The sequence below is a fragment of the Amaranthus tricolor genome, chromosome 6 (genome assembly GCF_026212465.1).
Source record: "Amaranthus tricolor cultivar Red isolate AtriRed21 chromosome 6, ASM2621246v1, whole genome shotgun sequence".
Taxonomy (NCBI): Eukaryota; Viridiplantae; Streptophyta; class Magnoliopsida; order Caryophyllales; family Amaranthaceae; genus Amaranthus; species Amaranthus tricolor.
Window position 1 is genome coordinate 24,446,712 of NC_080052.1, and position 71,568 is coordinate 24,518,279.

General features: G+C 31.7%; 7 protein-coding genes across 11 annotated transcripts in view; 4 read left to right on the forward strand and 3 right to left on the reverse strand.

The window, feature by feature from the left end:
* The first annotated feature begins 3,567 nt into the window (after window positions 1-3,567).
* On the forward strand, window positions 3,568-10,648 carry LOC130816085 (uncharacterized). Its single transcript, XM_057682668.1, has 9 exons — window positions 3,568-3,801; window positions 4,501-4,581; window positions 6,086-6,206; window positions 6,310-6,404; window positions 7,744-7,815; window positions 8,692-8,961; window positions 9,104-9,212; window positions 9,778-9,964; window positions 10,045-10,648. Exons 1-9 carry the CDS (start codon window positions 3,778-3,780, stop codon window positions 10,127-10,129), a joined length of 1,044 nt encoding a protein of 347 aa, XP_057538651.1. The 5' UTR covers window positions 3,568-3,777; the 3' UTR covers window positions 10,130-10,648.
* A 686-nt stretch (window positions 10,649-11,334) lies between these two features.
* LOC130816086 (probable nucleolar protein 5-2) lies at window positions 11,335-16,236 on the reverse strand. Its single transcript, XM_057682669.1, has 8 exons — window positions 15,971-16,236; window positions 15,828-15,869; window positions 14,152-14,331; window positions 13,897-14,061; window positions 13,558-13,758; window positions 12,763-13,260; window positions 12,247-12,381; window positions 11,335-12,109 (listed from the first exon to the last, which is right to left on the reverse strand). Exons 1-8 carry the CDS (start codon window positions 16,046-16,048, stop codon window positions 11,699-11,701), a joined length of 1,710 nt encoding a protein of 569 aa, XP_057538652.1. The 5' UTR covers window positions 16,049-16,236; the 3' UTR covers window positions 11,335-11,698.
* Window positions 16,237-22,190: 5,954 nt separating this feature from the next.
* Window positions 22,191-24,965, forward strand: LOC130816088 (transcription factor bHLH84-like). Its single transcript, XM_057682671.1, has 5 exons — window positions 22,191-22,601; window positions 23,351-23,605; window positions 24,055-24,120; window positions 24,210-24,275; window positions 24,873-24,965. Exons 1-5 carry the CDS (start codon window positions 22,251-22,253, stop codon window positions 24,963-24,965), a joined length of 831 nt encoding a protein of 276 aa, XP_057538654.1. The 5' UTR covers window positions 22,191-22,250.
* Window positions 24,966-28,184: 3,219 nt separating this feature from the next.
* On the forward strand, window positions 28,185-32,185 carry LOC130816087 (transcription factor RSL2-like). The gene is made up of 5 exons (XM_057682670.1): window positions 28,185-28,589; window positions 29,167-29,421; window positions 30,990-31,055; window positions 31,649-31,714; window positions 32,093-32,185. Exons 1-5 carry the CDS (start codon window positions 28,185-28,187, stop codon window positions 32,183-32,185), a joined length of 885 nt encoding a protein of 294 aa, XP_057538653.1.
* Window positions 32,186-34,652: 2,467 nt separating this feature from the next.
* LOC130816089 (vacuolar-sorting receptor 4-like) lies at window positions 34,653-44,208 on the reverse strand. Its single transcript, XM_057682672.1, has 12 exons — window positions 43,584-44,208; window positions 41,315-42,007; window positions 41,145-41,233; window positions 40,963-41,032; window positions 40,807-40,890; window positions 40,641-40,717; window positions 40,451-40,532; window positions 37,636-37,718; window positions 37,490-37,553; window positions 36,383-36,511; window positions 36,194-36,303; window positions 34,653-35,244 (listed from the first exon to the last, which is right to left on the reverse strand). Exons 1-12 carry the CDS (start codon window positions 43,906-43,908, stop codon window positions 35,146-35,148), a joined length of 1,905 nt encoding a protein of 634 aa, XP_057538655.1. The 5' UTR covers window positions 43,909-44,208; the 3' UTR covers window positions 34,653-35,145.
* Window positions 44,209-46,806: 2,598 nt separating this feature from the next.
* LOC130816091 (BTB/POZ domain-containing protein NPY2) lies at window positions 46,807-55,321 on the forward strand. Of its 5 annotated transcripts, XM_057682673.1 has the most exons (5): window positions 46,807-47,781; window positions 48,504-48,719; window positions 51,149-51,218; window positions 52,380-53,558; window positions 54,590-55,321. In XM_057682673.1, exons 2-5 carry the CDS (start codon window positions 48,658-48,660, stop codon window positions 55,145-55,147), a joined length of 1,869 nt encoding a protein of 622 aa, XP_057538656.1. In that variant the 5' UTR covers window positions 46,807-47,781; window positions 48,504-48,657; the 3' UTR covers window positions 55,148-55,321. The 5 variants fall into 5 exon arrangements, with proteins under 5 accessions (XP_057538656.1, XP_057538658.1, XP_057538659.1 ...); XM_057682675.1 differs by lacking the exon at window positions 48,504-48,719 and having other exon boundaries at window positions 46,808-47,781; window positions 52,357-53,558; XM_057682676.1 differs by lacking the exon at window positions 48,504-48,719 and having other exon boundaries at window positions 46,808-47,781.
* Window positions 55,322-68,267: 12,946 nt separating this feature from the next.
* The window catches only part of LOC130815704 (zinc finger BED domain-containing protein RICESLEEPER 2-like), a 3,426-nt gene continuing 125 nt past the window's right edge, over window positions 68,268-71,568 (reverse strand). The window contains exons 1-7 of the mRNA XM_057682191.1: window positions 71,546-71,568; window positions 71,061-71,254; window positions 70,844-70,909; window positions 69,902-70,647; window positions 68,554-69,821; window positions 68,379-68,464; window positions 68,268-68,294 (exon numbers count right to left, since the gene is read on the reverse strand). The exon at window positions 71,546-71,568 is cut by the window's right edge and continues 125 nt beyond it. Coding sequence (XP_057538174.1) covers window positions 68,268-68,294; window positions 68,379-68,464; window positions 68,554-69,821; window positions 69,902-70,647; window positions 70,844-70,909; window positions 71,061-71,254; window positions 71,546-71,568 — 2,410 coding nt within the window. The remainder of the gene's footprint in view (window positions 68,295-68,378; window positions 68,465-68,553; window positions 69,822-69,901; window positions 70,648-70,843; window positions 70,910-71,060; window positions 71,255-71,545) is intronic.

The following is a 71,568-nucleotide window of genomic DNA, read 5'->3' on the forward strand; positions in this document are numbered from 1 at the left end:
ATTTGATTTATAAAGCTACTTCATTTATAAAAATCTTAATTTTAATAAAAATAGAAATTTAAAAATCTGTTTGTAACTTTTTTTTAAAAAAAATTTTAGTCTTTTTGAAAACTAAAAAACCATAAATAAAAATCATAAAAAGTGATTTTCACTTTTTAGTTGTTATTTTACAAAATCTTTCTCAAAAACTTCACGTTTTGATTTATAAATTTCAACTTTGGCAAATATTTTATTTAAAAGAGTTAATTTATTAATGACCACTATTAAATTTAAAGCTATGTGGTATCATTTTATTGGTCCTTTTACATTTAAATAAAACATTAAAAGTTAAGATTTTTAGATAATAATTTAGAGTTGAGTTTTTTATAATAAGATAAGTTGTCTCTTTTTATATAATATTTCAAATTTGAGATTTATTTGAATTGAAACGTGCAAAGTTGGAATTTTTTGTGTGTTTCTTAAATGTCGTTATTCTTTTTATTGTGTTGTCACATTTTTAATAAAATTTTAAAAATGCCCTTCTGCCCCTCTTGATTATAAAACATTAATAACACTCTTCTCTAAAAATTTGCTAAAGTTACACTTAAAGTTACTTGAATGAAAAGCTTAAAAACAACAAATTTTTCACCACCGAAATGACATTTTAAGGTGATTTCTAATCGAATTTTTCGTATATTTAAATTTTTAAAAAAATTAATCATGATAAAGGCAAGAGTTTCTTTTGGATCTATTGTATGGCAATAAGTTTAGATCTACACTTCTTAAATGTGATCCTCATAAGAGGGATGTTATATGGTCTGCCTTTTGTGTAAGGCGAGAGCATAAAGTCATACAACAGCAGGCTCAAAGATCTAAGAAATTTTGAAGTTGTTAAGCAAAAAAAAAAATTAATTAAATAAATTAAGATTCAAACTATTTTCAAAAGTAAGCGTGAAAATCTCAAACCTATGGTTTGGAGCTATTTGCAGTTAGTGACTGCGAACAGGTCAAAAAAGACAAAATAGTTGTTTGCAGTTACTAACTGCGAACAGCTATTTTGACCTGTTTTTGTGCAGCATGTTGTTCGCAGTACTAACTGCGAACAGGTCAAAACATGACAAATAGTTGTTCGCAGTTAGTAACTGCGAACAACTATTTTGTCTTTTTTGACATTTTCGCAGTTACTAACTGCGAACAGCTCCAAACCATAGGTTTGGGATTTTCACGCTTACTTTTGAAAATAGTTTGAATCTTAATTTATTTAATTAATTTTTTTTTTTTGCTTAACAACTTCAAAAATTCAAGATCTAACACCTTCAAACATGTGCATACACTTATGGATGACCCAATCAGTACACATAGTTTCTCGAGGTCTAGTGATGAGGAGAAGAGATATAGTCAATATTAGGGGACTGTGGGAGAGCCTATTGATTGGACTGTTGCACGGGGATATGGAGAAGGTTTGTGTGCACATAAATGGGGCCTTGTACTTGTAATGGTCTTGATGCCTCATCAAAGAGCCTAGTGTATGATTGACTACAAAAATGTGAGGATGGGTTGTTTGAGGGAGTAATTATATTTTAAAACTTTACTTATTACTTGGGTATATCATCTAAAAGACCTAATAAGAAAAATAACCCTAGCCTATACTTAACTTTAATTTATTTTAATAATAACATTAATAATAATAATAATTGACTACTTAAATACAAGAAAAAGAATAAATGTATATATTTAAAGGCTAATTCAATTATTCGATAATAAATACATTAAAAATATTTTTTCAAATTATTTAAAATATATTATTAATGTAATAAATTACGAGGTGTTACAAAGTCACATCTTCTTGTTGGTTTTGTATGTGGTATTGATCAAGACAATCTGAAGCCATGTAGACGAGTCTATTGTCCATCATCATTCATATTCGTGTAAACTAAACGATTGTGCTATGTTGTTATATTTAGACGGTGTTACATAGGAGGCTTGCCATTATATCTCTTCACATGTAATAGCTTTCTTGAGGTTATATATTTGATTCATACTTGCATAAGCCTCATGATAATATGTTTGACTAATGTCGTGATAAAGACATGTTGCATACTAGTTGCACTAAGCTATTTGATATGATCTTGAATGTTGGTTCGCAACCTACTTACTTTGATGCGACAATTTCGATACATTGTAAATTGATGGTTGTGTCTTATTTTATCACCATGGCACACTTTCACTTTATATGACTCTTCTCAAAGTTTTGCGATGATTTCTTAAAAAAAAGTTTGCAATAATTTTCAATTAGCACAAATCGACAATCACATGCTTTACTTTTGAATCCTGGTCGAGTTGTGTTATATAAGTCATGACAATCACAAATCGACAACCGAGCTCTAAACCTACAGTATCAATGGTAGCATAAATATAGACTCACAGTAGAATGACACTCCTTTTACTTATAAGACGTACGATTGGAATGAAAACCAATAATACTTACTAGATATCTAGTTTGTCCAAGCTTGCAATTCATTTATTGATTTGAATTGTATATTCGTAATAAATCTCGTTGAATAATCTATTTCGTCACCAAAATCTTCCAAGTTATCCTGCATATTTTTTAAAAAATATTTTAAAATAAATAAAATATTTAAAAATTATTAGAAAATTAATTTTTATCGAAAAATTGAAAGCCGCACAAATTGTGTGACTTGTAATTTTTAATTTTTTTTCATAAAAATTTCGATGTTTTAACTAAAAACTTGAAATCAATGCTTACCTCGGCATTTTTGGGGTTGAATTCATTATTCATATTGTTTTAATGTTGAATTTCAATTGATAGTGTTTATTTTATAATTAAGTTATAGAGAAAAAATAATGAAATGAGTTAAGGACAATTTGGGAATCTTGATGTATAAAAGGTGGCGATAAAAATTAAATTTTATTTTTTTATTTCAATTTTGTTTTTTTTTTCAAATATTTTAATATATATCTGACTATCTTATATCTGGTCGAGAGATACACGGAGTTGGTGGTGTCTTATGTATAGGTGTACATGCTATTGTATATTTTGAACATTTGGACAATATTGACATTTGTATATATTTTGTTATATATGTATATATATTTTTATGTTTATTATATACCTTGTGTTTTATATGTATATACATTTGTATATATTTTGTTATATATGTATATATATATACTTATTATGTTTAATATATACCTTATGTTTTATGCATTCACATTTTCTATTTTTGTAATTTTAAACATAAAAAAAGCCTTAAGTTTGTTCGCTAGTAGTAACAGCGAACAAAGGCTGGTCAAAAATTTTAATGAAAAACTTTATAAATTACGAAATACTTCAACACACGTAAAATATAAATATATATTTTTAGGAACTTTAATTGAAAATCTTATGCAGTTTTTAAATTCAAAACTATTATAATATTTCAAGAAAATTTAAATGAACATATCAAAGATATATTAATAATATATTAAGTTGATATTAAATTTGGTAAAAATAATTTCATACAAGAGTCTTTTTGTTAAATTGAATGATATGAGATTATTTTATTTTATTTTAAAAAAATCGTAACAAAATTAAAGAAAATAGGAAGAGTTATTAAAATTTTTCCCAATTGTGATTTGTGTAGGAAGACAATCTAAGCATTGTGATTTGTGTGATGATCCGATCAAATTTTCATTCTCCTCCCTCCCAATCACATTTATTCCTCTAAACCCTAATTTTCCCCTCTTATCAGTCTCAAATCCACATCTTTTTCTGAAAAGTTCGCAAGTAGTCCAGCAATGGTGGTCTGCAAATGCCGCAAAGTGAGTTTGCTCTCTCTTTCTTTTTTTTTTCTCGATAAATTTTTGTATAATTTCGCAGATATTTGTGATCGTATGTCTAATTTGTAGCTCTCATCGTGAATACTATCAGTTTGATTGGATGATCGTAATGTTTCAGATCTAAGTAGTTTTTTTTTTTTTTTCGGTTAAGGGATCTCTAAATTAATGCTTAAAATTGGAAATGGTTTGTTATTATTTAATTAACAAGTCTGTGAGGGAATTCCATCTCTGAAAGGGATCAAATATATTGTTGGACTTAGTGTTAGGAAGACTTATTGCGATTTGTATTTAGTTTCAAACTGGATTCGAGAGGGATGATACATTTTTAGTTCTTTCTGTTGAGCTGAAACTTGTGTTTGGCTTTAGCTTAGTGTTAGGATATGGTATTGTATAATCTTGACTTCTACATTCTCCATGGAGCCAAATTTTTATAACTTTTTGCTTTCAGATTATAAAAGACTATAATAAAATACTCAATATTTCCTAATTTAGTGAACTTGCGGATGATGTTGGCAATAAGGTTCAATCGGAAATAATCTCCTTGTTTTTACAAGAGTAATGTTAATTAAGTTTGGCCTCCTAAACACCGACTAGGCGGGAGCACTTGACATTGGATAATGACATGTTGTTCTATATGAATAAGGCTAATGCTCATAGAGGCATACTTTGGGTTATTTTCAGGCTACTAAATTGTACTGTTTCGTGCACAAGACTCCTGTTTGTGGAGAATGCATATGCTTCCCGGAACACAAAATCTGTGTGGTAAATATTCCTTCTATTTTTGCATGGTGTTGGCTATTTTTTCTGATACCGTCTATTTTGAGAAATTAATTTTTCCTTTGCTTCATATTATGTTTATGAACAATTATACCCTATAGTGAATAGGGGCGTAAATTTGGTGTATGGTTTAGATTTGATACAAAACCAAATTAAATCGAAATAGTTCGGTTTTGAATTTTTCGGTCCAAATAGAAATCATATATTTTAATCCAAATTGAACCAAACCGAATTATGGTTTTCCAAACCAAATCGAACCGATGTAACTGAATTGCACCGAAAATCCAAACTAAGCCAAAATTTTAAAATCATAATATATAATTACTAATATTCTGGAAATTGTTTAATACAAATAGCTAAGCATTTGGAAATAGTTCAATACAAATAGATTTAGATTCGTCCACAACAAAGAGACTTCATCAATAACAGAAACATAGATTAGACTTTAGTCTCCGTGTTCACAAAAACATTAGCAACACCATCTACAACTATAAATTAGGAATCACCATCCAATTTGAGATCAGGGAACACCAAAAATCCAATCCCTCTTTTGCGTACCTGAACAAGCATTACATTGCCATTTAGTGATTATAATGAAATAAAATCTCAACAACATCAAAACATTACAACAATGAGCAAGGACTATCCCTCAATCATCAATAACAATGTTATTGGGATTAAGTGAGCCATTAACACCAAATCTATAGAATAAGATAATGTTCTTTAACAAAATAGAGGGGAAGGAGGCAAGACATGTTTTTGAAGATTAGGAAGAAATGATAAATGAGTGTGGTTAGGGTTTTCAATTTTATTTAGTTTATTATTATTATTATTTATTTATTTAATTTTTTTTTCTTCTGAAAAGGGGCGCTTGGGCTGGCCCAATGTTTCTCTTGAGCTTCATACTTTTAATTCTATAGTACTTTCATTTTTTTTTTTCCGGTTTTGTAATGACTAGCACCAAATCCTAATCGAAAACCAAATACAATTGAAAAATATGTACAAACGAAATCTAACCAAATTTTAAAACTAGTCAAACCACATTAATAAAGCATACATGATGGGTGTTTCCTTCAAATAATCCTCTTATGAGGCTAAAATTAAAAACTGATCTAAGGCGCCCATTCCATCACCCATCCTAAGGTGCGCCAAGGTGGGATTTCTAAAATAAAGCTTAATATTTTGTTACTGTTGTAATCTGTACAAGTCAGTGTTTACTAGTTGTGGTGTTGCTCATTTTTTTCATGTTATTTTGAATATATATTAAATGTAACGCATCTGTAAGAGATTATATTCAACAGCATGTTTCTGCCAACTTTCCTTTGCTGGAGAAACTGGTTTTATACTCAATGCTATAAGATTACTAATCACATTGCTATATTGTTAATTGTTCAACTTGCTTTGAGTTAATGTTTTTTTCCATATGACAAACATATTTTGAAGGCGAAGACATTATGTTGTCTTAGTTGTGGGTGTCTGCTTAATGTAGGTCCGCACTTACTCAGAGTGGGTAATAGATGGAGAATATGATTGGCCTCCTTGTTGCTGTAAATGTAATGCTATTTTAGAAGAAGGAGCTGATCCTCAAACCACGCGCCTTGGCTGCTTGCGTACGTTTCTATTGTAAATTATGTTAATTGATACATTTTTTCGATTTGAGTTTCTTATATAGTTACATGTTAAAAAAGAATAATATAATAATCTATTTCTCAGATGTTATTCATACGAACTGCTTGGTTTCACACATAAAAAGTTTTCCCTCGCACACTGCTCCAGCTGGATACGTTTGCCCTGCATGTTCAACTTGTGTGAGTCTTATTTACATTCTTTTGAATTCTCCCATCAGCACCTTTCTCTTACCTTTTCTTAATTGTTAAAACTGTTGGATAAATTATAAACGCTTAAGTTAAGTTATGATTTTACCATTTGATAGTAGATTACATTTAAAAACATTTTAACATAGCATGGCTAACTTTTTTTCTGTGGAAGGGTCAAAGAAATTGTCAAGTGCAACTTGCAGAAGATCTAAGGACGATAACAGAAGAATGAATCCCCTTTTGCTATTCAATCTTGCGTTTGGGTTTGATTCTTTTTTTGGGAAAAAGGTTCATATTTTAGGTTGTAGGCTTGTAGCTATCCAAAATGGGAGGTAAGTGGAAAGTTTGGGCCTTCAGGGAGAGCTATTGCTCTGCAATGCTATGATATTCAGACTCTTCCAGTCACCCATCACCTGGTGTAGACTCAAATTGTCACAGCCCAGCTACATGTGCACCTGGGGGGATATGGGTTGGCTTTTGGAGGGAAAATGTAATGTATTCTTTGATTTTTGTTAACAAACCAAGGTTTTGCATTATTTGACTCGATTTGCAAAAGTCAATCATTAATTTCTTATAAATATAGGATTCTAGGGACATTTAAAAGCTCTAGTTCAAATTTACTTCCTATGTCGCTATGATTTCGTACTACTTTCCATTCTGGTTTGTTTCACTTAGCTCAATTAGTAATGTTTTCCAAATTCTCTTTTTTAAATTTCATCCACAAATTCGTTCTCTATTTTAATATCACCCACTTATTCTTTCACCCACTTGTTTTTTTGTCTTTTTCACCAACTACGAACTTATTATCCAACTTTTGTAAACTAGTGAAAAATGATGGGCACGGAGGGAGTAGAATTTTAGTGACATGGCATTTATTTCTTATAAATGTAGGATTTTCAGGACATGACTTTGTCTTGTTTGATTTTTCTTCCACTCCTCATCTTGAGTTAAACATTTTCACTATGTTGTCTTTGTTGGTTTAAAGTATTTTACTATTTTTTTTATAAAGAATCAACTACTGGCAAGAGGGAGAGGAGGAATTAATTCTTCCCCTAGGTGGTGAGAATCAAACCCCTATTCTCAAGTTTTTTACATATTGAAAGGATTATACGCCTTAGAATGTCCATAGTGAGTATTTGTGTTATACATTAGTTGAAACGAACATGTTTTGATGGGTGAGAATCTATATGGAGTCGAATGTTTAACCTGTTGAATTGTAACATTAAAGTTTTGTTATAATATGTATATGTTGTGTTTTGATTGTTGTTTTTACAACTTTTGAAATTCTTTTTAAAAGGTCATTCTTGATTTCACTCGTTTATGGGTGTAGATATGGCCTCCTAAAAACTTCAAAGATTCAGGTTCACGCCTTCATTCAAAGCTCAAGGAGGCAATTGCGCAAGTAAGTTTCTAAAAAAGCTGCTTCATAACTTCTTTATTTCTATGCTAAGAACTAGGAAAGTTGATGAAGAAATTGTTTTCTCACCCTTGGTTGGTTGAACCATGATTGTTGAACATCATTTTTGGTTGATATTTAAACATCTTTTTTGGTTGATGTTGTACTTATTCTGTCCCTAATGGAATGCCTATGAGAGTGTTTGCTATCTTCCACTGAAAATGAATTGCTATCTAATTGTTACTTCTTTCATTTATATATTTATAGTTGTTTAGTTATTTGCTAAAGGAAATACCTTCTGGAAAACATAATTTGAGATTTATGCTGTTTTACTTGTCCGGAAAAAGAGATCATAATCCCTTAAAGGTAACAAATCTCTTTTATTGTTATTTAGGTTAATTTGCCGCAAATAACATTGTGTAACTAAAGATGAAATTGAGATTTTCTTGTATTGAGATTATTTAATATTTTTTCGAGTCTAGACCATCCATTCTGTCTTCAATTAGAGTTCATTACAATGCACCTTTAGGATATGGTGGAAGTTGGGCGGCAAGGAATCTAATGAAGAGGTTGCTGGAGTATTCTAATAAAGACTTTCAAAATTAATGGTAATCTATTTGAAGAAAAGCTGGTACTATCCTTAAATCATCCAATCAATCAAACTATATTATGTTCATATAATCAACTATCCACAGGCACAACTACTCTGAATGAAGTGTGAAGACTGAAAATTTTTAAATGAACTTTGTAATGGATTCTCAATTGAATTATTTATGTCATTATATCTGTACATGTTCTTTTAGTTGCTGTTTTCTCAGTTTTTCATAATTTAAGCTTCATTCTATTTTCCCGAGTATTCAGTGATTGATTGTATTGTTGTAGACTGGTCTTGAAAAAAATGTTTTTGGAAGCCATCCTGTTTCTATGACGACACCAGATCGTGGTCCTCCTCTTGCCATTTCTTCAGATCCCTTGAAGCGATTACCAGGAGCTGGTGTCACCGAAGGAATGAAAAATGAAGCGACGCCTGGGGCTGGAATTAGCTCATCTAGAGCTACCTCACATGAGATAGTGGAGATAGATGGTTCCCCTTCTAGTTCCCTCTCAGCTAATCATGAACCTAATTATATAAAAGCTGGAAGTCCTGCAAGTGTAAGATTTAGACTGCATTTGAAGTGTGATGTGCTGTCATTGTTAAGATATTTGATTTCGCCATCTTGTTCCTTTTATCGAGATGTAGTCTTTTTTTCTTCTAACAATTATCATAAATCAGTGTCTTACTTGATGTACACAGGCCGGAGCTACAACTCGAAAAGGTACAATTCATGTTGAAAGGCAGAACTCTGAAATTTCATATTTTGCTGATGATGAAGATGGGAACAAGAAGAAATACACTCGAAGAGGTGAGGGCTAAGGAGTTTTGCAAAAATATTGCTTCTTAAACATAGTAATTTATAGTTTCCCATGATTTCAAGATCGTGTAATGATCATTATTTTTTGTCAAATTATATTGATGAAACTTAACACGGACTATGTGGCTAAGTTTCAGTGATATTTCCCATTTTATATTATTTACCACATTGAGGGATAAATGTCCATTATTTCCTCAATCTTTGTGTTAATCATAGCTTAAAATACCTACCAATCTACAATTTGTTTTTGTCATTGGCTTAATGAGTGAACCTTATACTACCAAAACAAATCATGGTATATCCTCATTGATGTTAAAATACCGGAGATTGTCTAAAAGCTAACTTTTATGTAGGGGAATTTTGTTTATGCTCTCATTCATGTTAAAATGCAAGATGTTATCATCGCAAGGCCTTAATTTTCATTCGGTGCTATTGTCAAATTAATGTTCCTACTGTCGTGGAAATTAAATAAACTACATGAGTATCTAATATCTTATTGAGAGTTAGGGACCAAAGGTAATTTTCTGTAAACTGACTTGGCCATTTACAATTACAGGTCCTTTCCGTCATAAGTTCCTCAGAGCATTGCTTCCTTTCTGGTCCAGTGCTTTACCAACCTTGCCAGTAACTGCACCACCTCGTAAGGACTTATTAAATGGTGATGATGGTACTGAAGGTCGTGTTCGACATCAAAAATCTTCAAGAATGGATCCAAGAAAAATTCTACTGTTAATAGCCATAATGTAATGTCGGCTTTCACTTTTGTCATCTTTTATCTGCAACGTTCTCTATTCTTCATAAGTACCTGCTTGTGATTTTGCAGGGCGTGCATGGCAACAATGGGTATCCTCTACTACAGACTTGCTCAAGGTAGCCTAGGCCAGGAGCTGACTAATGATGAGCAATAGTGGTTTGCTGTATAAAAAATATTGATCAGAAGCAGCCAAGAAAGTCTATACCATCCTGCCTTATACGAGTCTTCGTTGTTTGATTCTTCTGATTTGTAGTCATTGCTGAGGCTGTTCCTTTCTTCTTTTTGTTCTTTTAACTGTTACTGCATGTCCCTTAATCCTTCTAGAATAGTGTCATAATTTTTCCCCTTTTGGTGTCTAATTTTCATCCCCGCCATTTGTTTTCATATTGTGGGATGTTTGCCCCCGATGGTGAACGAAGGACGCTACAATCATAAGTGTACTGTATGATGTAAAAGTTCTTGTATTGTTTGTCTCCAGCGGGATCTGTTAAACTTCACGTTTCCCTTTTTTGGGACGTTTTGCAAACTGTAATCCATGGGTTTATGCAGCGTACATTCAGTATCAAACATGTAAATTATGGTTACAGACTTACAGTTGAAGCACAGTTATAACTTATAGGCGTGACATTTGGACCGTTGAGTTTGCCCCATTTTAATACGTACTCTCTTTGATTAAGTATTTTTGTTTCATTTATTTTTTACACTTTATTTGATTTATTTCTAATTTAATATTAAATATCTCTAACTTTACTTGATCATAAATAACATGAAATTAATAGTAGTAAAATTTAATAAGATTCCAATTATATGTTTAACTCATAAGTAACAATAAAATACAAATTAAAAGAGTGATAAATAGTATTTTTACAGTCCGTTTGGTAAGTGATTGATAAAAGATGATAATGGAAATGAAAAACTAATGTAATTTTGGTTGAAAAATCTCGTTATCTTGATGGTCATGCTTATTCAACTTTAATTATTTCATTTTCTTCGTAAAATTCATTCCAAAGCATTCCCTTTGGGAGAGGTGATATGAGATAGCAATGAAAATTTATAAACAAAAAAACTTTTTTGTAATCAAAGTTTTATTACCATGGGAATGATATGAAACTTTTGATAAGTTTTACACTATAAATCATTCTCATTACCATCATTTAGTACCACTAACCAAATAAATCGCTAGTATTTAAATATTCTAGGTATTAAGATTAGGAGCACATCTCTAATATTAAGCTCACCACTCAAAAGTTCAACTTTAAATGTGAAGTCTCAATTACGATCAGTCATTCTCAAATTCTAAATTTAAATTTAAAATTTTTAATTTATCAAATACTAAATTTAAATGATTTTCAAATAAAATTGTCATTCTCAAATATTATGAGTATAAAAAGAATTTGGAGTAGAAGCAGCTATAATAAGCTCACAAATCCAAGAACACTGAGTAGAAATATATTTCAAAACAGTTTCCTCCCATTCCCAACCTACTCCCTAAATGAAAATCCTGATCTTGGATAGAATTAGTCAAAAATAATTTATGCCAACAAATAACATAACTTACAGGATTTTGTGCTATAGACTATAGTGTCAGTAGTCTTGACTCTTGAACAAACAAACAGACACATACACAACCAAAAAGAAACACCCAGCCCAGCAAGCAGGAATTTCCAAAGGAATATCATTCCCATTGGTTTTTCAACCATGCCCAAAATTGTTTATCTTTACCCTATTCCTTGCTAACCTTCCTTTTCTTCTTTTTCTTCTCCTTTTCACTCACAACTTTTGCTTCGTCATCCGCGTGCTTTCTCTTCTTTTTCTTGTCTTTTTCTACAACTTCGACACTTTCCTCGTCCTCGGCTTGCTTCTTCTTCTTCTTCTTCTTTTCCTTTTTCGTGATCTCCTCATCTTGTTGGACATCTTTTTCTTCTACTTCGTCTTCATCATTCTTAGCATGCTTCTTTTTCTTTTTCTCTTTTTTTGCACACTTTTTGTCTTGAGCTTCAACATTTTCATCCACGCCATCATCATTTTCTACAACAGGAGACTTCTTTTTCTCCTTTTCTTTCTTTGACTTCTTTGTTCCCTCTGTCGTACTCTCATCCTTACCGAGAATGGAATCAGAGGCTGGATTATAACTCTGCAAAACCCGACAGATTTCCAAAAATATCACACCACCACAAAAACCACTATTGATCATCCTAATGATGTTTTCTTCTCCCTTCCAAAAAAGCGAACATTTGTACCAGGAAAAAGAAGAAAAATGGAGAGTAGTACCCTTGAAGGGGTAATTAGAGCCCCTGCACCCTTTTTATGATCTTCGTTGTAGGCTTCTATTTGGGGCTTTCCCTTGGCTGATCCCGCAGACCGACCCAATTCTTTACCTTCAAGGTTCCTTAGACGTGCTTCAAGCTGTTATCAAAAGAAATCAAGGGTATGAAAGCAGCTCCGGAGTGGAACAAATACAAAAAGAACAAGTTCAATAAAAACAAGGAAAAATTACCATCAATAATACAAACTTTCATTGCTATATGATTAACTATGAATAATACCAACTTAGGAATGTTTGCCTAGAATAATACCAACTTTTACTTATAGTTGGCTATTTGACAAAAAAAACATACGTAAATTAATGGTTAAACAAAAGTTGGTATTATTCTAGGAAAACACACCCATCAGTTGGTATTTTATTCATGGTTGATCAAAAGTTGGTATTATTGTGGAAAATCAATAAAAGTTTGTATTATTCACGGTAAGTTCCAAAAAAAAACTTCTTTTGTTTGAAACTGTTACCTTGGCCCGATTTTCAAGTCCCATAGTGCTATCAGGGCTATCTCCGAGAGCATCATAACGAATTGCTAATGCAGTTTTTGCTGCAAGAGAACGAGAAATTTTGCCCTTGTGCTTAGGGGCAGCCTGTCCAATCAACGAAGCATGATAGATAAGACCATATTTCGGAGTTGCATGCTTTGTCTTTAAGGCTCGAAAAAGAGCTTTCTCTGCCCCAAGAATTTGCACAGTGCTCCCGGGCTGCTTTGCAAGGTTTATCAAACTCCCACCATGGGCAATTAGACGAGCACCAACAAGCTCACCAACAAGAGCAGTCAAATTTGGAGCAATTGTGTTCATTCTGCTTTTCAAATAATCGTATAACTGAGCTCTGTATTCTGCTAGAGACAAAACTTGGTCACAAAGCTCCTTGATATTGATTAGATCAAGATCGCTGACTTCAGTTCCCATAGAAATCATGGCAGCCTCTTTAAGCTCTGTCTCGACCTCCTCGGGCAATATCTGGAACAAGAGATAAGAGAAAGAAACTTCAGATAAATAGTATCTCGATCCCGGGACATCAAAACTCCAAGACGACCGATCATCATAACCAATATTCCAGACGATATGCACTAATGTACACTACTATGGTTGACGACATAGCTACTGGAAACAAGTCAGTCGGGAACAACGCCATCAACACTTCACGATAGTCCATAGGATAAGCTACCATCGTCTATTATGAACTACCTTCTAATACACATGAAGAATACAAAGCTTAAACGTTTTCATTAGGGTGGGGTGGGGTGGGGGGTTTACCTCAGAGAAGTCTAGCTGCCCAGCATAAGCACGATCACCCATCAACTTCACGGTCTTAGCATAGAGTATGTTGTCTTGAACAATCTTTGCAAGTTCGGGAAAATGCCACCCATACCATTCACGGACCCTCATGGCATATGTATTAAGCTCTTTATCAAGATCATCCAACAACCCAATAGCTTGAATGATCATGGTGTCTACCTGCAAAAAGCACAAAAATCAGACATGTCATCATGCATGTGAGAAGACATATTACCATCACATACGCCTAACGTCATGTTTTCACAAGAAAAGACACAAATTTAATGAATAATCATAGTGCCCATGAATTCAACAAACCTTTTCAGGACTGAACTTTAACTTATATCTTGACAAGCTATGAGATAAACCCAAACTCATTGGAGCAAGATCTTGAGTTCCAAGCCCAGCAATAAGTTCAGTCAACTGACTTCTCACCCCTCTCATCAGCTCCATCACAGCATTATTGTGTACACAATCAATTTGCTGCAATACAAGGCCATACTATTTTTAGAAATTGCTATAATCCCATAGATATATAAGACATCTTAGTAAAAAAAAAAAAAAAACACCAACCAGTTTCTCTTTTATAGCATTTCCAAGTTTAGAATCAGCAACAGCTAATGTTTCACCCTTGCAGTGTGCTTTCAAGAATTTTCTCAGTCCTTTGCTTGGTTTGCTGTCGATCAATAATGCGGCTGCTGATAATGCTTCTGATGTGTTTTCAAACTTGTCAAATGCTTTCAGCTTTACTATCTGAAGCATTTTAAGGAGTAAATACCACCGATCAATAAAATCAGACTACATACCTAATATTAGTACTCTTGAGCTACAAGTAATTATACAAAAAACAAATCGTTCATTGATTCCAAGAAAACAGAATAAGCATAAGTATAAACATTTGACATCAACTTTTAAAAAAGGAATAATTCATAGAGGTGAGGTAAGTGGCTAAAACCTAATGAAATCGCTCGTGTGTGACATGATGATGCTATTATTCTGTGCAAACATTGTATAAAGATTGCAGCTTCCTAAAGCATAGAAACAAAAAATTAGGGGAAAACAAAGAACCAATTGATATTCAAATCAACGTATTTCGGGTTATAGCCCTCATTCAATCAAAATCTTCACAGCTAAGGAGTAAGGAACTCTTTTTAGAGAAAAGGAAATAACAAAAAATTCCTTCATATTTCAGCAACTAGAGATTCATACTCAACACAAATCACGAATTGCATATTTAATTTGCAAATGTATACAAATGATAATGTGAGGCTTCTCTAACCATATCATACAACAAAAATTATAAATATCTGAAAGATCAAGCAAATATAAAGGTTCAAACATTCAACCAGAAACAAAATGATCCAATCTGAAAGCTCAATGTAACATAACTGGCTAATTCGCCTTTTGAATTCGTGATTTTCTCAAAATAGCTAAAAAATAGCCCAAACCAACCATAATTCGCATTTTTCGATTCGTGAGGAGATTTGCCATTATATGACACTGGTTCGAAAACTCAACAAAATTCCTGATAGTATGTTTTGCTTCAGTTGTATGCTATTCATTCCATTATCATCCAAATCTTCACTAATCTTGTCAATTTTAGGATATCAAACTGAAAGACATGAAAAATTATAATTCAATGAACGATTTTATGTTTTAAATTTACTCGTCTTGATCGTTTTTTATCAATAATTTAGAGAGCATGGGCCAGCATCTACATGAACATGGTATAAATTATAGTTCCTTCTTCATACATAAGATGAAAGTGGGCAATTATGACAAACCCAAAACTTAATGATTCCATGTTTAGTCTAATGTTCCAATTTAGTGTCACATGATTCGCTAATATCCTTGTGAATTGCGAATCGAAAAAAGCAAATTATGATCGGTTTTGGGCTATTTTTGGACATATTTGAGCGAATTGTGAGACCAAAAGGCGTATTAGCTAGCGAATTATGTTACTCTAATCCAATTAGATCTTTTCTAAGGTCAGTTTCTACAAATTCTAATCCTTCCCATCAAAACTGATCAAAACTACATATAAACATGTCCTCATCAATAGCCCACCAAAACAAAACCCTAAAAGAATATCCAAAACCCAAAATTTCACTATCTAGCACAAAGACAACACCATGATGAAATGCATGTAATAGAAAGACCCATCAATCAAACATAAACAAAAATACAAAAGGGTTATTCCCAAATTACAATAAACATAAATACATATAATTATAACGTAAAATCATAACCTTTCTAGCTGAATCAATAGAGGCGAAGTCTTTCCACAAATCCTGCAAAACAAAATCACAAAAAAGAGCATTTTTAGTTAAAAATTAAAATAGGTAGTGAGCAAAAAATGGGAAAAAAGAAAAGAAAAGATTGGAGTTTGAACCTCAATTTGAGAAAGTCTCTCTTCATCTAAAAGTTTGAAAAGGGCAAAACCTGCTGGGGTTTCGAACAAAGCCAACATCTTGTAAAAAATTCTTCACCGAATTATTCAGTGTGAGATTTCAAGAAGGGAAATAGTTAGATTATTTAAAAATGGTTGTAGATGAAGAAGAATGCTGAGCAGATGGGTAGTGTGATGATGACTAATGAGAACCCACTAGAGAAAGGAGAAAGTTAGAGAGGGTTTTAGAGAGCCGATTATGAAGCCATGAATAAGGGTTTACATCAACCCTATTTATTCACTACTTCATTTCTCAAATGACACGATCTCAGTCACTCGTAATGTTAAAATGATTACTTACAATCTTAAAATATTTATTTTTATAGTCTTAGAGTGATTATTTATAAGTTATAACCTTAAAATGATTATTTACGGTCTTAAAGTAATCAATTAAAGAAATGAGCTAATTATATGACTATCTCATAGTGAGACGGTCTTCTATAAGACGAGCTTCTATTTATTTACAATTAAAAAGGAAAAAAAAGGCCTTTATGACTTTTTTTTTTTGAGTAAACCCTTTATGGCTTGTTGATTGGGTGGACATGGATCGGATTTGGGTTGAGTATAGTCTAGTTAGAACTAAATCTAAACCCTAATTTTTTTATTGGATTCAGACTCAGACTCAGATCCATAGGTCTAAGAAGTTTGGACCCGGATTCAGACCTTTAGGGTCGGGTGGGTGTAGGGTCTGGATCCGGGTCAAATACAATTTTTTTCTTGAAATTTTTTAAAAAAATATATATTATATAATTTTCGACCATTCGTATAAAATTATTTAAACATCTTCAACTAACAAGAAAGTTATAATACTTTATATTAGCTTAATGAATAAATATATATGAAGCTTTTAAACATACAAGCTCTTATAATAAAATATTTATCAAGTTTTTTAATTTTAAAAGTATAGATATTATGACAACATTTCAAATTACATGAATCGACAAAGTTTAAAATCACTTAATGTTCAAAAATATAACGAAATTCCAAATCAAACAATATTAAATTCACATGATAACTACTATATAATTAACAAAAAGATGTAAATGGGTCTATGGATTGGATTTGGGTCCTGAATTGTATGGACCCAGGACCCTAAGGTCATGGACCCAGATTAGACCCGAATTCATAGAGTCAAAAAATAGGTGGATTTAGACCTTAAAATTAGGGTCCGGTCGGGTCTAGACCCTTAGGGACTAAGACCCATGCCCAAACTGATATTAAAGGGTAAAAATGATTAATTAGTTTTAGGAAAAATTATTCAGAAAAATCAAAGTATCCAACCTTTTATTGATTTCTCTACAATAATCTCAATTTTTGAGTAATTATGAATAATTCCAATTATAATGGGTGTTTGCTAAGAATATACCAAGGTAACCTCTTACCTATATAACAAGTTGTTTTGCATAAAAAAGTAAAAAAAAAAAATAAATAAACAAATAAAAAATTAAATTATAAAAAATTTGACAAATTTTTAAAAATTAAAAAGAGAAATCAAGAAAGTTTATTTTTTGATTTGAACTTTTAATTTTTAATATTTTTGATTTTTAATATTTTTTGTTTTATTTTTGTAGCAATTAACCTGCAAAAATCGATTAATTTGGGCAAAAATGTTCTTGGGTATTATTCATGGTTAATCAAAAGTTGAGATTATTTTAGAAAAATCAATAAAATGTTGGATTATTCTATTTTTTTTTCTTATTTTTATCACTAATTAGTCAATTTCTCTAATTGTTCACTTTAAAATTGTTAAGGATCACCTTAACCCACTAAATATATATGAGCAAGTCCAATAGAGATGGTATCAACACGAAATCGTCTCATTTAAGAATTTGTGCTAATTCTTAAATTAGACAATCTTATGGTGAGACCATCTTTATTGAACCAACCCATGTACACATACAGTTTTACAATTTTAAAGTGATTAATTATATAAATGGGTTAATTATATGGGTTGGCGTCATGGTGATCGAGACGATCTCATGGAAGACCAACTAATTTTTTATTTATTTTTAATGGGAAAACTGTATACAAGTTTAGTGGTCATATTTGTTCAACTTTAATCTTCTCATTTTCTTTACAAAATCAATTCTAATGCATTATCATTTCAGGTTGATATTATGTGGCAATAAAAATTGTAAATAAATTTTTTTTGAACAACTTTTTATTACCATGGAAATTATGACATAATTCATTTCATTAAAATTTACATTGAGGGTGTTTGGCACACGACTGATAACTGATTATAGTGGCTGATTTAACCAGCTGATTTTATTAACTGGTTTTACCAGCTATTTTTGAACCCGCTGTTATGAGTAACTTGTTCAAAAACAACTTATTTATATCAATAAACTGTTTCAACCAGCTAATTCACCAAACATTAGCATTAGTTAGTTTAACCACTCAACCCTCTATTTACATCAAAATAAGCAAAAATTACATCAAAATAATTCATTCTCATTCGAGTTAGGGTAATCTGATTTGAAAGTTGAAACCATTATCAATGAGTCATGTGCAAAATACAAAGAGTATTTAAGTTGTTGGGAGAACATGATAAAGTTTCATTATCATGGGAATGACATGATACATGTAATGATAATTTAAACTACAAATAATTTCCATTACCAATGCTTAGTACCAATAACCAAAAGCGTCGTAAGTTTAATGTCTACTTTATTTTCATTCATGCCTTATTTCTTGAGAATTATGGATTAGCATAGTGTTTGAGGACTTTCTCTTTCATTCTTATAATTGATGTTCAATTTTTATCAGGTTGAATTAAATTTCTACATCCTCTTTATTTATAAGGATTCCCTAATCTATGTGGGAATCAAAATTATACCTTGTTTCTGTATAGTCTATAACTTGTTCATCCTACTAAGTTAGGAAGATTTAATATATGGGTGCTCAAATCATGTTAATATAATATAGAGAAATTCATGATCAAGAATGGGGCTTAAATTAGTTTATACCGATGTTAGGTCTAATCAAAGGCTTAGACTATAAGTTAATATGTTCATTTAATCTCACAATACACAAGTGAGTGTTAATTGTTTGTATCTCATTGATTAGATATTTGACCCGTTTGGTAGATGGTAATAAACGCTGGTAATGAGAATGAAAAATTAGTGTAATTTTGGTTGAAAAATCTCTTGGCTATCTTGATGGCCATGCTTGTCCAACTTCAATCATCTCATTTTCTTCATAAAATTCATTCCGATGCATTACCATTGGGAGAGGTGGTATTAGGTGGTAATGAAAATTTGCAAACAAAATAATTTCTTTGTGATCAAAATTTCATTACCATGGAAATGATATGGAACTTTTAAAGAAATTTTAGACTATAAATCATTCTCATTACTACCATTTAGTACCACTAATCAAACGGACCGTTTAAGTTTTGAAGGTACACCAATTCTTAACTTAATTAATTAAGAATACAATATCTAATAGATGGTTTATAATTAATTTCGAAATGAGTATTATCATTAGTTTCTTTCTACTCATTGTATTCAATTATTAATAGAAGGATTTGATAAATTTGTCAACTAATTATGGTTTTCTAATCCAATCACTTTTGGCAATGTAATCCAATCATGCATGGTCCACCTTTTGGATTATTTGAACATACGATCGTGTATTTATTATTTTTCAGAATGTTGGAAATTAAATCTAAATGTAACTTTATATTGAAAATCTGAAAAAAATTGACTAATATATAAGTTTGATGAACTATTCCTTCTATCATCATAATTAGTCTTAAAATATATCGTTTATTATATTTGTGTGTAGTCAACTTTTCTCTTATCTGAATCTTATTGTGCCAAACTAATAACAAATTTGTGACACTAATTATATTTTTTAACATATGGAGTAGTATATAAGTATCATACAATGCCCTCCATAGATCAATGTTAAAATTGAGGGAAATGCTAACATAATGATCCACACTTTTATTTTTCATAGAAAATCACCGTAAATAATATAATTTTTGTTAATTTACCTATAATAATATAATTTTTGATTAATCATGAATAATAACAACTCAGAGGTATTTTTATAGAATAATACCACTTTTTGTTTGGCCATAGTTTACCTTTGTTGTTTTGTCAAATTACTATAAATAAAAGTTGATATTATATAAGCAAACAACCCTAAAATGGTATTATTATTAGTTAATAAAAAATTGGTATAATTGAAGAGTAACCGGTGAAAATTGTATTATTCACACTAGTTTTTCTTTTTTATAATATGTATAAATAATATACTTAAGAGGAAGATGATGGAAACAAATAAAAAGATTAATATATTTTTCTTCCAAATCTTTACATTGTTAGAAGTATTTGATTTACATGAAGGAATTCTTCCTTAAAATTTCATTTCCGGAATTTCTATAAATAAAGAAAATATTATCTCATTATTTTCCTGTCTCCAATATATCTTTTTCCCTCCATTTACTTACATCCAAACGTGCATTACATATTATGACTTATAAATTTGTACGTGTTATGGGCTGATGGATTAAATATATAAAATAGACCAACTAGTTTACAGGTATATTAGAAAAATTAGTTTGAATTTATTTGTCTGGTTCAATGAGGTTAATGAAGCTTCCTTTAATTGACATATAACAACTATATACCTTACCGCGACTCTTCTATTGTTAAACGAGTCCATACAAAAGGTTAATTATGCTAAAAGTTTTTGTTATTTGGCTATTTAATCAAGTATAAAACACGTCAAATAGTGAGACCGACTCATACAAGAATTTGTGTATACCTTATATCAAAAAAATGTCAATACTTTCTTTATTTAATTCAGTCCCATTAAATTTGCTATATATATATATATATATATATATATATATATATTTCCACATCCCATTAATTTCAAGAATATTATAATTGATCTCCCTTCACCAAATCAAACTCCTCATTGGCCAAATAGCGGTCCCTTTTCACTCATTGCAAAATTTAATATAAATTTTATACACAATAATGTTCGTGTTTTGTTTAATTGTCATTTTTTGAAATATATAAAATGTTAAAGCTAACTATTAAATTAGAATAAAAATAATACAAATGATGATAAATTAATACTTTTAAGTTTTCAAAATTTTAAGGGTAACATACCGTCAAACATCCTACATATATTTAACTCACACAATATGTTTGGATGGAAGAAAATGAAGAAAAAGAAAGAGGAGAAATTTAGAGGGATGAGAAATTACTTGTTTGAATAACAAAGTGAAAGGAAAGAGATTTAGATTGGAGGGATTTAAAAGAATTAAATAGATGATTTTTGTCAAAGTATTAATGTTTTCAGAATTGAAAAGATTTAAATAGTAAATTTTCATTTTGGTTCCTTTTCCTTCCCTTTTCTTGAAAACTAATAAAAGTTACTTTTATTTTATTTCTCTCTCTTTCCTTTCTCTTCCCTTCATTTCTTTTTTTTTTCACGTTAAAGTTGCTATCCAAACATAGTGCCAATACTTTTATTAAACATAATATTTCTAACTAGAGTTGTTCAAAATTGTCTCAGTTAATCAAAGAACGAATCTAAGTCGTCTCTACGTAAACATAACCCATATATTAAATCAAAATAAAAATCAAATTAACCTAATTTAAAATATTTCATGAGAAACTCTAGAAATCTAAATAGACACCTCTAACAATGTTGCATCAAAAGTGCTTTTCTTCATGTTCAATTAATATTGCAAATAGGATTATAATATTCAAAATGGCCTGCCAGAAAGGGACCCATCAATCATTTGCAATATAAAACAAAAGTGTCATCATTAAAAGTATTAAAAAAAGTCAATCTTATATTGTTTTCCTATTTTTTTTTGAATTTGCATCAAGATTAAATTTAAAGGACTAAAAGAATATGTATAAATATGTTCCATCTCTGTATCCTTATTTCCTTCAAGCTTGATTGAACCAAATCTAGCTTCTTCTAACTTAATCCTAATATTTCAAAAAATAAAACTTAATCCTAATATTCATAAACACAAAACATAAACCTATTTCCCTTTTATTTATATTATAATTTTTTTCACTATTATTAATATTGCTACATTTTTAATTTTTCTTTATATTTATATTTTCATATTTATTTGCTTAATCTAATTCTGAAATTATTTTCTCTTCATAATATCCAACTAAACATTAATAAATAACAAATATTTAAACTGCTACACCAAACACGACCTATATCAAAATCGACTATGATGGAATCAGGGGCAGAATGGAGCTCGTTTAATGGAGCTAATTCTGTGAATGAAGAAGCCAATTTCATGGCTCAATTGTTTCCTAATTGTGCTCTTGATAATAGAGACGAGCTCGAATCATTGTCGGGCATGACAGGTTTGTTTTACCCGACTGATTTATCGCAAGGGAGTTGTAGTTATAGCACTAGCAGCAGCACAAGCAGTATGGTTGCATACCCATTTCAGGGAACATATTGTTTAAGTGATGCATATGAGTTTTTTTCTGTTGAATATGGTCCTACTGATTCTCCACATAAAGGGTTGAATCTAGAAATGATTGGTGGAAGGAAAAGACCACGAATTTTAGAGGTAAATTATTGTCATTTAATCGTATTGGGGTAATAAAATGTTAGTTAGGATCAATTGGAAAAACCTCTTTGTTATCATCAATTGCACTTATAAAGTCCCGACTAGGGAAAAGTCATTAAATGGCATTGAGATAATGAAATGTTGTACGCTGAGATGATGTAAATAGTTTTTATTCATTGCTTTACAATGTCTGATTATTAGGCTAGTCAAACATATTAGGTTGGGTTGAGTTGGATTCAGGCTCGAATTATATATTATATATAAAAGCAAGTCAGAAACCAATGACCTAATTGTAACCGTTTAGTTAATTGGGTCGAAAATCACAACCCTGACCTGATATGCAGGTCGATTTGATTTCAAACCAATTTAAACTATTTAGAGTTTTGTGTTTTTTTATTAGGTTTTTAAACATTGACTGCAACTTATTTTCTAGGCTTTAATTTTAAACTTTTCGTTTATGAATTGTTTATTTTGTATTTAATATATAAAAAATATAAGAAATATTAAATAAATAAAGTTCATGTTATATTTATTGATTTAACTCGAAATTAATTCATTTAATTAAATGATCTATAGGTTTGTTTCAACTTTAAACTTTTGACCTTAATCTAACTCATTTAATTGAAAATCAGTTTAAAAGTTTTAATTCAAATCCACTTATTTTCAATTAGGTTTAAATTGAGTTAACAGTTCAGATGAGGTTTTGTTAGGCATACTGATTATGATGCTATATAATGTTGATGTTTCAGGAGGACAAAAGAAATATCCGGACAAAAAAGAATCAGAAAAATTATTCAAATGATGGCAATGAAGATAACAATGGTCGTGAGACTAATAGATATAATTCAGGTAACTACTCGGAAGAAGAATGCAATGGATCTCAGGAGTTGAATGGGGTAGTTTCTTCGAGTTTGAGCTCAAAAGAGACTTCAACTATCAGCTTAAATGGTAAAACGAGAGCTAGCAGGGGTGCTGCAACTGATCCTCAAAGTTTATACGCTAGGGTAAATGACTCATTAAATCATGGGCACTTCATATTATATACATGAAATTTTAGAAGATGTTTATCAAGGGTCAATCAGAAATAAAAATTTAATTATCACTAACATAAAGTAGGTGAAATGTTGATGGTATCGTCTATCCATGATGAATTAAAGATATGTGTACATTTTTATAATCATTGGAGCCCTTCCTCCCATTAGCTCTTACCATGTTAAATTTAGCTGGACTTATTGTGAATAATATTATCAGGGAAACTCAAAGTGCACACACTTCAAAAGGTAAGGAGATATCCTTTCAAAATCATATGACAATGGGAGTAAGGGTTTCAACGACTTATAAAGTGTGCATAACATCTTTAATTCATCGTTGTAAGATAAACCATACCAACAAATGTTATTGTTCTTGTTATATTGGTAATGACATTAATTGGTTTCTTTGAATCGATTTGTAGAAAAGAAGAGAACGTATAAATGAACGGTTAAAAATCTTACAAAACCTTGTTCCTAATGGAACCAAAGTAAGGAACTTGGCCCTTGTATGTATTATTATTTTTGGTCTTTGCATGTATAATAAAATTAATGTGAATGATCTGATCATGGTTCACAGGTTGATATAAGCACAATGCTTGAAGAAGCTGTTCAATATGTCAAGTTTTTGCAGCTACAAATAAAGGTAAATTTGATGATCTCCAAGTATAATTAAGTATTTTAGCAAAAGAAAAGGAAATTATTAGACCTGTGCATTGGGCCAGACACGGAAGAATTATTATAAAAATAAAAATGAGCATAAATAGACTAGACGTATTCTGCATGCTTTAGTCATTTAAAACATATTCAATAAAGGGTCGATAAGGATTCCAACGGGCTCTTGCTCATTACACAACGTAATATAATATGGGTGTGTGTAGTAAATACTTCTAATTTAGCTTTTTGGATGGTCAAACAATAAAAAAGTGTATGATAATCGATTTTCAAATCAAATTCAAAAACCTTCTCATTGGCCTTTTGATTTATGATTTTTTTTTTCTCTAACAAAACAACCAACAACTATTTTGCCAAACATCTTCATAACAACTAGCAAATCAGCTAATATTTCTAGCATGTCATACCAACTAACAACTCCAACCAACAATTTCAGTTAATAATTATTTAAATCAAAATCAAGATATTTAATTTTTTTGACCATGCATTTTGTTAATTTTTGATGAAGATATGACAAATATATTGATGTAATTAATTCCTAAAATTCAATATTTATGTTATGTTGCAGTTACTGAGTTCTGATGAGTTATGGATGTACGCACCTCTAGCATATAATGGAATGGACGTTGGTATTAATTCCAAGATCAAAGCTCTCCTATGATATATGCCTCATTGATTACATTTGGATCTTGTAATTTCATTTAAACATTTTTTTTTATCAACACTAATATTGGAGACTTGGAGTATTATGTTACAATGAAAAAAAAAAAATAATATTTTTTAGGGTGTTGACCATTTACATTTAAAATTTGAAAATGATACGAGAAAGAATACTTATTTTGCGTCTGATGATTTTTGCATAATAGACAGTTTTAAGGAATGTTTGTATTTATATAACATATTTAAGATGAGGAAATAAAGTCAAACAAAATTTGAGTGAAACAAAAAATTAAATTCGTTACAAGAAAATATTTTACTCCAAACTACTAGCTATCTTCCTACTACTTTACTTTTTGTTAATTTGACTTTATTTTTCCTTAATATTTACGTCTAGCTTTATACAAGCATGCTAAATTAAAGTATACTTATTATTAACTGACGATCATTGTGGTTTATTTTTGGGTTATTTGTGATGAACTTGTCGTTTCTCGTAGAGGATGATCATGTAATAATATATTCATTCCATTAAATTGAGAAATCTTGTACGACGTAATAATATATTCAATAATTTTTTTTTATTTGAGACGAAGATTAAGAAGTAATATGAACATATAAATTATGTAAATAATATAAAAAAAAAAAAAGAAAAATGAGTAGATGAGAATAATAAAAGCAGCTTCAATTTTCCATAAAGAAAATGTTAGAAAAATAAAGAAACAAACTTAAAAGAAAAGCTTGACAAACTCAAATTAGCGAAGAAAATAGTTCCAAAAATTTCAAAGGTTTTCCCTCTAACTAATAATATTATTATGTATGGGCTTGTCCATTTTCATTAAAACTAGCATTAAATTCCAACAAAACGTACATGTACTTACTACTTTGACCCAGCTTGCAAACCTTATTCAACTTTAACAAGTTGGCTAAAATTAAAAATTTCTTGATTTGTAAATTATCAAATTATAAAAAAATTTAAAAAAAAATAAAATTTTAATAGATGAAAGAAAATTCTAAAATTTCTTTTCTATCAAATCATGCCACATAAGAGTGATTTATCAAGTTAATAAATTACCGTAATTTACATAAATAAATTCGGCTCAAATTAAAAAACCTTGATTGGAAGTAGGGACCTAGCTATTAGATTGCTTTCCCTATAGATCCATCATCAACTAGATGCTCAAAGAACTACTTTTATTTGAAATAATGACACAATGTGTTTGACAAAATAGCTTATTAGATAATTTTAGTTTATTTTGATATAAAATTAGAGGGTTGGATGGTCAAACCATCTAATGTTAATGTTTGGTAAATTAGCTGGTTGAAACAACTTATTGGCACGAATAAGCTGTTTTTGAACAAATTGTTCATAGTAGCAAGTTCAAAATAACCTGATCCAATCAACCACTGTAATTAGCTATCAGATACCAGCTATCAGTCGTCTGCCAAATACCCCATAACAAACATATTAGTCGAATAGAAAAACATTATTTGGACATCATCATTCAAACACAATGTAACACCACCCATTTGTATTTTTCTTTATCCAATGCTTAGTCAGATCTCACTTGACTATATCTTATATACGAGTTAAAACATTAGGATACAATCTTGTTGCCAAATCACATACAATCCAATATTTTGGTTGATAAATGTCCCAAACTCCCAATATATGTCTAGGGGTGATTGTATAAGATCTCAAACTAACCAATCCAATAGTTGATGAGGCAGTTTGGTGGAAACAAGTCATTAGCAAGTATTAATAATTGATTCAATATAATATATAATTATGCCATTATATTTTGACAGAAATACACTGTATTGAATAAGACATGAGTATAATCTTAAGTTGCGTAAGCAGATATTTGTCTCAATATCAAGGTATATTCTTGTATTCTTAATTTTTAATAAAAAGTCTTATTCTTAAACTCAAATTATTAATTTTCATTTCCAAAAATATATACAACAAATTGCACGTCCTCCCAAGTTGCTAACTGGTAGGATTCTCTCTTTTTTCAAATTTTTTTCCATTATTTTTCAAATTTTATTTACTTCCAAAAAACACCCATTTGTCTTGTAGTACCATTACATAATTCTATTATTTGTACTACATTCTCTCATCAATCATTAATATATTATACGGTGGGTCCAATAATATATTAATTTTTGATTTTTTTGATTGAATTTTAATTTTTGATTTTTTGTTTGTTGAAGGGATACAAGTGTTTGTTTAGAAAAAAAAAAATACAAATAGTTTTATATATATTTTTTTTGAGTCACTTTTTCTTTAAGAAGCAATAAATTATTAATTATTAATTTATACTAAATATATAAAAAGACAATTGGCTTTGAGAAGTTGTGGTAGGCCTAAGAATATATAAAAAAGCGAATTAGGAAGGATATAAGAGAATTGCATATATCTAATGACTTGATCAAAGATAAAACTAGTTGAAGACATCAAATTAGTGTTGAAGATCATCAACAATTATATTTGCCTTTTTATTGTTTGTGTCTTTATGATTGTTATTTATATTTCTTTGGTTTATTTTATTAGCATTAATACTTCTCTTGTCTTGCCAGACTTGCTATTGTCTTGTCTTAACTTTTGTTTTCATTTCCATTTCTTTCTCAAGCCAATGCTCTCATCAACTACAATCTTCTTATATTATCTCCTTCGATAATAAGTGTTGTATATATGTTATCTTCTATTACTCTTCAAAACCCGATCATTCTGTCAATGAGCAAAACATATTAATAATAAATGATAATTTCAGTAACAGGCTTCAAAATTCAACTTATCAATGAATACTTTCAGTTGATTAAATAAGCGAATACCTCAGACCCAACAAACCATAAATCGTCATTAATTCATTTTTATTGGTATTTAAGGCAAGGAATACTTTTCCAAATACAAATTTAGTAATATTTTTTTAACACCAACCGAATTTCTTAACTTCCTAGTATGAACTGTCATGGGCCCCACCCAAACTGCTTGCTAAATGGATAGAGACATTAATATTTTCTTAATCATCCTCAACAGCTAATCATTTATAACATAAAAAATCAGATTATGACAAGGTCAACTACATTCCCATTTCTCACAATACAATACATATATATATACACACATTTATCCATTTTCATTCCCTTCAAATTCAAAAAAAATAAAAACTTAATCTAACATAAAACTCAATTAATTAGATAATTAATACTTAATTAATTAATTATGGAGGGGGGAGAATGGAGCAATTTTAATGCTGCTGTATGTGTTAATGAAGAGGCTGATTTTATGGCCCAATTATTTCCTAAAAACTCTAATGAAGTTAATTACAATCATAATCATGATGGTTGTAAATTTAGTTATAATTATAATTATAATAATAGTAATGTGGAAGGTGGATCATCATATTATTCTTGTGATTCTACCTCTAATTCACAAAATGTGTATTATTCTCAAGAAAATAATTATCACAATTATTTTAGTGATAATAATAATGATAATATACCCATTGATTTCCTCCATTGTCATATGGATGATGATCAAAATGGAATGAATTTATTAGATTTGAATGAAGATCAGTCTGAAATAGACGAAAAGTCCAAAAATATACTCGGATCATCGGTTTTAGAGGTAAGAAAATTAATTTAAAGGTTTTCTTTTTATTCGGGGTAATTTAGAGAATGTTAGTTTAACATTAGCTTTTGGTTGAGTTGGTTTCTTGATATGTATCAGAAGCCATCGACAAGAGATTTACGGGTTCGAATCTTAACCACCTCTTATTTAAAGTGGAATATTCAAAATCAATACCATCATTCAGGTCATTGGGTTGGTTTTTGGGTTGTGTCCATATTGTGTTTTTACATGATTGTAAATCATTTTTGAAGTCGGATCAAATCGAATTCGGTTACAACTTACAACTTACAACTTACAAGGTCGGGTAAATTTCGAACTATCGAGTCTGTTTTGAACACTTCTAAGTACCAGGTATAAGGAGGGCACATGTTACATCTACACTTTTAGACCAATGGGCTCTTATGTAAGAGGGTGTATTAGAATATATAATATATTTTGTAGCTTAATCATCAGCTTAGCTTTTAATTGAGTTAATTTCTTGACAGAAAATTTTTACAGAAGAAATATTTTCATTTAATTACTAAAGTAACTCATAATTCTCGATTAATCATTGGTAATTTTGTTTTGAATGCAGGTGCATAAAGGAAAGAAGAACAAGAAAGTGAAGAGAAGTGGGAGTAGTATATCATTAGTGGGAGATGATGATGAGGAAAATAAGAGAGATGTGGTGCATAGAAGGAGTAGTAGTAGTGGGAGTTTAGAGGATGATTGCAGCTCCAAAGGGATTAGTACGACAACGACAACGACAACAGGAACCAAGACAACTCTTAATGGTAAAACGAGAGCTAGCCGAGGTTCCGCCACCGATCCTCAAAGTCTTTATGCAAGGGTACGTCCGAAATCATAGCCACATTGTATTATCCTAATTAACTTTTAGTTTGGGGTATGCTAGAGATTAATGTATATACACGATCTTATCCTAGAAATTAAAGCAAACATGTTTTCAATTGGCCCTAAACAATAAATATTATTAGCGATATTACGTGATAAAAACAACTCAACTAAAAGTTTATAATGGATGAAGGTAGAATATATGTTTTATACTCTATCAATGCCTCTCATATGAGAGCCCTTTAAGATATAAAACATATCCTGAACTTTAACAATTTAACCATTTGCTTAAGCTTTTAATAAAGTTGATTCATTGACATGTTATCATAGCCAACGTGACTTTAAGGTCACATGTTTGAATCTCATTTACCTCTTATTTTAAATGGAATATTTAGCATCATGTGTGAGAAAGACATCTATTGCATCCATACTAAGTTCTAATCCAAAAGACTTGGTATAGCACGTAGCATAGGTTTCAACCATTAATTTAAACTTAGCCATAATATATTTTATACTATGTTACATTACATAAATACGAAAAAGTCTTTCACAAGTGACTATTTGCTAGGGTTGTTGACAATGGCAAAGCCACCTTGTGAAGTTGGGGTCATTTAACTCCACTCAAATCTCAAGATTTTGGAAATTTAATTTATGTAGTGTTTGGAAACAATCAAACAAGTATTTTATTTTAAATTATGAATTTTAATTATGAAATCATAAATGAAGAATGTATGATAAGATTTGGAAAGTTATTCTCAAATTCTCAATTTTAAGTACTTTACAAATAATGTGAAATTGATTCAAATTCAAATTTGAAATTTTTTAATTTGCCAAACAATAATTTGAGCCAATTCCAAATTTACAAATAAAATTATTGTTTTCAAACATAGCATTAGTAAATTTGAAAAATTTATAATTTGTAATAATTTGACTATTTGACCTTACAAAACTTTATCATTGTATTTACATCCACTAAATATAAAAGTTAAATTTATGGGTGGTTATTGGGTGGAATTATTAGCTGGTTTGAGAAGTCGAAAATATTAACTGATAAGTCAATTATTTCAATTGGTTACTGATTGATTTGACTAGCTGAAAATATTGATTGATAAGTTAAGGAGAATATTTCCTTGCATAATTATGGTGTATATTTACGGTTATTAATTAAACAAGGGAAATTATCAATGGTACCCCTAAGTTTTTGCACTTTATCAATGGTACCCTTAAGTTTTTTCGATTATCAATGGTACCCTCGTGTTATTGTGTGTTTTACAACTGTAACCTTTTCTAATTGTTTTCGTCCAAAACCGTTAACTATTTTTCTTTTTCTTTTAATTTTTTTAATTTAAAACATTAAAAAAAATAAAAGAAAAAGAAAAAAAATTTAACAGTTGTTGACGGAAAAAATTAAAAAAGGTTAAGATTTTAAGACGTTTAATAATACGAGGGTACCGTTGATAATCGAAAAAACTTAAAGATACCATTGATAAACATTGATAAGTTTCCATTAACCAATGCATTATTTTGGTCTTTAATGTGTTTCACAATGGTTGTACTATCAAGCAGAAAAGGAGAGAAAGGATTAATGAGAGATTGAGAATTTTACAGAGCCTCGTGCCTAATGGAACCAAGGTAAACTTTACTTACAAGCAATCATTTTCTTTTTATCTTTTCATACATCATAAAACTTAACTATCATTTTCCTTTGTGCTATTTAAAAAAGACTTGAAACCGCAAATTTATATAAAATATATATTTCGTCTGTTTATTTAATTTTACTATACAATACGTAAAAGCTTTTCACTTTGATTCCGCAATGTAGCAAAATTAAAAGGACAAAGGATATTATCATAATTCATAATCAACTTATTTTGTACTCTGCTTTGTGCCACAAAATTTACCCTACTATTCTTTTAGTCCGTTTCACTAAATTTGTCTCATTTCTATCTTTGGTTATTATTTACGTCTTTTTATAATTTTCATTCACACATTTAAGTTTTAACTTATGTTTTCACCTTAGCCACACGTTCTCCCACTACCATACAAAATTTATTTTTATTTTTGTTTTCTTAATTTTTAAATACCAATAAGACAAATTTGATGAGATGTAAAGAAGGAATAAAAATTTGTATTCAATTACTTTTAATTCAACGTGAAAATGACAATTGTATTAATTTATTTTATGGCCAAATGTGAACTACTTTATAATACTAGTAATTATGTAGGTTGATATTAGCACCATGCTAGAAGAAGCTGTGCATTATGTAAAGTTTTTGCAGCTTCAAATCAAGGTAATTCACAATATTTCTTTTACAATATACACGTGTGTTGGAAATTGTAAAGAAATTAATTCAGCATAAAATTTAAATTAAAGTTTTAGGATATGTTTTATACTTTAATATTCTTATAACTGAGTTAAAACTGTGAATGCAACATAAATCATCTCAGATTTGAATATAAATAGTAGTATTCCACTTAAAATGAGATATGAATTAGATTTGAATTCGTATTACTAATTTCATGTCATGAAACCGACTGAGTCATAAGCTTAAACTAATGGTTAAACTTTGATAAATCAATTATTTATAACAATGTTGTCGTATTATGTACGGGATTATTTAAAAATAAATTCTCTTATGTGCTAATGAAATTGCTACAATTTGTTGCAGCTACTAAGCTCGGATGAACTATGGATGTATGCTCCAATTGCTTACAATGGAATGAATATTGGTTTGGACTTTCCTATTAACATTCCAAGATGACTCATTTACACCCACCAAGATTTGGAGCTCAATTATTTTCAACATGTCAAATTTATATTGTTATATATTCTTATGTTCGACTTAATTTGTCACATTTTAAAATACGATATTAGAATTTTTTAATCTAAATGATGCTAAATGAAGGTGATAAGAAGTAATTAGGTATCAAACTATCCCCTTCTACTATACTTTGTCTCTCAACTTGTAACTAAACATTATTTTTGTTTGTTGGCTACAATGTAGGTAGCTAACCAAGAGGAGAAAAAGGAATATATAATTGTTTATGACATTTTTTCTCATATTTAAGATTTAGAAAAATTTAACAAACTAACAATGCTTTTTACTTTTTTTTTTTTTTTTTGTACTTTAAGTTTTAACTCTAAATCAATATGATTAACAATATATTAGTTTTTTTATCATAAATTACTCATAATTTTTGTCAAATTCAATATTTGGGTTGGTAGAATGACTAATTATTTGATTTTGTCAGACGTTATATTATAGACAATACAAATAATATAAATATTTGAAATTCTACTTGTAGTATTAGAGATGAACATGAATCATATTTAGATAGGGTTTAACTAGATTCAGTTTCAGATCTAAATTTTTTGCTAATCATAGATCTTAACCATAAATCATGGGTTTGAAAATTTTAGGATTTTGACCCAAATTCATTGGAATTTTTGAAATTCTTGAGTGAAAAAAAAAAATTAATTAAATAAACTAACATTTAAACTTTTTTCAAAAGTAAGCGTCCAAAATCCAAAGCTGTGCTTTGGAGCTGTTCGCAGTTACTAACTGCGAACAGAAAAAAAAATTTTATTTTATTTTATTTTTTTTTTTTTTTTTTCTGTTCGCAGTTAATAACTGCGAACAGCTATTTTGTGTTTTTTGAACTGTTCGCAGTTACCAACTGCGAACAGTTAGTTTGTCTTATATGCTGTTCGCAGTTAGTAACTGCGAACAGCTCCAAAGCACAGCTTTGGAGTTTGGACGCTTACTTTTGGAAAAAGTTTAAATGTTAGTTTATTTAATTAATTTTATTTTTTTTTCACTCAAGAATTTTAAAAATTCAATTCATTGGGTATGTCAATAGAGGTGTTCATTCGGATAATCGGGTTGGTTTCAGATGGGTGTTATTTGATTCGGTTGTATATCGGATTGGTTATATTTCGGAAGCGTGTTGCGACGGGACATACTCGGGTCGGGTCGGTTAGTCACGATTCAGTCGAAGATCGGTTATTCGAGCTATCGGGTTAGCATCAATTCGGTGCCGGTTGAAGTTCGTGTCGAGTTTCATCGGTCTCAGGTTGTCATCAGTTAATAATTGGTTCGGTTTTACCGGGTACAGATCGGGTTCGGGTATTTTTCAAGTAGAATTCGGCTACGAATTGAGAATTACTAATTACTATTGATTGAGTCAATATCAGATTAAGGTGTTAGTCATTTTTTAATTGATGATCCTTTACTTAAAGAAAAATAGTAAAAATGCAAATCAATTAATGATCATTATTATTGTTACTTTTACTTTTTTGACCGGAAATTAAAATTATAAAGTTCTATCAATTTTCATATAATTCGATTAAAAGTAGTTAAATAAACATTGACCATTGATTATTAACTCTAAATATATGCAATCATGTATTTATAAAATTTATTTTATTAAAATATTTATGACTTTATTAGAATAACTAATAAGATGAGTGAATATGAGTCAATCATACTTCTATGTAAAAAATTGGTTCAAATTTACAGCGGTTCGATCAAAACTTCTTTCGGATTAAGTCGGTTTTAGCCGGATCGAGTTCGGTTTTGAGCATAATTCGGGTTGGATATGACTCGGGTCGGTCATTATTAAGTTCGGGTAATCTCGGTTAACAGTTACGTGTCGGTTAGAAAAATCGGTTATAGCTCAGGTTCAGTTTTCCCATTTTCGGTTGTCAACCGGTTTGGGTATAGCTTCGGATAGGATAATGTCGATTCGATAAACCTAAAAAGGAACACATTTTTGGGTCAATTTACTTTCAAATCGGATTTTCGGGTCGGATCACTTTTGAACAACTCTAGGTATGTGGGTTCAGTGTCCAAAATAATATTTTGTTATTGCACAATAAACACAACCAAATATAAAATTTCTTTTCAAGGGAACAATCAAATATAAAATTAACAGTACATATATATAGAATTTATCAAATTGATTTTTAATTAATTAAAATTTTCTAATGTAATATCAATTTTAAGGTACAAGCAATATCAAATTTATCAAACCAAATTACTAAATAAAACTAAGGTACACGCCTTCTAACTTTGAAGTTATTAAACAAACCAAAGATTGATATGACATTATAAGAAAGGATTAGCACCTATAACCCCATCTCACTCTTTGCACTAGAGTCAAATCAAATAATGCAAATTCAAAAGGACATAAAGAGCGCTGATTAGAAATATAAAGTGTCTAACTCCTAAATTCAAAAACTCAAATTTTGTGGGTATCATAATGACTTGAGCATTCAGAAAGTTTTCACAAATTCTTATACGAGATTATCTCACAGTAAGACGCACCTCATATATGATTTATATAACCTAATAATACTAATATTAATTTCTTATTTTGAGATCATCTCACCGAGAGATGTCCATCTCTTACAAGCTACTTGAATGTTTTTGGTTAGTGCTTGGTAAAATCAATTCCCATATGGGTATAATACAGGTTAATCATAAGCCCAAATTAGATGTTCGTCAAATGCAGTGCAGTCAGCAACTTACCCCTAATACAAGACTACATGTTAGAGTACAAATAAATATCTGGAAACACAAAAAATCCTATGGAAAACTTATTATCTGGGCATAATTTACAAACAGGTGGTGTACACTCAAATCCACAGGATGATGATAGGGAAAGCCCAAATAAATAAGCCTCATCCCCCTTTTATCAGATTTTACGGTGGAGCTCGTTCTCATGCATGATCATCATTTGAGTGATTAGGGATTTCTGTCTGGCTGTCCAGTGGCATGTATTGAGCCATTATAGCTCTTATTTCCGAGTCCATGTATTGCTGGAAATGGTAACAACAAAACGTAAGCCACATCCAAATATCAAGTACCGTTGCATCTATAAATGAATTAAACGATTCTCATATCGTGGTTTAGAAGCAATACAGTCAAGATCGAGAACTCAAAAGAGTTATATGATGCTTATTTCTCGTTGCCTTATTAATTCAATTTTAGCAATGATACCTACCAAACAGTGTCGGATCCAGGAAAAAAAGAAGTGATGTCAAAAAATTAAAAACAAATTTGAGTAACACCGCATTTCATGGGTTTCGAAACCTGGTCACTCATGTGCAAGACAATACATTAGCCAACTCATTTAAGGAATGTCAATTAAGACAATCACTTCAAGGAATGTCAATTGAATTCTATCTCGGTATCCATACATATTTGAAAGTTCTAAAAATAGAAGTTTGAATTACGACACGTAAGTTATCAAAGCTAGACAATGCCCAATTTTTTCATCCATATGTTGAAATGTTATGTCTCTATTGAAAGGAAAAATTACCAGGAATAATACAACATTTTTCTTATTGTCCAACTTAGGGGGAGTTTTCCTAGAATGTTCTTAACAATGTTTAAAACCAAACTATAGGATAAGACAAAAAATTGGTAAACTAATTAATAAACTAAAGTTGGTATTATTTTAGGAAAAAAAAAAACCCTATATTGGTGTTATTCATGGATAATCAAAAGTTGGTATTGTAGTAGGGAATTTAATAAAAGGTTGTATTATTCACGGTAATTTTTCCCTACTGAAATTGTCGAGTAAGCTTTGCATGAAATTGACATCTATCAAGCATTATTTAAATGAATGAATTGGAAACAAATGTTGCCAAAAACACTACCAAAGACATAATTGCAAAATATTGGGATCGACTATATGAACCAATAAATGTTGTCACAAATAAGAAATCAACCAAAAATCAATATCAGTTGACAAGTAAAACTTACCCTGATCCGGTACTTGTAAAAGACATAAGCACCAGCAGCAGCTACACCCAAACCTATGAAACTAAGCCATACAGCAGTCCACGTAGACTTTGCCTGGGAGGCCGATTTGCCTATAGGATAAAGAATGACGAGAAAGTGAATACGAGAAATAGCATATCAAAAATAAAGCTACAAGAGAAATTAGCTTACTTATGCAGGTATCAACATCCTTCATATACAACAGATCGCCGCTGCATGTACATTCATAGCTACCCCATGTATTCTTACAGTTACATTCTGCGCACTGACAGGCTGTTTTCTCGCTGCATTCATCAATGTCTGGACAAGAAAAGACAAATATTTATTAGGAAGAAAAATCAAAGTAAATCATGAGCATGGAAGATGTGTAATATTGCTCGTAAGAATCCAGGTAAAATGCCAGAAAGTCGAACTTATAGATACAACTAGCAGCTCCAAATTTGCACCGTTATTATTATCAACTAGTTTTAAATTTATTAGTATGAAATGTATAAAAATATAACTTTGAAGAATAATTCATATATATTATCGTGATTAAATTTATCGAATAAATGTTTTTTGAAACAAAAATTAAATACTGATTCAAATTATTTATCGAATACATAACTTTTTCATTCAATTAAACATATTGAATTCTAGGTTAGGCATATAGAATTACTATAATAAATTATATAAATACTTTACCTAATTTGATCTCCAATTTAAAGAAAAATAAATTATAAATTAAGTAAATATTTTCATGTAATTAACTATTATCCACTAAAATAATTCTATTTGTCAAGGCTTCCTAAAGATGCCATATGTTTTTTTCCAACATTTTTATTAGTATGTATGATATGATTTTTAAAAAAATCAAATTATAAATTAGGTAAAATATTTTCATGTTATCAACTAGTATCCACTAAAATAATTCTATTTGTCAAGGCTCCCTAATGATGACATTCGTCATTTTCCAACATTTTTATTAGTATGTATAATACCCACCAAATACCCATATAACTAATGGTTTACTTCATACCTTCATCTTTTTACGGTTGCAATATATTCCCATGTGGGAAGTTCCTTAATAGTTCTGAATTTTCCTCATTTGGTATGTTTTTGGGGGAAAAAGAACTCCCTTATCCTTGGTATTTATAATTGTAGGATGGAAGTAGGGAACTTATCGTCAATGAAATCGAATCGGCATTTTTTCATATTGAAGCCTAATCTCACTTATTTTGCGATGGAACCCTTACACTATATGATTTAAGCATATGTTGAAGATCAGAGAGAGTTTACCTTCACAGCTATTCACACCATCACCCTTGAACCCTGGAGGACATTTACAGGTATCCTCATGGTCCTGTCAATATAACTCATAATTAGTGTTGAAGCTATTACCAAAGTAACATGAAAAATTCTACTCCATCATATAATCAGCTTACCACACAAGCTGTAAATGTCTGCCCATGACGAGTTTCATGCCAACAGCCTCCATTGTTCATCTTGCATTTACCAGGTCCATTTGCTGACAGAAACAAAAACAATCACATGAATTCAAAACATGTTTAATGCATTCTTGCAATAGCTCAGCACCTCTGCTGCATAGATTGAAAAAAATAGATATAAATCAACAACAACAATGCTAGAGCCTTAACCCCAAAAGATTGGTGTCGGCTACATGAACCAATATATCAATTCTAATGGTCGTCCACATGGATTCATTAGTAAACAGCAGATCAAGTAACAGTCTTAACAAAAATTGTAGGTAAGTGTCATGTCCGACTTTTCTTCCATTTATCCGTGATTGATGTATAAAATAGGAAGAACCCAACAATGTCGCTCAAGTAAAGAAGTTTTAAAACCAAAATTATCTATGCCTCCGACTATTGTGTAGAAGAAATCAATTAAATGAGGAACATTAACTGCAGCTAAAGAAACTGTGATGGTGATTCAAGTGCTGTGGGACTCAAGAACTCACACTCAGTAAGAGCCCGATTGGTAAAAGAAAATAACTCAATAAAAAAATATTAAAAAAATCATAGATATATAAAACTGTATAACGTTTTCGATTCAACTCAATAAAATAATAATTTTATAATCAGTTTTGACGAGTTTTCTTATGTTGAAACCGGTGGGCAATGAGTGATAAGATCATTGGAAATATTCGAAAATACATCCTTCTCAATAAAAATTCTCAAGCAATCAGTTATCCATTAATCTCCCATTTTTTCACACTTTTGTCATTGGGCAATGAGTGATAAGATCATTGGAAATATTAGAAAATACATCCTTCTCAATAAAAATTCTCAAGCAATCAGTTATCCATTAATCTCCCATTTTTTCACACTTTTGTCATTACAATATTCATTGCAAAAAAACTTTCTCCATTTTAGGTAGGCAATAGGTAGTACCAAAGCATATGATTAACAATTAAAATCTCTATTGAGTTCTGAAGCGAAAAACCATTTAAAATGGAAAAATAAACAAATATATAACTAAAATAGATCGGTTCCAAAATAAAAATAAATGTTACATGACCCTATCAGTTGTACTGATAGAAAACTATAGGGTTGTGAAGCATTTATTTTGAAATGGAGAAAAAATAACTGAAAATTTTTATGCAAATCTGATCCTCTCTAGTTTGTTTACGTGCCTAAACTTTTTTATGTTATTTTAAACCAGAATACCAAGTAAAGATCGGCATTCTCCATTGGTAGTGACTCTCACAATTGAAATCTAGAAATTCAATCCTTAATGGGTGAAGATTTCAAGGACTTCTTTTGGTTCCAAAAGATTCACATATTTAATATTCTTTTTCAAAAAATCATCCCTTTTTAATTCTATTTTTCCCACCTTATTAAGAAACTAGTGGGACTCAGGTTTAAGGTCTTCCTCTTAGCAACATATCCATATTTGACTAGTCATTAGACCCAAGATTTCTCGGCCTCGGGTCTCTTCTGATTCACGATTCATTAAATATACTTTTTTATCATGCACAAAATTGACATGATACATATTAAAAGGCCTGCGATCAAAACTTGCTAAATACAATTAGTACAATCAGAATCACTAAAATTGGGTAGTCCAGCCGGTGAGGGGCGCATATAACGGTTCCAAAGTAAAGCTCTTGTGATCAAAACATGCTAGCTACAATTTTTTTAAAAAAAGTCCAATGCCATTAAGTGCGGACAGGGGGAGCCCCCCTAGGTCCGCTCATGGATTCAAGTAGCAAGCTCTACCCTCAATTCTGCTGGTTTCCTCAACTCCCAAGTTCATGAGCCCCCTTACTTAATGTCATCCTCGTGAATCATGATGCACTACATGCCTACATATTTCTATATAACAACCAAACATCTGCTGATCTATAAATTGATAGTTAAAAAAAATGCCATTCTTACCAAGTCTTAGCTCTACACACAATCATATGCAATATAAAACAAATCCTGACATATAAGTTAGCACAGTGGTGTAGCGCACTAACACCAAACTCAAGTTTAGAAATTCAACCCTTTTCCCACCCGTCCCTCAATAATTTTTTTTCTTCTCTCCTCCATTCCCCAAACGTTTTCTTTACCCTTTGACCTCTTAAATTGTTGCCTTCCTTTGATTATTCTAATTGGTCCTTTTGGATCCTCAAACGACAATTTGTAATTTGATATTAGTTTTTTTAGACTATTGTAATGAATTTTTTGATTATTAAATTTTGAACCCATAATAAAGAAGTCCTAGCAACACCACTGTAGATGACATTATATGTTCTCATATCTTAAAAGTTAAAACTAGTAAATTTATAATGTAGTAAATAAATTAGAAAAGGAGGAATAACAGATATGTACTTCGATCACAGCAGATATCAAAAAGAAATCTACTCCATCTTCTTTTGGGATATTAAGTTGATCTAATGCACACCAATTACCATCCACTATAAACAACAAACATCTTACCATGCATCAAGAATTATCAAACTATGCCAAACATTACATTCTTTCTCAATATTTTATTAGTCACAACATATTCCCTTTTTGGAAATTCCAATATTTGCAAAATTTGACAAAGTAGCTTTTTTGGTGCAAAAAACCCTGATTTTCCAACCCTGCTTATTTAAAAAGAGGATCCCACAACACTAATCACATTATCTAAATAGAGCACTATTTCTCATCTTAAGCAAATGGCAAACATTGTCCAAGTTTTTGTCTGTCTTGGATAAACATTATATTGGAATACAGAGGAAGTATAAAATAAAGATTGAAGACTTACGTTTGCATGAACTGTAGCCATCCCCTGAAAACTGCACACCGTTGACAAGGGGGCATTCACATACTCTTCCACGGAAAGTGTCCTACATTAAAAGAAATCAAAGAAATTAATACCTACTAAGCATTAACTATTAAGTCAAAAATGCTGAATGGATAGACAAAGAAGAAACTTTGAGCAAAGGCACTGATACCTTGCAAGCAGTAACATTAGCAGCTTTGTCTTGCCAACATCCACCGTTGTTATCTAAACACTCATTTGTTTGAACATCTGGCATGCAAAGAGGCAAAAGGACAATTCAAACAACTGTCAACATAAAATATAAATTACCAGCAAGCACTACAATCACATAGCCATACCATCACTTAAGCACACAGCAGGTTCAGTAGTTTCCTCAAAACCAGAACAAACAGCCTTCAATACAGCTCCTTTCTCCAACTTCCCTGCAGTCGAATTTGTTAGAGGCAAGTGCCTAATTAAAAAAGTGTTCAATAAAAGGTAGAAATAAGACACACCTCGGTATTGATGATTGTTGACAACAAGTGTGGGCAATATGGTTACGTCACCTCTTGATCCCTTGCCAATCTGCAGAGTTTTCAATTAAAAATCACAGATGGTTGAACAGTTAAGTAAATGAATTGAGCCATTGACACATAAAGCTAGTTCAGAAAGCACGGGAAATTTTCCAAGTGCTAACCTGTGCCTCCTGCTCTTCTTTAAGGACAGGATTATCTTCATCAGCTTCCAGGTCTCCCATGCACTTCTCAATCTTCTTCAAATCCAGTCCTGCAGATATATATCAAATTTAAGCCATCATCCAAACCAGAAACTCGAATGGTTGGTTGAGCTAATGATGCATAACACTACCCAATGATTTAATCACCCCCTCAGCACAATCCTTGTTATATTTCTTATCTTTCATGGGACACCTTATCTGGAAATCAGTGACGTAATCCCACCATAACCAAGGCTTTCTTGTCTCATTTGTGACTTTAAAGACACACAATTGCCTCAAGTTCTCAATCACCACATCCTTTCCTTCATACCCTCTACTGAAATCTTGCTCAGGATCCGGAGCACAGTATCTTCCATGATTGATGCACTGGGATTTGCACTGTTTGCTTATTGTGAAAGCCTGAGGACAGTACCATGTGATATAATGTGGTGTAAATTGTGTATAACCACCCTTTTCAAGGATCTGAGCAGCACCTTTAAATTCCTTCATAAATCCCATCAACATCTCACATTTGACCCCACATTCATCATTGCTAGTTGTCCATAGCTCATATTCTACTCGGTCATCAGGATGAGGAACAGCTTCTCTCCAATCAAGATTCACATTAACCATTTCCCCATTCCTATATGATTTCTTCAGTGTTTCACCAAAACTCTTCTTGATAAGTGCAGAGGGTATGGTAATGTTTTCAATGTATTTTGCAGATACACTATCTTCTTCAGGTGTATCCATGGTTATCAATGCTTCATCAACATCATCGGCAACAAGGACAGCAGCTGCGCCAGCTTGCTGAGAATTCCACACCTTCAAAGCAAAAAAGCAATCTGGAAAAAAAAAAAAACAAAAGCATTGCTACTTTGTACTAGGAAAATCATAATACTCAGAGATAAATGAAGAAGAATTAACCAAGATAACACAAATGTTGCCTTCAGGAGTAAGGAAAAAACTACCATGACAGCATCACCAAGAATTGAGACAGTGGATAGCTAACTAAAACATACATATACATACTATGATGAGCACAATTTTTCTTTTCTTTTACATCCTCCTCGTTAAAATAGTTTAAACTTGAAAACTTTTCAATATTGCCAATTCAATAGCACTTTTCCAATTACATCAGGCGATGAACACTATGTCACTCATATTTTATGAAAAACATTGACAGTAAACAGTAAATTTAATAAAAGAGATAAAAATGGAAGACAATATAAGAGTCCAAAGAGAGATCCAAAGAGAGAAACATATGTTAACTAAACATACAATGAAATATCTTCATGAAATAAGTTTAAACAGAATGCAAGAATTAGTTGACAAATAATGTTCTCTCAGATAATTCCCCATAGAATAACACTTTCTAGTCTAGCAAGTCTTGAATAAGAGATCGGCTCACCATGAGATGGGTCCATACAATCAGCTCATTTGTCTAATTGATCACTTTAAGATTGTAAGTGATCACTTTAAGGTTATAAGTAAACACTTTAAGGTTATAAATGATTGCTTTAAGACTATCAATAGTTATCACTCTAAGGTTATAATTGGTCACTTTAAGGTTATAAGTGATCACTTTAAGATTATAAAAAGTAATTAGCCTGTAAGTAACCACTTTAAGGTTGTAATTGGTCATGTTAAGATAGTAAGTAATCACTTTAAGGTCAGTCCAATAGAACTGGTCTCACCGTGAGATTATTTCATTTTAGAATTTGTGTTTTCTAGTATATAATAGTCCTTTTGATTTCCACGTCAGAACCCCTATGGCACCAGCACATAGTAAGGCACCAAGTCACCAACATAGCAATGTAATACACTTTTTTAGCACAAGTCATTGAACTTGTTACTCCAGTTACAAGTAAGGTTAAGTTAATCAACACACTAAAATCTTAAAATTTACAACTGGAGCAAACTACTCCTAAGTCCTAATACACATAAAGGGAGAAAAAAAATGTCAAATTTAGCCTAAATGATGCAACAGCTCATTAGATATATGTTACGGTTTCAGTCAGGTCAAGAAACAAATTTTGGAGTCAATGCGGATGGTTTTCGGTCATCTCAGGCTATATTTCAGTGTTGGTAAGCTCAAACACTGGCCTTGTTCTTGCACTATGGCTTCTAATACACATAAGCCTAAACAAAACCAATATCACAAAACATTCCAGACAAAGATGTATAAAGGTCAAAAGGGTAGCTCAAAACTTCACCTGTCAATTGACCAAAACAGAAATTGATAAGAACAAGGTTAAGCATTGAAGTCAACACAATTCAACTGTAATTCATACCATTTAATTTTACAAGCTAATCTAGCTAATAACTACAAAGATCAAGACCCATTAAGCAAAACAAACAACAGATGGTTATCAAATCAAATAAGTAATCACACAACAAAGAAAATAGAAAAAAATTGACCTCCACGATCGAGCAAAACAAAGGTGGGTAATTGACCAGGCTTCTTCTTGAAGGAAATGCCAGAATCACTGAAATCTTTGCAACCTTTCCTATTATCCTTAGGATAAATAACAGTTCCAGCCATACTACCACCATATTGAGGAATCCCAAAATTGCCAATAGCACTATCATAAGTACCCTTGATTTCATCAGGTGAAGTAACCCTTAAACTGTTCTTTTCAACAACGAATCTGGATTCAATTGAAGAAACCCATATCAATAACAAAAACCCTAGATAAATCAAGAGTTTTCTATGTTTTTCTCTCTCATTAAGACTTGGATACATCTTGGGTTTCGTAGAGAAAAGATGAGGTTTAGGATATCTTGATGATTGAGCTTTAATTTGCTTGACAATGGAGATTCAATTGAAGGATAATGGCAAGTTGACGGTATTAATTGAGAGTTAAAGGAGGAATGGAGTCAAAGAAGGTCTGTGAAAGTTCCAGAGAAGTGGTTGAAGGAGAGTGAAATGAAGGAGAATACTCGATCAAACTTAGTTGATTGTAGCATGAAAGTCGTGGACTCTTTTTTACTGTTGTTTGGCCAACGAAATAGTAGTAAATTGTAACCGAGCGGCGAGCGGTGTTTGAAAACATATTCGATCGATTCGATATTTATCTGATGATGTAATTAAATTCGATTTGATTCGACTTAAAAAATAGATTTACAATTATGTAAATATCAATATGTATATAAGAGTTGATTTTGAACCAATTTGAAATCGGCCCGATGACCTGAGTAAACACTTCGTGACCTCTCTTCAGATTGCTCCCCGTGGGATGTTGAGTTGGCACAAATATTAAAAAAATGAAAAAGTGAGTTATTTAGTGTGAATAACATAATCGTAGATTCGTAGGTCTTAATGTAAGAAAGAAGAATAAATTGTGTTCATGTATGACTCTGGAAACAACTATTAAATGCAATAAGACCACTCTATAGATACCTGACTTCTTGAAAAATAAACAAGGTGTCAGCAGAGCCCGAAATGTGTTTCCAAGGACCTACTCTGAGGCCAAATTAGTATTTAAACAGGACAAGTTGCCTAATAGGTCCTTTCAGGTGCACTATGGCAGCAAGGTGAATTACTATCAGGACTTTATCTTGGCGTGAGGCTTTTGTGGAAAAAGGTTTATCTAAAATTAATACAAATGTATTTAAACTTCTATAAATATTCTTTTGAAGATCAATGTGAGTACTTGAAAACAATTATATTAAATGCTCAAGTATTAAAGATTCTTGAGATTTTGTTGAAGTATATTTTTTGTAGAGAGAAATTAATTACCTCATTTATGTATCCCTTTTGGAGTATTCATAGTCTATTATTTGGTGTAAGGAATTTCCTACTGATATCTTCAACAATCCCCAAAATTCACTTGCATGTCAAAGTTGTTAGTGCCTTGACGTGTCGAATCTTTATCTCTCTTCTTAGTGGTTCATTTAATCCCCAAAATCACGCTTCTTTCTTCATGTACCAATATGTGTCCCACTAATTTGAAAGATATCTTAACTGATCTACACCCGTGTTAACTATTTCACATAGACACATCAAACCTCTCTTTATTATTTCGTCACATTACTCTTTCTTTCCAGAAGTCTCATCCTATTCGTTCTCAGATCCCCTAAGATTACATTATTCTTCTTAAATTATCATTAATTTCCTCTTTAGATTACTTTTCTCTCAAATTAAGCGAAATTAATATATTACACATACAAATTGTAAGTTTTGTTGGAATATTATGATTTATAGGTTTTTCTTTAGTGTCGTTGCTTGCCTTTCAAAAACATGTAGTATGAATTAGCAAGTCTAGTGAACTCCAACCTAATTTTGTATTATCTTCGTCTAAGATAATACCTTCTTCTTTGTTAAAAAAAATTAATAGAGTTTTTGTTAAATTCTTATACCAAAATGCGATAAAAAAAGTTAGTGACTCTGAAGATGAAAAAACGAAAAGATACTAAAAGAAACGAGGAGCAAATAAGAATTACCCTAAGGCTTATGGGTAAACCTTAAATTACAAGAATTATTAACCCTACTGCTTTAATATCCACCATAAAAAGCATATGAAGATTTAGAGCAGGTAACCCTAACAATTCAGCAATATGTGATCACCATGTGTTAGAGGAGACGTAGGAACACATTGAGCAATTTCATTCTAAACTCATTTCTGAAAAGCCAATCATAACATCAAACATAATGAGAAATTTATTTGACCATATAAAGGAACATAATTGTGTAAACCCATAAAAATGGTCAACAATATATATTGATTAAGCAAAGTGAGGGCCAAAATAAGCTAGTTGAAGAGAGATTCAACATGGGTCAATTATATGAAAATAGCTACTCTCTCTTTGTTTTTTTTTTTCTTTTATTTTTTGCATTTTTAATATCTTTAAATACGCATCATAAAAAGTTATATAAAAGTATAACAAAAACTTACACATTAAAACGAATCTAACGAAATTTTAAAGTTATCATTTATATGTTTTAAAAATTTTAATTAAATTTATCTCTCCAAAATAAAATATTCTAAATGGGAAGAATATTAAGACACGGGGAAGAGAGTAAAATTTATGGGAGGACTTCCATTTGAAGTTTTATGGGTTTGTAAAATGCTGGGCAAGGATGAAAGATAAGAAACAAAATAGAGAGAAGGGTAGTTTGGTTACTTGGTTTAATTAGATTAGTTAAGATTGAAGGTCAAAGGTGATTAACAAGAGTAAAGGTCATTTATAATGTCCGTGATTGGATTTGATTACCTCGATTTATAGCGACTTTAACTCGTAAATATTGAAATTTGCGGCTATAATTATAAATCACTCAAACTTTACGAGCTTATGGCTATTATTTTTAATTGATTCAACCATCGAGTTCGATAAGTTGGTAACTGTAATTTATAAAAAATAATTTTAAAATTGTAATTTTTAAACCGAAAAAATTTAAGGCTTTAAGGGGGTGTTTGGCACATGAGATTTGAGGGAGGGAATGGGCCTTTGTCCCCAAAAAAAAACTAAATCTTTATTTGTTTAAAGAGAATAAAAATAGAGAAACATAAGAAAATGAGAAAGTCGCTAAGATTAAAGTCTTAGGGGAAGACAGGTATTTGTGGTGAGACTTTCATTTCTATCTCATTATTTGAAGTTCCTAACATATAAAAAGAGGACGAGACATTTTTATTTTCAAAATATCATCTTAAAAATATCATATGAAAATTTCATTGATCTTGTTTACTTGTGCCAAACACCCTCTAATTGAAAAAACACCCATAATTTAACTTAAACAAACTTCCAAATCACCCAATTGCTCATCCTCAATTGCCTTGTAGGAAGTAGGAGTAGATTGATTGTTTGACAGTATATTCCATTTTATTGGGTTCTGTTGGTGTTTACATGGAGAGTGAGTTCTGGGTTTTGTTCAATTCCCCAAAATTTAGAAAACCAAAATGGTCAAATTTTCATCCATGTATTGGGGTGATGTATTTTTATGAAGTTTAGTTAGGTCGAGAGAAAGAAAGAATAAGGGAAAGGTTAATGAAAAATGAGTTTAAGATCTTAGTATTTAGATAGTGAAAATGATATACATTCTTTGTGAATCAATAATTGCTAATTGCTATATTTTTTCTTGTACGTAATAAAATGTATATTTTAATAGTAAATATATTTATTTTAATTAAATAAAAAAATTATAAAAATTATATAAGAAAATTAGATTTAAGAAAAACAAAATAAAATTTTATATGATTATATTATTTTTTTATGTATGAGTCGAAATTGAACTGAGAAAATATAGACTCTAACCGAAACAAAACCTAATTTTGGACATTATGAATTTTACTCTTGATACTATAATGGAAAATTTCATAAACCTTGTTGAAGGTTCATATATTTAGGTAGATTTGTTTGTGATTCATCTATAGATTCTCATGTGATTCTTCAGATTTCTCAATTGATTTCCCTTGACTGAAGTTGTTTGTTGGCAGTTAATGTTTGATTTTTAACCTAATATTAAAATCTCTATGCATCGTTGTAATCTTCTAAATCACTTGCATTATTTAATTATCAATAGATGCTTTATGTCTACTATTATTTTGTTGTTCTCCTTAACTGATGCCCAGATGCTGTTTTCAGTTGCAGATTTTCCAGCTTCTATAGTGTACTAACGGTAACATTACTTTTTTATGAATTAAATTGTGGCTATTGGTGAAGTAATTGGGATTGATATTATATTATTTGTTTTTGATTAATGTGTTTGGAACTTGAAATTTTGAATATCATCTTCCGATTCAGGATTCTTAGTAAAAGAATTTTTTAGGGTTTTAAATTGGGATCGATATAATATTATTTATTTTTGATTAATGTGTTTGGAACTTGAAGTTTTGAATAATGAATATCATGTTCAGATTCAGGATTCTTAGTTTAATGAATTTTTTAGGGTTTAAAATAAGAAAGGAAAGTGAGACTTAAAGGAAAGAAATATTAAGAAATAGAGAAAAGGTAATGGTGGGAGTTAGGAGTCAGATATTGCTTGAGGTTGTCACTGGTTATGGAGAATATTTTAGTAGTTTGAATCTGTTGGCTATGTCTCCTTATTTCACTTGGTTTACCCGTGGTTCTTGGGGTTTGCCGCGGCACAAGGAAACAGGCATTTCTTGGGTTCTCTTGCCATTGAAGAGAGCCCTTTATTAAAACTCACTTAATCCCATTTTTTTCTCTCTTTCCTATTCACCATTCTGCCTTTGTTTCTGCCAAGATTCGATTTTGCTGGCTGCATATGCCCTTTTCCTTAAGTTCTTTCTATATTGCCTTGAAATTAGTTCATTTTGTGAAATCTAGTTATATGGTGAATGGTCTTTTTCTTGGGGGGTTAACATGTTTCATTTTCAGAAAATTGTTTTCTTGAATAGTGCATATGCTGCGTGATCGTAAACACATTAGTATAGTCTGGAAGAAACTGATGTTCTAGGATTGATTAGCTTTCGTGTGGGCATAGTACACTTTTGTGTAGAAGCGACGTCAATCCGGGTCATTACAGAGAACAATGAAGTTTATGAAACTTGGATCGAAGCCAGATACATTTCAAAGTGAAAATAAGAATGTCAGGTGATATTTTTGAACTTTACTAAGATGTTAGTCAATGATCAAATGTATAATTTATGTGCTGTCCTGTTTCGTAAAATTTGTTTTTGCACTATTTTCTGATTTGCTCATTATGAATTCTCATGCTAGGAACTTCAGCATACCACATAGTTTGATCAATTTTAAATAGTTTGAAAATTCAACCGATGAAATGTCTCAAATCAAAAGTTTTATAAGGGAATATTCCTATATCGTCTATATCGAGTGTGATTTGTGATTTATCTACCAACAGATCTAACCATTTAATTTAGAGTATGTGATAGTGATTTTAGTTGATCTTGGGATCTTTCCCTTTTTTCCTATATTGGAATAAATGGAACACTATGGTTTTGTTGAGGCTTTCTCTTCCATCTAAAAGGATCTACGGAGAAAAGGGATTGTGGATTTGTAAGGATGTACAGGACTGGGGAAGCCAGAACATACTACTAGAATTTTCATCTGATTAGATCTGTTTTTCGCAGCTGAAACTTTTTTCTGTTTGGTGTAAATTGCTTGTATATACTTTCCGTTTTTTGATCTGTATTTTCATCCAGCTTTTAATCACTAGTTACTGTTATGTTAGAGGAAAATCAATAATCAAATAGTAATCTCTTGAACATAAAAAATGCCAGTCTTTGAAGATCTGTACTCTATTCAGGACTTGATATCTAGTTTTCTTGGATTCAGTTTTTAATCTGTTGCTTGTAAACCTTTGTGCGTCATAAATAACTGTATCTAGTTCTGTGATTCTTCTATCTGTAGTTTGGATTGAATAAAGGTTTCGATCTGAACTCAATTCTATAATTCGTAGAGAGTCAGGATTTGTTCTTGAGCAGACTTATCAACGCCTTGCTCTGAATATTATGGTGTATCTTACACATTTAATTCCTTGAATTTGAAGTTCTTTTGTGTCATTATAGTTGTGAGTTTGTGACTAAGGATCATGTTTTGGATTTCGTGTGAGGATAAAAGCCAGGAGATTTTTTATTTACGCTTTAGGAGTAGTAGAGTACGTCAGTCCTGCATCTGCAAGGACCAAGGAGTTATAAATGACTCCTATCAAATATTGATTCTTTGTGATTGCGAGGTTACCTGTTAATATAAGGTGTTACTTCCATAGTCTGGTGTGAAATAGATGCAAATTGAACTGTCTCACTGGATAGGTGTAGCTCACCTTGTAATGCCTGGATTCTTGGGGATAGATCCTGGCTAGTGTAACCTCAATGACCTAAACTAAAACTAGAGTATAAGGACTAAAAATAGGCAAGGTGATTGTGTCCTGTGGAAGTTGTTACACTCTAGCACATAATAAAAGGACAACACTGTGAGTTGTTTCCACGTAGGAGAGGGTCTGGAGAAGGGTCTCACCACGGATGTGTAATGTAGGCACAACTTACCCTGGAAGTCGCTTCCTGAACTCGAATTCATGACCTTTCATTCACACAGGGACACCTGGTGCGCCAAGGCTCCCCTTTAGTATCCTTTATTATAAACAGATACTAGTCTAGAAGTACTTGCAGTTTGCGTTATAACTTCTGACTCATTTTGTTCTCTCATGCTTTCCTTTCAAAAAGGGAAAGATTGTGTATATCACATAATTCATTCAAAGTTCTTAGACTATTGTTATTACTTAAGAGGACGAATGAAACTAACTAAAAAACCCAAAAGATTGGTATAATGTCAAAAAAGGGCGATACAACATCTGGAACAAGTATCAAACTTAAATACATTAAAACCTAACAACGTAAATTTATGCACGAAGATCATATTATAGATCTAACAATTCTTATAACTCTTTAATGTATCATATCTTAAAGAGACCTCATAAATGGTATTGATATTACCAACTAACTTGTTTGGGACTTACTAGAATTAAACCGATGGAAGCTCCTAACGGAAGAAATATTGAAGGCTAGGGATTTTATGGGAGGCTACCGTATCGGCACCTAACTTGTTGAATACATCTTGAATTGATTTCCCTAAACTGGCAAAATGATTTATCATGGAATGTCAATGGTTTCCTGATTCAACCACATATTACAGAATCAGATCATTGACACAAATGGAAGGAGTTTGATTTATTGTTTTAATTCCATCTCGTGGAATAAATGATGTTTTGAAGTTATCAATTAAAGTGAGAATAAATTATGAAATATTTCTGCAAATTTCTTTCTTGTTTTCTATCTGGGTTAACTGCAATTCAAAGGTATTGATGTTAATCAACCTATATTCCCTGTGTCCTTATGAGGTTGCACCATAAGACTCGAAAAGCTCCCACATTTTTTGAGTTATGTTATGCAAACACAAAGGGACATAGAGAGTATTTTTTTATTGGTGTTCTTTTGTGTTGTGTACATAGAGGTTTCAAAGAGTTGACTTGGATATTAATTATCTATGTTCCATGCCATGTGTAGGTATGTGGCTGCAGAGCTGGCTTCTGACATTGTTGTCAAAACTGGAGATGTGAGATTTTATCTGCACAAGGTATGACTGCTATTTAGATACATTGGACCTTTTTGAGAGTTAATTGTATCTCAGAAAAGGGAGCATTGTTTATCTTTTATTTCCATACTTTTGCTGGCAAAATGGAGTCTCACAGAAAGTCAACTGTTGGGGACGCTACAAAAACTTGTGATAAGTTTTGAGGGCTTGTACGGTCAGGCACCTTGCACATGCTCATAACACCTCTGTTGACTATCATTCTATTGTGTTAAACTAACTGCTAAGCTAAACTCGCTCTTGGCTACTGTTTTAGAATTTTCAGAACTTGTCCAAAAGAAGCGTGAGCGTGACTATTGTTTTTCTTGATTTCTGTTGGAATTAAAATTTTCTTTTGTAAAGAATCCTTGAATGAGCCAAATCTTCCAACCAGGTGCTTGTCAATAGGTCCTCAATAATTCAAGTTTAGTTGCTTCTGTAAACTGTACGCAATATATTCCCTTACTGGTGATTAACTTCAAACCATTGAAGGCAAAATGCGAAACTATGCTCCGTACCGCGAAACCGTTCATATGAAACTTTATGGAAATGCAATTCAAAACACTAAAATTACGTTTCTCTCCTTTTTTGCATCAAGATGGAAAAACTTATCTTATTTTTGTCTTTTATTGTTATGATTATATTATGGTGTCCCTTATTTCAATGGGGCAAATATTATAGTTCGTTAGTTTCGGATTTTAATGAATTAGAGTAAAATGATTCATTAAATGATGTGTACTTCGTATTTATGTACAGTTGCACTTGATGTAATTTACCAAGGGTCAATCATAAACAAATTCTTTGTTGGTTTTATTACGAACAATTGCATATATCTGACTCTCCCAAACCTCACCTTGGGTGGTAGCTACTTAATGACATTGGGGTAATGAAATATTATTGTTATAATTATATTATGCTCTCTTATTGTAAGACTTTTGCTTTATGATTAGTGTTATGGTTTTATTTCTTTGCTCTCTCCCAAATCCAAATCTCCTCGTAACAAAAAAATTAAAAAGAAAATTAATAAGTAGATTAAAAAAAAAGAGAGGTGAAATAAGTGAAAAACTAGTTTTTCCAATCTATCCGGGTGATTAAATCACTGGATATAATAAAGCATTAATTTATGGTCCACAAATACTGACAGGTGGCTTGAATTGTTGTTCACAGTTCCCTCTGCTATCCAAGAGTTCTCTGTTGCAAAAATTAGTTTCAGCAGCAAATGAACAAGGCAGCGATGAAGTCACAATCACAGAGATTCCTGGAGGACCAGCTGCTTTTGAAATTTGTGCCAAATTCTGTTATGGAATGGTTGTTACCTTAAACGCTCACAATGTCATTGCTGCTCGTTGTGCAGCTGAGTACCTGGAGATGTATGAAACAGTGGAGAAAGGTAACCTCGCATACAAAATCGATGCCTTCCTGAACTCGGTCATTTTTCGGAGCTGGAAGGACTCGATCATAGTTCTTCAGACAGCTAAGTCTACACTCCCTTGGTCTGAGGATTTGAAGTTGATCAGTCATTGCGTCGAGTCTATTGCTTCTAGAGCAGTAATTGACACTTCTAAGGTGGATTGGTCATACACATATAATAGGAAAAAGCTTCCGGAAGAAAATGGAAGTGATCCAAATTGGAATGGTGTTCGAAATTACAAAGTGGTGCCAAACGACTGGTGGGTTGAGGACTTGTGTGAACTGGAGATTGATTTGTATAGGAGGGTTATTATCAGTATCAATGAAAAACAAATTATTTGTGGCGAAGTGATTGGAGAAGCTCTCAAAGCTTATGCCTATCGACAATTTCCTGGTCTCATCAAGGGTGTGACAAAAACTAGTGACTTAACGAATTACCAATCTATGGTTGAAACGATCATTTTTCTGCTGCCTGATGAAAAAGGCTGTGTTTCGTGTAATTTTTTACTCAAACTGTTAAAAGCCACGATACTAGTGAACTCTGGTGAAGAGGTGAAACAAGATTTAATTAAGAAAATAGGACACCAACTAGAGACAGCCTCGGTCAGTGATCTTTTAATTAGAGCACAGGAAGGAGATACTTTGATGTATGATGTGGATATTGTACTTAACATAGTGAAAGCGTTTTTTGTCAGAGATCGAAGTTCTGAAATCGAAGCACTAGAGAGCTATGAGACTCCCGAATTTAAAAATCATGGGATATTATCTGAAGCCTCAAAGCTAATGGTCGCGAAATTAATTGATAATTACCTTGCTGAAATCGCTAGGGATCAAAATCTTCCGGTGTCGAAGTTTGTTGAACTTGGAGAGATGATATCAAGCATTTCAAGGCCGGGACATGATGGGATTTATCGTGCAATTGACATGTACCTCAAGGTAATTATATCGATTCTTATATTTGCATGTTAGAAATGTGGTCTTTGCATGAGCACTAAAAGGAAATTGATTGTATGTTGAATATTGCAATAGTTCATTGGATTTATGTTTTGGTTGCATAAAAACAGATAGATTTTTGTTGAAACCATGAAAGAACAATGCCAAAGTCTTAATCCCAACAATATGATTTGATGGTGTAAACCCTAGAAAAAAATAGAATTAAAAGAAAATCTTCGTTTAACTTTACTTTGCATGTTGCCTTTGACATGTTGATATAAATAATGGTGGATCGAGAGAAAGTGATTCTCGAGCCGAGGGTCTTACTGGTCCCAACCTCCTTAACTCTTTTGATAAAGATGTGGTATGTCCTCATCCAACCCTCCTAAGATCCGAATCATAGCTCCTATGAGTAGGATATACTAGATATGATGATGATAATGGATAGAGAGAAAGGAAAAAGAAAGGGAGAGACTCCAGACAACTTTGTGAATCATTTGGTACCAAAACAAAGACAGTCCTATTGAATGGCATGGTGCATAAGGATTTTGCTGTAATTTTTAAGCTAGCCAAAGTTAATGGTATGATAGCTGTAATTTTTTTTTGCGCTGAAATAATCTCGCATATAACTTGCTAGTCGGCATTAGTGTAATGAAATGTTGTAAATCTCACGTCATTTTTCAACTCTATAAAGTTGTGCACTCGTTGGACTTTACATATCATAAATCTCAATCCAACATGCCATTACCCCCCTCTTATCCTCTACAACAACAATGCCAGAGCCTTAATCCCAAAAGATTGAGGTCGACTACATAAACCAATATATCAGTTCTAATTATCGTCCAAATTGATTCTTCTTTAGGAATAACTTTAGCTTCCTCTCATTCTTTAGGAAATGAGAATTCAAGTTATGATAAACCTGTGAAAAATCATTGGATGGTGTTCAAACTTGTTTGGATCATTGTGATCATAATTTCTAGCAGAGGGCAATGTATTTATGATCATGTAAATTTTCATCTGTGTGTAAAATGCAGGAACACCCAGGGATCAGCAAAAGTGAGAGAAAAAGGATATGTAGGCTCATGGACTGCAAGAAACTATCAGTAGACGCATGTATGCACGCGGTGCAGAATGAAAGGCTTCCACTGAGGGTAGTAGTTCAGGTACTTTTCTTTGAGCAGGTCCGTGCTTCAGCTACATCAGGAAGTAGCACCCCTGACCTTCCGAAGAGCATTCGAGACTACAATAACGGGTCTCAGAGGAGCTCACGGTCAACCCCTAACGCAGATGAAGATTGGGATACGCTGGCTACAGTCGAAGAGTTAAAAGCCTTAAAGGGTGAGTTAGCGGCTTTAAAATTGGAGAGGAGAAAAAGTGAGAGAATTTTAGAAGGTAGACCGAGTTTTGACAAGGCTGCCTTCCATAAAGTAAAAGGATTGTTGATGACAAAGAAGATATTCTCGAAACTATTGTCGAGCAAGAATGATAAGGGCGATACGAGTGGCTCCGATTCATCAGAAACACCCAGTTCTGCTAATCCTGAAGATGCAAAATCTAGTTCTTCTGCAAATAGGAGGATTTCAGTTTCTTAGTGTAATAGTCCTATTATATGGTGATATATTCATGGCTCTTATTTGTCTCATGGTAAACCCTTTTTGGATGTCATATAGTATTAGTTTCTTGTGCAATGTTAGCATGTTGTTCTATTATAAGTATTATTATATCCATTACTTTAAAAAAATAATAAATATTTGGTTACGTGGTTATGAGCATCCTCATATTCTTTAATTTTAATGAGCAAAATATATTGAATATGATGAGGAAGAGTCATAATATAATTCTAGTCAAACAAAAATATCTAACATTTTTGAAGTTGATTAAAGTCTATACCAATTAAACTTGTCAGATTTGATTGAAATTGCTTATTCACAAATTCTCAAATGACACATTTACCATTTAATTGAAAACTAAAAAAATCAATTTTAGTTTGGTTCATTAAGCGACATTTATTTTGTAATGTCGACCTGACTTTAGATTTATCTTAATAGTTTTCATTTTTTAAATTTAATTAGTTGTTAAACATTTACATTTTGTATCGTGGATCTAATTTAGTTATAAAATATTGACATTCAATTTGATAAAAGTTGAAAAAAATAATTTTAAAACACATTTTTTTTACATGTGAACTCGTGATTTTATTTTTAAAAAAAGTGTTATATATTCTAATTGAAATACAATCGGATTTTTCTTTAACATTTCTTACATTCAATTTACACTCTCACAATCACAACTTTAAAGAGAGTGTGAATATAAATAGTTTGTCTTAGTCATTATAAATTTGTATAAAATAGAAATAAATAAAATAGGATAATGTTTAGATATGTGCGTTGGACAAGTTGAAGTATATGTGGGTAAGGCTCGCAAAGGTTGACCCCTCCTTATTTCATACGAATCTAACCTAAGTTTTAAAATAAGTAGGTTTGAATTGTAATTTTTAATCTAATTAATCATAAGGATCAATTCGATTTGATCTGTTTGTTAAATTATTAGGTTACGATCAAAGTTTCAAATTTGAAACAATATATATAACCATTTAATTAAAAGAGTTAATTTAAGTCAAGTTGATATACATAACCAGAGTTAATTTATTTAATACTTTTCTAATTTTGAATACAAAATAAACAACACATTAATTAAAAGTTTAAAATTGAAGCTTAAAAGAATATGTAGTCCATGATTATACCCCTAAAATTGAAACAAAATACTCTAAACAGATTAAGTAGGTCAAAATCAAGTCAACCTGATTTACTCAGGTTAGGATTATGATTTATGGCCCAATTATCTAAACGGGTCATGTTTGGGTCATTGGGTTTCTGACTCGTTTATATATAACCTAAACTTGAACTCAGCTCGATCTGATCTTTCTCGACCTAATCAACTAAATAGATCTGGTTTGGATCATATGGGGCTTTTGCCCAATTACATTAACCTGAACTCGAATCCAACCGGATTTGATCTATTTAAGAAGCCTAGATATGGGTACCCATAGTTCTTTGAAAGAACCCAATTAAAAAAGAGTTGAAAACCATGACGCCGGCAAGTAGGATGGTATGAACATATGAATAAAACTTCATTCTTGAGAATGGGATCATACTTTCTCCCATGCTTGTGCTGTTGCTCCCCTCATGCTTCCCCTGTCCCACCTACTTTAATTTTGGAACAAATACAAACATCTGAATGTCTTAGTCCCCTTACTTGTTCCATGTTTTTGGTTGGTCCTACTCTAGGATGTCCATATATAAATTATTTTACAAGTTTTTTGAATTTTTTTTCATTTACGTAGTTTGAGGAAACTGAGGCAACGAGAATTAAATCTCAAATCTTATGTATCGAGGAAATGTTACATACTTTAACTGAGATAAAGTATGATTTTCAATCAGTTTAGAGAAAAAGTGAAAGTAAATACTTCTATAAACTAATCTTACATAATTAGAGGCAGACTCAAAATTCTAACTATAGTTGGGTCATAATTTATTATATGAAAAGGTTGAATATTTAGTGCTTTCGCTTCTATATTGTATTATTATATAAACCTATTAGTTTATCTGGTGGAACCTTTCCGTCTATTTTTTTGTATTTTCAGTTAATTTTTCTTAAAAGTATCTCAATTTATCTTATTTTGGAGGAGCCAAGGCACTACCTAGCTTCATCGTATATCCATCGATAACTCGGTGCGATCAAATATCTTACACATATTTGAATCGATAATTCATATAATTAAACATATTGTTATACTAAGTATACAACTATATATTCATATACAACTACATTCTTAATACTATGTACTATGTATTTGGTAGTTGGTGTGTATAGTGAAAATTTGAAATGTATTAAGATAATTTATCAAAAAAATTAACAAAATAGTATAAGTTTCAACTTTATTCCAAAAGTAAGTATGAAATTTTCAAACCTGAAGTTTGGGGCTGTTCGCAGTTAGTAACTGCGAACAGGTCACAAAAGACAAAATAGCTGTTTGCAGTTACTAACTGCGAACAACTATTTGATTTGTTTGCAGTAAGTTACTGTGAATAGCATGCTCCAAAAAAACAAATCAAATAGTTGTTTGCAGTTAGTAACTGCGAACAACTATTTTGTCTTTTTTGACCTGTTTCGCAGTTACCAACTGCGAACAGCCCCAAAGCTTAGGTTTGGGAATTTCATGTTTATTTTTGGAATAAAATTAAAACTTATACTGTTTTGTTCATTTTTTTGATAAATTGTCTTATACGTCTTTGTGTATAGTTGGCTTCAAACTTCAAAGGTGGGCTAATACTTGCATCTCTTTGTATTTATTGAATCGACGCTGACAATCGGGCGGGCGCGTTTTATAAGCGAAGACGGTTGCCTTTTCCTTTTTGGTAAATATTAGACTAACTACTTGCCAACTTAAGGCACTAGGACCATAATTTATGGGTCAAAGTCATCGTGAAATATCTCATGATCAATTATGATTAGGGATTAAAAAGGAAAATAATATATTTTTATTTGTTTTAATAATTTTGCAAAAATTTTATCGTCATTTTAGACTTTTTTTTTTGCGTTTTTGTTATTCAAAATTAATCTAAACGGAAATTCATATGTTGCCTTTACGTTAAATAAGTGTTGAGTCAAAAATAAATGAGTTTAGAAAGTTTTTAAAAAGAGGGATACAATTATAAATTTCATAAAAAAATGACAATATAGTCAAAAATAAAAGTGCATTGTACATCAATATTCTTTACAAGTTACAACTAAGAAACTACTATGATGATTTAGGTGTATGTGTACATCACACTTTTTAGGGGTGTTTGATTTTTAGCTTTTTGCTTAGCTTTTTAGTTGGTTTTTGGCTTGTTTGTTGGTTAAATAGTCAATAAAAGTGTTTGGTAAATGACGTTTAAAACAGCTGAAAAGCTGGCTTTTAAGCTAAAATGAAACTAGCTTTTTCTGGTTAACTTTTGGCTTGTTAGCCCACTTTTTCTCTAATAAACAAACAATAGTCAATACTTACAATCAGTTACCTTTTTCAGCTAACTTAAAAGTAAACAAAAACAGTCAACATTTTCAGCTGATCAAACAAATCAACTAAAAAAGACAACAGATAACAACCAACAACTAATTGCAAACTCCCCCTTATTTCATATACCCATGGGTTACTTAGTTGTATTAGGTTGTATTATTTTTGCATTGGGTTCTAGTTGACATTAGATCTCGTTATTATAGGTTTGGGTTGACGTCAATCATATCATGTTAGGATTGAATTTAAGTCAGAAAATATGAACTTCACATTTGGTCTCAAGTTAACTTTACGACAGATAATATTAGGTTCATAAATTATTGTTTAATTAGATTAAATTCATGTGATGCATTGAAAATTTTAGTTGAAGTTCAGGCAATGTCTATATTATTTTGTATATGGTCACTTAATTAATTCAAGTCTTGTTATTTACTTGCAAAGAGCAAACAAGATCAAGTCATATAAGGGTTAAATAAGTCGATATCAAGTCCAATTTATTGGAGGTTTTAGGTCATTTTGGATGGAATTATTTTGAATATCAATATGTTAAAGCAAGATTTGGGTCAAGTCGAATGTATGTCAAGTTTAATTAATCACATATTCGAGCTAATCTCGGGTGTATATCATTTTCAAGTCAGATTAAATCATTTATAGTCCCAAAGTAATTGGTTATATGTCATAACGGGGTGAACATAGGTCAATGGATTGATCACGAATCACCCCTCCTCTGAACAACTTTCGTGACGGATGTAGATTATTAGACGGTTTTATAGGTCAAGTTATTTTTATAGGCTTAATCGTCTCTAACTAAAAAGACTATAATTTAGTCGTATAGGAATACTCTCTCAAATCCCTATACACCCTTTTCATTTTAGTTTGTCTCATTTAATTTAAACACTTTCCTTTTTCTTGAATGATTTCACTTTATTTTTGTTAATCTTATCTATAAAATTATTTTTTCTCTTAATCTTACCACTTATTTTTTACTATGTACTCGTGTTTATCTTATTCTTAAACATAATTTCTATTATTTTAAAAAAAAAATACAACAAAAGATATGTTACGCTATTGGTGATATTAAACATTGTTAACGTGTAGTCCAAAAAAGTTCACCCTAGTAGCGATAATTAGGTCTGAAAAATTCATGTTACTCTTGCCAAACGCGAAAAGAGACGCAAAATAACATAAATGAGGCAGCTGGTAGACAGGCTATACAATTGATTGGGATTCATTATATTGTACAACCTTATTAGGTGCATCTCTTCAGAAACATTTATTATGCCTACCTTGTTCTATCGTTCATCCTCTCTGTGTTAAATATTTCTTACATTATGATTATTAGCACTGTTTGAGTATATAATATATTATAAGGTCTAAATTAGAGGTGTTTAATAGAATGGATCGACCTAACGTTTTAAGAGTCGGATAATATTTTAACGGGTCATTAGTGGGTCGGACCATTAACGGCCTTGGTGTGAAGGGCGGGGGGGGGGGGGGGGGAAATCGGATAATTATAGGAGTTGGTTACGAAAAACTTTTACCACTTTTTTTTTATATTTTTATATGATATTATATACATAGGTGGATCGACCCAACGGGTTATAAAGTAGAATAAAAAAACTATTATATAAACTTTTAAAAAACGGGTCAAATTGAGTCGGGTTTAAACATACTTTGAGCCGCACCGACTCGTTTACATTTGACATGACCCACCCTGACCCGGCCCATTGAACACCTCTAGTTTTAACCATCAACTTAAGTTTTTGATTGAATTGGTTTCTAGATAAGATATAAGTAGCCAACATGACAAAAGATCACTATTATAGTATATAACATATGTTATATACTCTTAACAGTCACGAGTATGAATTTGAATCACTCTTAATTCACTCAAATTGGAATATTCAACGATAGGTATAAGGAGAGTTTGTGCTTTATCTACAGACTACAATTCTATGATTCTATCCCCAAGGGCGTGTTAAAGTGTATAACATATACTGCTATCTTAACCATTAACTTTAAGTTTTGAGTTGAGCTAGTTCCTTGACAGACAATATTCATCATTCAATCTTAGTTCATATATTACGGCTAATATATAAGAAAAAATATAATTAAGTAGAATCATATTCGAATCGTCTAATTACATATTTTTAAAATATTAAATTTTTTAAATTAATAATTATACGCAATTTAATATACTTTTATAAATCATCAATATAATGTATTAGATGGCGCAAAAATTGTAAAAAGTATAATATAACGGAGAAAGTAATACAATACAAGTTAGCTGGTAATGAAGTAGAAAGATGGCATTGGTTTAGTCTTAATTTTGATGCCGCCCATGTTCTGCAAGGTGTCATTCACCATTTGCATTTGAGACAGAGACGAGTAGATGACTCGTACAACAACTAACTCTATAATTGCTTTATTACTCATTTTATCTTCCACGTGTTCAGTTCCCAATCGTCTATTCTTTGACCCTTGTTTTGACTTTTGGTATTAACTTCTTCCCACATTCTTGAATCGTCTCTATATGGTGTCCGATAGCATATAACTTAATACTACAGTACTACTATCTTACTTATATTTTAAAATTTTGATCTATATAGAGTTTCTTTTATTTAGGGCATCACCGTCTTTACTAAGGTTAAAGTAGGCTATCGCTCAAGGCTTTATATATTTAGTGCCTAAAAATATTTTTTCATTATACAAAATTGATATTAACTTAAATCAAATTTAGGTATAATTTATATTTTTTTTGGCTATGTAATACTATGAGTTATTAGGATTATTTTTTTAAATAAGTGAAAATATCAACAATACAAAATAAAACGACTATTATATGATTTAATATGACTTAAATTTTTAGGGGTTCTTTTTATCATTCGCTCTGGGCCTAAAAATAAATGAGACGATCCTGATTTAGGGTAAATTGAATTACATTTCTTTTTATCATCTTTTTAGAGGGGGTATCAATATGACTTGTTCATCTCTTTTTTCCATCTGAACCCTATTTTTTAAGCGGAATACTGAGTTGATAATTATAATTATCCATCTTATATATTAGTTTTTACTAGTTTACATATTTGTGATTTAGTTTAAATAATTACTTTTAGGCCCAAAGAATCGAAAAGTATCTAATAAACCGAGAGCTTTAACTAGGTGATTAATGTTGATTCTCAAAGCCAACTATTATAATAAATTTTATAAATTTTTTTCAATTAAAGTTTAATGGAATGTTTAAAGTTATTGGCGTTTAATTAATTATAATTATTTTCTTATCTTTATAAGAAGTCAATAGCTATATGAAGTAACATTTTACTTCATTTCAAAAAAAGTAATATTTTATTTACATTTTAATAATTGTTTAAAAACGAAAAAACTAACAACTCAAATTTGATAACAGAAAAATCAACGATTAACATTCTGTGGGGATTGACATTAAAAGTCAACAATTATAAAATTATTCATAAAACTCTTGTATGTATTTTTATTTCGTTTGTAGTTACATTTCATCCCTAACGAAATCGAAGATTTTATATTTACTTCACCTTGTAAATGAATTTGATTCGATCCAACTTCAAAATAAATTTAAAATTATGTGGAACTTGATTTTAGAGATAAATTTTAATTTGAACCGACATGAAGCATCAAACTCAAAATCGACCAAATAACACACGTCTATTAATGGCCAACCAACCTTTTATACAATGTCACAACTAAATACAAGGTGGATACTAGTGAGTAGGGATGGTCATGGGGCGGGTCTGGCCAGACCCGGACCCGGACCCTTTTATTTTTTTTGGATCCGGACCCGGATCTGGACCCTAAGGGTCCAAAATTTTCAGACCCAGACCCGGACCCTACGGATCTGACAGGGTCTAGGGTCCTTAATGGGTCTTATACAAAGCCTCTTTGATTTGTCAAAATTAAACCTTTTTCGAGTCTTTTTATATTTTTGTAAGCAACTTATTATCATATTACAAACACTCGTCACAGAAAGTTATCAATCGATACACCAATTTAACAATTTAACAATTCATTTCAGTACCCAGAAACAAGTCCATAATTAGTATCACACTCCGTAAACTTCCAAAACCATTAGAATTAAACACTAAACATCATAATTGAAACTTTAACTCAATGCGCAATCAAATTATTTCAGTACCTAAAAACACCAAAATTAGAATATCGTTGCCTCCATAATTTCCAAAACCATTAGAATTAAACAATAAACACTGTAATTAAACTTTAATCTCGGCGAGCAATCAAAGTATTATACATGTACAATAAATGTGCAAATATCATCAAAATTTTAACAAAAAAAAAAAAAAAAAGGAGTAGAAATGATCAAACCATTCCAGACACTAATTAGAGCTTCTTTATATTGGAACTAAGAAATCACAAAATTAAAATATAAAATTTAAAAGTTTAGGGTCCGGGTCCGGGTCCGGGTCCCGGTCTTCACCTTAGGACCCGGATCCGGACCCGTCAAATTTTTTTGGATCCAGACCTGGACCCGGATCCGATGGGTCTAAAAAATTAAAACCCAGACCCTGAAAAAAGGGGCGGGTCTGGGGCGGATCCAACAGGGTCCTGGACCCATGACCATCCCTACTAGTGAGTAGTGAGTGGTGCCGAGGGAGACTAGATAAATCACGGTTATTTGTGAGAGTGATAAATTACTTAGGGAAAATGTTTAGTATTTTGCTTTTTTTTTTTCATTTTATATATTTTATTATTATAATTTTTGTTTTTCTATGATGATTTGTAAATCACGGTTATTAATTAGAATTTTATTAGAATTGTGATTTGAAAATCTAGCTAGTAATAAAGCTGATGGAATGAACTAACCTCACTATGCTAACCTCACTATGCTCTGTTGTACGATCGTCTCTGCAAATTAGTTTTTATACCATTTTGACTTTAATTTTCAGCATCTATTGTAGCAGTAGTATTAAATATTATCAATTAGTACATTATTGTGTGTATCATTTTTATTGGTTACTACTTATAACATATAGATTTGGTAGAAGTATATATGATGGCATTTACACTTTTTTAGTTTGTACAATAATTGATTGAAGGTAACATTCCTAAACAAGCATTACTAATTTGGGGTGGCATTTGGACAAACTTCCTAATACTTGAGCTAGATTTTGAAATTTAAATGTAGAGGTAATTTTAATCATGGGAGTTTAAGAGATAGATGTTTAGAAAACGGAAAATAGCTGATTACGATGACGGATTTGACCATCTGATTTTATTAAATGCTTTGAACTATTGATTTTGAACTCGTTGCTATGAGCAACTTGTTCAAAAATAGCTTATTTGTAACAACAAACTGTTTCAACTAGTTAATTGACCAAATATTTGCATTGGCTGATTTGATCACTTAACACTCTAATTGAATCAAAAAAGCTAAAATTAATCAATAAGTTATTTTGCTAAATACCTCTTTATATTGCTTAACATGTTTAAAGTTTCCAAAAACATTTATAAGATTTTGATAGTTTGAATCTATTTTAAAGCTTATAATTGCCGTACAAACCGGTGTACTTGATTATCTCTGTATAATATTATTAATAATTTACGACTTTATGATCGAGCTCAATTTAAAATTGGGCCTTGAATCTAAGACATTAGCCCCATGCACAGAGGATGGTGGTATATTATTAGAGACTGAATATGTACTCCGATTTCAAAGTTGTAGATTTTTACACAAATTTCAGCCACAGGCCACCATGTATATCCCAATAGAGTGAATGTGTTTCCTCCATTTTAAGATTTCACCACTTTGATTAAATGTGTACTCTGTTCTTCTTACTCATTTAGTATTATTAATTATTTTAGTTTGTCTTACATATTTTGCACCATATCTATTTTAAAACAATGACCCACCATTTTCTTTTAATCTTATCTATACATTTTAATTCTTTTTACTTTTATCTATACAATTCAATCTATCTTTATTTATCATCAAATATATATTCACCATTTTCTTAAATAAAACCCACAATTTTCTCTTTGATGTCGAACTCAAAGAAACAGAGCAATAATTGAATGTTTTTAAACCAGTTAATGTTAAATATTATTCATTTATATGAAACAAATTTAGGTTATATAAAAACATTTTTCATAATATGGTTAATTAAAATAGAATATTATTGTTTTGGTAATGAAATGAGGAAGTGCAAAAGACACTTAAAATACCTGAAGTGAAAACATTATCAAGATCAACAGTCAAAGAACTAAAAGTGTGATATAATTATTCCACGGATGCAACCTGAAGTCCTGCAACACAACATGTTAGCCTTGCCTGGGGAGTGATCTCCCGGAAAATCCCTCCAACACTCAAGTCAGATAGGAGATAAGAAATCAATTAAGAATCAATAATAGGTGGAGTGTAGAATTATGTATATTAAGTTGTTTGTGGATTATGTTTTGGACTCTTAATAAAGATGATAATGAGTAGGGATTTTGACAAAGTTTTTAGTAGATGTATATGAACGTCGTAGGCAAATGATGCTGGCAGCTTCTGTTTATAATGGTAAAGAAGAAGATATCTCAGGAGAAAGAAAGACTTCATGGATAAAGTGGAGGATAGTGGTAGGTTATGATGAGTAGTGGATAGTTATTTTAGATTTAGAGAAGTTGCTTACTTGGTGCCCAAGCATAGTTAAAAAGGTCGTAAAAGCCCCTTGACTAAGAGTCAGGGTTACTATAAAGTCAAAGGGTATCAAGGTAAAATTATCATTAATAAATAATGGGATATTATCAATGGTACCCCTGTACTATAGCAAAATAACAATGGTACCCCAGTTAATTTCAATGGTACCCCCAAGTATATGCTAATTACAACCGTGACACTATTAATAATTTTTTCGTTAAATGTCCGTTAGATTTTGAATTTAACCTAACCATGGTTAGTTTCTAATTGTTTAAATATCCAGCATCACTTCAAACACACGATCTTCTTCCCTTTTCCCTCTCCTCTTCCTTCTCTCCTTCCATGGCTGCTTCCTCAAGGAACTCATCATTCTACAGTAAGGTGTATTCTGATAATACCAAAAGACGACATGGAAGCCCTAATGTTAACTCCATTGAAGTTGGTGATAGCTGGGTAAGGTTGAAGAAATGTTACTGTGAAACCCAACTAAGTTCTATGATATTAGGGTTTCGGGTTCAATTAATAATCTGGGAAGAATCTACTACAAATGTATGTCGTGCCAAGCATTTGAATGGTGTTATGATGCTGATTTGAAGGAAAACATTGATGAAGCTACACCTGCAGAGGTACAAGGTGCTGCTCCTGTAATGTTGAATGGCGAACAATTTAATGAACTCAAAGCTACTGTTGAAGGGCTGTCCAAGAAGGTTGATAGGTTACTTAAGGTTCTGGTTTTCATGAAATTTGTTGTAATGTTCTACTTATTATTGGTTTTTCTTGCGATTGTAAAGTAAGATTGTAAGCGCTGTAATGATTTCTATATATGTAAGCTTAGGTATTGTGTTGGTTCTTGCCTTGTAAAAGTAAGGTTGTATTGTTCATTACCAAAAATTGGAATTAGATCAATTTGCATACCAAGTTGCTGTTGTTTATCCAACATCTTACATAATTAATACAATCTGGAATAAGCTACTGTTCATCCATAATCATACATTAGTTATACAAAAGAGGATTAATCTACTGTTCATCCATTAGTTATACAAAGGAGGATTAATCTACTGTTCATCAATTAGTTATACAAAAGAGGATTTATGTACTGTTCATCCAAATGAAGTCAGAAGTTAAGTAACTACATTCACATAACACAAATACTATTCATGAAGCCGGCCACTTATCCTGGTCAGGGATAGGTTCAAGTATCTACCAAGTACCAACACCTCTTTTGAGCACAGGAGGTAATATAGTAGGGTGTTCAGTAGCCGGCCACTTATCCTGGTCAGGGATAGGTTTAATGTTGTGATGATAGGCCAACTTGTATTTCTCCACTGAATACCAATCATGAACCAATGATTGTGGATCAAGACCTTCATGAAGTATCGCTCTTATTGCATGCCTATATGGGATGCCAGTGAGTTTCCACATATTGCAAAGGCATGTGTGTTGGTTCAAACTGACAGCTAGAGTTGATTTACCCTCCACCACCTCATACTCCCCTAGACTAGACATGAAAGCCCTGCAAGACCTACTATCATTGCACAATACTTGAACTCTCTTCGCAATGTTTGGAGACAGCCTCTCCCAATCTTCACACTTCTGCCTCCTTGCTGCTAACCTAACCATTGTTACTCTCCTAATTGCCTCTAACAAACTTAACACTGGCTTGCACCTGTCAGTTCCTAGGGTTGCATTGAAGCTTTCCACAAAATTTGTCTTGTTAATATCACACTTCAATTCAAGGTCAAATTTATGTTTTGTCCCTCTTCTGTGGACCCAAATTAGCAAGCCATCTCCTTGCATCAGGGTTGTTTTTTTCAATCTCATTCATGACCTTTGCAAATGTGAAGGTTGAGAAGGCCCTATATGCTAGCCAAAACAGTTGCCATAACTCAGGTCCATGAAAAGAATCTTCCAGTTGGCACTAAGGTGTCTGCAACAATACCTTCTTTGCACCTTAGGCCAAAAATTATTGAGAGCCTTCTCAATTCCCTGCATTTGAAAACAACATATTAAGATTAGGTTTATAAGATTATGCATAATCAATGAAATACCAAGTAATAAGTGTTGTTACCTTCTGCCTGTCAGATATTATGCACCAATTGTCTCCTCTGTTACCTTGTTCAAGTACATGTTTAAGATGCCAAATAAAGAACTTCTAACTCTCTTCATCCTCACATGAAACAATACCCCATGCCATTGGAAACATCAGGCAGCCTAGAAGCATGCAATCTCCACTCACATTTTGCTTCACTACAACTAATTGTGTACCTAAGTCTGTCTGCTTTATCAACAATCACTGAAAAACCAAATTGTATGCAATAATCCCTAATCACATCCCTCAAATGTTGCTTATATGTAAACAATTTCCACTCCTTAATCACAATGTTCCCAAAACCTTTGTCTTCGTACAAGTCCCCATTCTTATACAACTTAGTCAAATAATTATCAAAGTCATCACATTCATCATCCCAAACTGGTCCTTTAAATGGATCAAAATAATCTGCATCAACATCTTCCATCCTTATTCCATCCTCTACCTCAGCCTCTTTATCACTATCAACCAAAGACACACTATCACTGTCACAACTAGGGATGGTCATGGGGCGGGTCTGGAGCGGGTCTGGCCAGACCCGGACCCGGACCCTATTTTTTTTTGGGATCCAGACCTGGATCCGGACCCTAAGGGTCCAAAATTTTCAGATCCGGACCCGGACCCTACGGGTCTGACAGGGTCTAGGGTCCTTAATGGGTCTTATACAAAGCATCTTTGATTTGTCAAAATTGAACCTTTTTCGAGTTTTTTTGTATTTTTGTAAGCAACTTATTATCGTATTACAAATACTTGTTCGAGTCCAAGAAATTCAAATACAAAATAAATACTAAAACGTAAAAACACTTGTCTAAATACATGATTAAAAATCAAATATGAAAGACTAAATGAGAAACATAGTGTATATTTCATAACATTAAAAATTACAATAAATTTTGATCAATCTTCTTCAACTTCATCAAGATCCTAAAGGAAATATCATACAAGTATAAGTTAGTTTTTCAATAAAGAAAAAGTAAATAAAAAAAATCCATTAAAGTTAAAGCGTACTAGTTGAATCGCATCTATTTGTTGTTCTTCATCAACATCCGAATCATCAATTACTGTGGAGCAAGCATAAGCATCTTTCGAAGAACCTTAGAAAAAGATTTTAAAAACAAAAACAAAATAAGATAACCAACCAAAAACAAAACCAATACTAAATCAGTAAAAGTTAGACTTTTACCTTTTATGTCTTCCATCATCCAATTTTGTAAACACATTAATACTTCCACAGTTTGTGAATGAAGTCTTGAACGATGAGGGCTAATAACTCTTCCTCCGGTACTAAAAGCACTTTCTGAAGCAACGGAAGAAACAAGAATGGCAAGAATATCTTTCGCAATCTTTTGCAAAGTCGGATACTTCGTATTTACTTTCCACCAATAAAGAATATCCAAATCCTCATCATCCGATAACAGTTCTTCTTCTAAATAAAAATCCAATTCACACCTATTCACCTTTCTAACCTTAGTTCTCTTAGATTGAGCAAATTCATCTTGTGCACTGTCTATAGAACTTGGTGCAGGTCGTTTCCTACTTTGCCCAACATCATTCACATTTTTCACAATATCACTTTTCCTTTGATATTCCACAACCAAATTATCAAGACACCTACGAACTCTTGCTATTTGCATATCAACCTCATTAACATCAAAAAACTTCCTAAAATAAAACTCCACACAATCCATTTTATTTCTCGGGTCTAAGATAGTAGCAATAGCCAAAAGTTCACACATATTTTCCCAATACTTGTCAAATTTTTCAAGCATATTTTCTGTCATCAATCTAATAATTTCAACATCACTTTGTAACCACCTACCCATAGCAAGCTTAATCTCACAAACCCTTCGGAAAAAAAGATTGATAGTGATAAACTTTCTTCCAGAAAAAACATTAGTTGTATTGTAAAAAATTTCTAACTTATCACAAACAAGCTCAACTAATTCCCAATCCTTATCACTAGGAACAACAAAATTCATCTTTTTATTCACTCGCCTTAACCTTGAAAACACATCTTTAAACGGCAAAACACTTTTAAGCATCAAGTAGGTTGAATTCCATCTTGTTTTACAATCAAGACTAGGTTTTTTAATGTTAACTAAGTCCAAAAAACGACAAGCCTCCTCAAAATTTTCAATTCTTTTAGGAGTTGACATCCAAAAAGACACACAATCACGAACTTTTTCAATCGCAGAACTAATAACCCCTAATCCATCTTGAACTATTAGGTTCAATATGTGAGCACTACAACGTAAATGCAAAAGATCACCCTCAAGCATCAAAGACCTTTTCTCAAACTTATTCATTAAAATCTTCATCATTGCATCATTAGTAGTGGCATTATCAACAACAACAACAGATATTTTATTTTCTAAACAATATTGAGACAAACAATCCATCATTACCTTTGCAATAACACCTCCGGTGTGAGGACAAGGCACATAGCAAAACCTATATAGAATTAAAATTAAAAGGATAATTGATAAAATTAAAAATAACATGATTACATGAGTAAATAAGTAAGATTTTACCTTAAGGTGCGATTTCGTAAGACCCATTGTTTATCAATAAAATGTGAAGTTATGACCATGTAACCCTTCTTCTGGTTGGTTGCAGTCCACATATCAGTAGTGATTGCAATTCTACTTTCATTATGATCGAGCAATTTATGTAGAGAAAGTTTTTCTTCTTTAAACATCTTCATGATATCTCGCTTTAATGTGGACCTAGAAATCATCTTAAAATTGGAATTAAGGCTTTCAACAAACCTCCTAAACCCAATATGATCCACCATAGACAATGGATACTCGTGCATGATAACCATGGAAACTAATTCCTTTCTCGAAAATTCTTGGTCGAACTCTTTAAGGTTGCTTTTACCACTATATTCCAAAGAACTTGACCCATCACATTCCTTCTTAACTCTTAAAGTTGTTTGACCACGTGCAAGATTCAAATGTCTTCCTGAACAAACTTTCTTTGCGTGTTTCAAGAGATGAGAAGTTCCACTACTACCACCAGTTACTAGACTAACACCACAATGCTTACAAACAGCTCTAGTCACACCATTTACTTCCTCTCTTACAAAATAATTCCATGCCTCAGAGGTTGTTTTCCTTCCCTTATCTTTTGTGCAAGAACTTGGAATACCATCAACATTATTATTAATGAACCCTTCTTCATCCACATTCAATGTATTTTTTGACTCCATACCAAAATCATTTTGTGGTTGTGCCACTGATTTGGACATACATTGTGATTGATTTTCATCTATTATCTATACGAATACGACTATACGACAATAGATCTAAATTTAAACACCTATTCAATCAATAGATTTTATATCAAAATCATAACAACAAATCTAAATTTGTTTTCCAATCAAATCAAATGAAGAAAACAATACTACACCAAATTAAATTTACATCAGAGAAAAAAAGAGAAGAATAAGAGATTAAGAGGGCAAGGCATACAGTGATACAGAGACAATCAATACAGAAAGGGCGATCAATACACTGGAAATCTGGAATCACTGGTATCTGGAGTCAATGGCAGTCAATACAAACACTGGAGTCAATACACCAAATTAAACTGGAATGGCAAGGAGTCAAGGACTAGAGTCTAGAGGTCGTCAGGTCGTCAATGGCGATGGCTACCCAGTGCCCAAACTAAAGAAAAATTAAACAAAACCAAAGAAATGGAGTACCTGGAGTCTCCACTGAAGTGGAGTACACGGCTGGTGATGGCGATGGCGATGGCGATGGAGATGGCGATGGCGATGGCGATGGTGATGTTGCAGAGGCAGAGCCGCAGCTTAGACTTTAGAGGATAAGAGAAACTCGAAAGAAAATTAGGGTTTTCGCTTTTCAAGGCTGCTTCCTTGCCTAATTTACTGAGATTTGAGAATGAGATATTGAGATGTAGAATGCGCCAGCCACGCAGCCCAAGCCATTCATAATATCAGAATTCAGAATTTTAAAATATAAATATATAATATTTAAAAGTTTAGGGTCCGGGTCCGGGTCTTCACCTTAGGACCCGGACCCGGACCCGTCAAATTTTTTTTGGATCCAGACCCGGACCCGGATCCGACGGGTCTCAAAAATTAAGACCCAGACCCTTATAAAAGGGGCGGGTCCGGGGCGGGTCCTGGACCCATGACCATCCCTAGTCACAACTATGGAATGACAGGGTTGAA

Coding starts and splice junctions, on each gene's coding strand:
- LOC130816085 (XM_057682668.1), top strand. CDS start 3,778: ATGGTGGTCTGCAAATGCCGCAAA. Junction 6,405..7,743: donor GCCCTGCATGTTCAACTTGT/GTGAGTCTTATT, acceptor TTATGGGTGTAG/ATATGGCCTCCTAAAAACTT. Junction 8,962..9,103: donor AAGCTGGAAGTCCTGCAAGT/GTAAGATTTAGA, acceptor TGATGTACACAG/GCCGGAGCTACAACTCGAAA.
- LOC130816086 (XM_057682669.1), bottom strand. CDS start 16,048: ATGTTGGCTTTGTTCGAAACCCCAGCAGGTTTTGCCCTTTTCAAACTT. Junction 14,062..14,151: donor ATGCTATAAAAGAGAAACTG/GTTGGTGTTTTT, acceptor CTTGTATTGCAG/CAAATTGATTGTGTACACAA. Junction 13,759..13,896: donor TAAAGTTCAGTCCTGAAAAG/GTTTGTTGAATT, acceptor TGCTTTTTGCAG/GTAGACACCATGATCATTCA.
- LOC130816088 (XM_057682671.1), top strand. CDS start 22,251: ATGATGGAATCAGGGGCAGAATGGAGCTCGTTTAATGGAGCTAATTCT. Junction 23,606..24,054: donor CTCAAAGTTTATACGCTAGG/GTAAATGACTCA, acceptor ATCGATTTGTAG/AAAAGAAGAGAACGTATAAA. Junction 24,276..24,872: donor TTTTGCAGCTACAAATAAAG/GTAAATTTGATG, acceptor GTTATGTTGCAG/TTACTGAGTTCTGATGAGTT.
- LOC130816087 (XM_057682670.1), top strand. CDS start 28,185: ATGGAGGGGGGAGAATGGAGCAATTTTAATGCTGCTGTATGTGTTAAT. Junction 31,056..31,648: donor TCGTGCCTAATGGAACCAAG/GTAAACTTTACT, acceptor GTAATTATGTAG/GTTGATATTAGCACCATGCT. Junction 31,715..32,092: donor TTTTGCAGCTTCAAATCAAG/GTAATTCACAAT, acceptor AATTTGTTGCAG/CTACTAAGCTCGGATGAACT.
- LOC130816089 (XM_057682672.1), bottom strand. CDS start 43,908: ATGTATCCAAGTCTTAATGAGAGAGAAAAACATAGAAAACTCTTGATT. Junction 42,008..43,583: donor TGTTTTGCTCGATCGTGGAG/GTCAATTTTTTT, acceptor TTTTTTTTCCAG/ATTGCTTTTTTGCTTTGAAG. Junction 35,245..36,193: donor TTTACAAGTACCGGATCAGG/GTAAGTTTTACT, acceptor TACCATTTCCAG/CAATACATGGACTCGGAAAT.
- LOC130816091 (XM_057682673.1), top strand. CDS start 48,658: ATGAAGTTTATGAAACTTGGATCGAAGCCAGATACATTTCAAAGTGAA. Junction 48,720..51,148: donor AGTGAAAATAAGAATGTCAG/GTGATATTTTTG, acceptor TGCCATGTGTAG/GTATGTGGCTGCAGAGCTGG. Junction 53,559..54,589: donor CAATTGACATGTACCTCAAG/GTAATTATATCG, acceptor TGTAAAATGCAG/GAACACCCAGGGATCAGCAA.